General features: G+C 37.5%; 1 long non-coding RNA gene across 1 annotated transcript; it reads left to right on the top strand.

Annotated features, from left to right (window-relative positions):
• Positions 1-31,542: 31,542 nt before the first annotated feature.
• Positions 31,543-70,154, top strand: LOC149799717 (uncharacterized). The gene is made up of 3 exons (XR_016421207.1): positions 31,543-31,620; positions 32,631-32,682; positions 69,936-70,154. It is a non-coding gene; the product is annotated as an uncharacterized LOC149799717 (long non-coding RNA).
• Positions 70,155-72,089: the final 1,935 nt, after the last annotated feature.

Here is a 72,089-nt window from a genome sequence, read left to right as displayed (position 1 = left end):
CACCCCCATTAACTAATAATGTTAAAACGCTAGAATAGTGTGGCACGCACTGCATTCTTTACATTATATGACTACATACGCGATTCTCGAAATGTTTTAAATATGGACTCCCATTTCAATCACTCAGGTGTGCTAATGGCCCATAAATGACTGCTTCTGTTAAATCTTTCATGTAAAGATCAACATGTACCAAAGCACATGGAAAACAAATGCAAGTCAATACCTTTTCCGAATTAAACACTGGCGTAATGCTAGAAAAAAGGAAACTCATTGCTTGAATTGCGAATTTCACTGCAGTGAACAAAATGAGCCTCTGACTCATTAACCATTGATCATGTTACATGAATTCAGTTCTCACACATGCATGAACGAGATCAGCTAAGATGCAAAGTTGAAAAGTACATGTAATACAATTATAAAATGGCACTGAGGGATGGGTGGTGTACTCTCATGTTTGGTGCTCATAGGCTTGAAAAGGGACAGGATATCACTATCACCCAGTAAAATCCCCGAAGACTCTCTCTCTCTCTCTCTGTGAAAGACATTTCATTATAAAAAATTGAGTACTCTAATGTAGTGAGAGTTGTTCCTTCTCTCTCTCTCTCTCTCTCTCTCTCTCTATATATATATATATATATATATATATATATATATATAGTGTCATTTTGTAGTAATGTCTAGCAGTGGTGCATTCCGCCGCAGATATGTGGCATCACATCCCACCCAGAAACGTTATTCTGACACCAGGCCGACCAGTTGTAAAACTAATCTCTTAATGTTGAGCGTCAACAAGGCAAAACTAATGGTACTATTTTTGCAAGTCTTTGCTAGTACTATTTTTATAAATTTTTGATATGACTCTACCGGAGTCCTTACCCACGACCTACAGCATCCGAGGCGGATGTTCTAACATTTAGGGATAGGATAACACGATCACCCATTAACACTAACTCTTAGGCCACCGGATCAGTTAATCTTTGGCGCTACGTGGGGCTGCATATAAGAGAAGGCTTAAAACTAGGAATGAGCAAGCCATTCGAGTATTGTATGAGCTATCAAAGTTTTTTTTTTTGTGCCAACCCCATATTGCCGACCGGTTCTAACACAAACCTCTTAATGCTGAGCACCAAGAAAGGCAGCTATTAGAATCGTTTTATTTTAATAAGTCTTTGGTATCACTCGACCGGGGGTTCGAACCCTCTGTCTCCGGCATCCGAAACGTACGCTCTGACCACTTTGGCCACTTGAGCGATACAATACATGCTTAAATAAGCTGGGTTGTCCTGATCAGTATTTTCGCCCGACAGTTAACGTTCAAGTAGTTGGATATTCATTCATATAGGCTACGTCCTAGCTTAGCCCGTTTTTTAGAGATTGTGAAATTTAAGCGCGCGCGCGCACGCGTACACACACACACACACACACACACACACACACACACATATATATATTTTGCACAATCTATGCACCCTTAGCAGACATTTCCTGATATGCAAGTTAGGGAATATTTTTCCCTCATGTGACACTAGTACAAACAATCCCTGTTTAGTCATAGTACACTGTGTGCTACTTCCGCTGGTATTTGTAATTGTTCATTCACTGCCCGTTGGAAAAATATAAAAGATAAAAATCAGTCTATTTTTCCCTTATTCTCATTTACATTGATTGAGGAATACACCGAGGACTAATTGTTTTAACTATTGTAGCTGATCAATGGTTTCAGCTCTTCGGCTGGAAAATTAACAAATCACCACCTTTCACTCCTGTCAGTGTCTCGGTTTCAGGTGATTAGCTACATTTACACAGCCAGAACGATAAAGTACAAATGTTGAAAGTATAACTAATACACAGTGATTAATTATACTTTAAGCAATTGTCCTTACAAGGTGCTACTAATAAAAGGGGATGATTTACGAACACTTGATCATACATAATTACTGGTACAGTTCAAAGGTCGGATATATATATATATATATATATATATATATATATATATATATATATATATATATATATATATATATATATATATATATATATATAGAGAGAGAGAGAGAGAGAGAGAGAGAGAGAGAGAGAGAGAGAGAGAGAGAGAGAGGGTTAGAGTAATACATATTATAATTTTCCTGCTCATACTTGTACTGCATTGGGCATGATCATCGCAGTGATATTTTTGAAGACATTTATTATTTTGTGCCACCAACTGAAATATTTCTATATTAGAATATTTATTGATCATTCTCTGAATATATAATTATAAAAACTTGCTATGAGTAAAATAAAACATATCACATGATCCTGCTTAATTTTGTTAATAAACCCAAAGAGTACATTTTTAGAAATGGAATGTATTATGAAATATAGCGATACTATATCCTTGTCCTTCTCAGTCAAACTAATATGGTTTATTTAATAGTATAACCTAAGCCAGAATATTTTGCTTTTAAAGTTAAAATATTTAAAACTTTTACAAAAAAATTCAGAGTCTTCCAGAGGAATGAAATATAATGTGCGTATTATAAGGTTATATCTTGTTTCCTCGATTTTGATGTATTTAGATTAGGCTGCCATTGTATACATAATACGCACCGAGATCTTATCAACATGAATATATAACGAGACAAAGGAACACCCTGCTTACAGCCACGGCAGATGGAAAACAAAATTGAGGGATATCCATTGACAATAACATAAAACTTGACAGTATTGTAAAAGGTGAAGATCCTTTTTACAGACAGAATTAGGAAAATGAAAAAAAGCAAAACATTTTATAAAAGAATACCAAGCAAAAGAATCAAAGTCAGTTAAGAACGATTGATCAGAGATGCTACATTACTGAGTCACTTTACACAAGATCGTAAAATTCTCGAATATTTACTTTATCTACGTGATAAAAGTCCTTTCTGATATTTGAGTTATTACAATTGTTCATAATTCATAATTAATTTAAACCATGGTTATTTAACAATGCGTATATGAAGAGTTTGATTTTATTTGATTTTGTTTAATAAAAGGGTTTTAAGAAAAATGATCATGTTCCATCCTGAAATGGTAACGCCTATGGATTCTACACACAAATGCTTACTTCTTATTTGTTTATCAAAGAGAAAGTTTGAAAACAATCAAGGCAGAACAATCAGTTAAAAGCGATAAGTATAGCCTTTATTTATTATACTCTGATATAGCGGTTCTCAAACTTTTTCTCTGTGTTGACCACTTGAACATTGCTAAGGGTCTCGGTGGACCACTAGATGCTCTTTCCTAATGTTGATTTTACCCTTAACTAACTACTGCAACCTTTCTGCGGACCTTCTGCATGGAACTCGCGGACTACCATTTGTCCATGTGGCACAGTTTGTAAAACCTCTGTTCTAACATATTTACGTTTCTTGGTGTATACTATGCTACAACTTGATTTATAAACATAATGAAATCAGAACATTACGTAAGCTCAAACGATCGCATAAATGCAATTCAGATGAATAAAGAAACTTAAAAATCCTTTATCTCCGAAACAGACGAAGTGAATAGGTAATTTAATATAAAATTATGAACGTGTATATACACAAGCAGATGGATAAATATTCATAAAACCTACACCCTAAAACAGATAAGACAAATATTAAGCAACTAACTACGCACAAAGGCGGTCAACACGGAATTCACCGTCGGAACTCAGTAGTCATTATATATTTCAAAAGCATAATTAATGATGTGGGTGGGTGATTTGGATTTTTAGCGTAGCTTTAACAATTTTTCAGCCCTATCGCTAAGATGTCTACGGTGTGGCAATTTGTAGTGATGTCTAGCGCCGGGGTATGATGCCGCAGAAATGTAGCATCATGTCCCACACATTATTCTGACACCAGGTCGACCAGTCCTAATACCGCTCTGGTAGCCTAGTGGTTAGAGCGTCCGCCTCGGATGCGGGAGGTCGCGGGTTCGAACCCCGGCCAAGTCATACCAAAGACTTATAAAAATGGTACCAACAGCTGCCTTGCTAGGTGCTCAGCATTAAGAGGTTAGTGTTAGGACTGGTCAGCCTGGTACCAGAATAATTAACTCCAATGTGAGTCCTTTACTATCGGATAAAATGCTGTATGCCTATCTAGTGTTTTCGTCACTTGTTACCGTTGACTTTATCCGCCAACAATATTTGCTTGTATTCAGCATTGCCTGTAATGACGTTTGTGTGCCTTTAACACGCCAGCAAAACCCCGATGTTCCTGTTTTTGGTTTTTCAGTTACACTTTCAATCAAGTATTTATTATTTTGCATTATTGTATCTCCAGTCATGATTTGGTGGAATGTTAAAGTTATTGCCGATTATGTTAAAAGAAATTATGTTCATGCCATTGTTTGTTGTATTCAAAACTTGTTCATCAAATAAAGATATTGTATATTCAGATAACAGTTTTCTCATTTAAAGTAAATATGAGACTTGTATTCGGAATTTACTTTATCTTCCTCTGATATTCATTGATCCTTTACATTCCAGTAAGAGAAACAATATCTGGTTTCTGTCACATGATGCCGAAATAGGTTGGTGCTGCCAAATTTTGTATGGCATTGTGTGTTGTATCGATTAACAGAGATGCCACTGTATAATTCTAAAATGTCTTTGCGACAAAGTGTTTGGACGTTTCTATGTCAAAACTTGCTTTCTACGTATCTCTATTATTAGTGTGCGTTTTCTCGGCGAATTGAAGTGTCCAGTGGAACTGCAGGACAAGAATAAGACACAATGCCTGTTAAAGCAGGGACACATTATTTAACTTTCACAGATTTTCATATCGTATAGCACACTTACTGGTTTGGTTTCTCCCTCTTGCTGTTTGCTTCATTATTTTCCTCTTCCTGTCGTTTTCAAAATTCCTCTGTAGCTTCCTTATCTCGTTGTTGCAAACAGGAATTCTTATGATTCTCAATTTCCTTCTCCATTTCTTTCCAGTTCTCTTCCTCGTGACTTTGGTGTATTTTTGTTTTGCAAAATCTGCAAAAAGATACACTTTATCGTCGAGCCACACGTACAATTGAATCTTTTCATCTTCAGCGATTTCCAATATGTAATGCTAAGTACTTTTTGTCACTTCAATGTATTATATCAGACTTCTATTAGGTCTGAAAAGATAAGACTACCTGACAGCAAACATCTCCCAACACGCAAAAAGACCACTCGTTTAATCATGTTTAGCATTTAGAACAATACTCATCATGTCCAAATGAACAATCGCACGGTGAAACCAGTAGAGATTTGGATGATTTTAACTTTTCAACTTTTCAACTGAAATAAAACTGAAAATGTATAGCATGAATTAGAAATACATCATAACGAACGTTTCAAATAATATCGACATGTCTTCCAGTATCACTCGAATGGAGCATTTTGGTTCTGAAACTAAATGTGAAACCCTCTGTGGAATTATGATCGTTGAATTCTAAGAATTGACCTTCCATTTTTACAACATTAATTATAAATTCCTGTATTTGTAGGTTAAAATGTAAAACGTTGTTCACGAAAATTCAGACAGTACCTGAAACTACTCAGTTTTGATGGCCTGCTGCATTTTGATAACAAGTAAATTTATACAGATTTATATTCCGTCACTTTTAGTTTTCATGTGAAATTATAATTTTAGTAAATCTAGTTGACAGACAGACAGAGAGAGAGACACACAGATCGATCGATCGATTGACATATAGACACACAGAAAGACAGACAGATGGATAGATAGATAGACAAATAGACAGACAGATAGATAAATATATAGATAGATCGATAGACAGACAGACAGAAGGACAGACAGACAGTTAGATAAATAGATACATTGATAGATAAATAGGTAGTTAGATAAGTAGGTAGGTTGATAGCTAGCTAGCTAGATTGATATATATATATATATATATATATATATATATATATATATATATATATATATATATATATATATATATATATATATATATATATTTAGATTTATGGATGGATGGGTGCGTGCGTGCGTGTGTGGGTGAGTGGATGGATGGATGGATGGACGGACGGGCCGGCGGGCGGGCGGATAGACATGCAGGCAGGCAGACAGACAGACACAGAAAGACAGAGACAGACAGCCAGATAGATAGATAGATAGATAGATAGATAGACAGATAATGCTCTTTAAAATAAAACCAAAATGGTTGGAATTATTGTGTAGGAAATATTGGGCTAAAAAACCTAATTGTTGACCCTACTTTGACCGATTACAAAATGTAGACGTGTGCACCCAGCCAATAAACGAGTCTAGAATAGGTGAAGAATGATCAGGCAATTGATCTAAATATAATGTCACTAAACGGAGGTGAAAAGGATAATGGTGAATACTTTCCCAAATGAAAGTCAACCGATTCTATCTTCATGAATAAGCAAATAAATATCCTTTTTTAAATTATATACATTCATTTGGCGACGATGTTGTCCTTTTCATTGGTGATTAACTTGAGGAAGCGTTTTAATTGATACAAGCTCCATGTTGATGCGGCAATTTGTTCAGAAGGAGGAAGAATAAGAAGAGTGTTCAAAGTAGCTGCTATGGCAACAATATTGTATATCATATTGGAACCGTTTTCATCAAGGAAACATGTGAAAATCCCCAATGCCTGTTAAGTTTCCAGTCTGTGGTCAGAAAAGTAATGTCTGAACCTCTACTATGTGAAGAACCAAACTATGTACCCACGTAACGGCCTCTGATCAATGAATCGATTTGGCTGGAGAAAATGTATTGCAAGTAAGAACCAAGCATCACTAATAGACATGCCATTCGTTTTCATTGAATTATATCTTGATTTGGAAAATTGGTATTTGGTATCAAACGCTTGTTTAGATTTTAAAGATGGCGTCGAGTTTTTACTAACCTCATAACTAAGGATATTTGAAGCATTGATGTTGCCATGCGTATCATATCGTAACAGGTGAATGCTTTTCGTGCAAAGCTTCAAGAATATTTTATTTTTTAAAATATAGTTTGCTGACCAAAAATAACAACTAAATCACTTGCATATGATATATGATATACAGAAGCATACTCATTAAACGTTGTTTGTATCGATGTGTTTTTTCCCTGATACATTGATGTTGTTTTTTTTTTTTTGTTTTTTTTTTTTGGGGGGGGGGAGTCTTCGTTTTTGTCCCCTTGTTTTAGAAGCAACGGTCATAGATGGCATCATTTGTATACATTTACAAGGTCTTTATGCCAGAATGATCTGTGTTAAGTGTGGCTGAAATTGGTCCGTCGGTTTTTGAGAAGATTAGTTTTGGGTTTATTGGGGTTTGACGCCACTTTCGAGCACCTTGCAGGTTATATATATAACGGACAGTATATTTGGTGGAGGAAGACTGCGGGAAGACCTTCTGAAGATTTACCGACCCACCAGAACTTCTGGCAATATTGTCACACATATAGGTTGGTAGGTCCGAGACTTTAACTCACTCGGTGTGTGTGTGTGTGTGTGTGTGTGTGTGTGTGTGTTTGAGAGAGAGAGAGAGAGAGAGATGGATTTTTAACGTGGCTTTAAAAAATTTCCAGTCATATCGCTACGATGTCTGCATTGTGGCAGTTTATAGTGATGTCTAGCTCTAGGGGATCGTGCCGCAGACATGTAGTATGATGTCCCACCCAGTCATATTATTCTGATACCAAGCCGACCAGTCCTAACACTAACCCCTTAATGATGGGTGTCAAGCGAGGCAGCTGCTAGTACCATTTTGTTTAAAAAAATCTTTGGTATGATTCGGCCGGTGTTCGAACCCGCGACCTCCCGCATCTGAGCCGGACGTTTTAACTACTTAGGCCACCGTATCGGTAGAACTCACTCGTACAGAGGAGAGATGTGTGAGTGATCTGTAAAGGTGAACGCCTTAGGCCACTTGGCCACACGGGGCCACTTTGATGAGAAGTTAAAAATAATAATTATTGACGGTCCAAACGTGTTTCCCCATCCTCTACCTCACCTACAGCTATCTCCGCCTCCAATAAATCCAACAAAATTCTAAAACATTTGTGCGCATAAACATAATCAGTACCTGGTTTGGTTTGGTTGGCGAGAGCCCGTTGTAAGTGCAGGAAATTGTATCTGTAATGTACGTAAGCACAGATTGCAGCATTGAGTTTTCATACAAAAGTACGCACAATCCAACTTTCAATGTAAGCAACACGTATACACTTGTCTATACGTGAAGCGTGCTGCTGTGTCTAGTCCGACGAAATCACTGGTGTCAAATACAGTCATTAAGATAATGGGTTTTCCCCATCATCTCTGCTAAGAGGCACGTAAACAACATTACCTGCTTGTAAATTTTGTCTCGACCGAAATACATATTCGTTTATTGTATAAACTGATTATTAAGGTATGTGCTTCGTGCAGAGTAACACGTGTTATTACTATCAACTGAACCGATGATTGATTACAAATATTCAAATATTCTGAATGCACATGTATACATAATTACCTATGTCTATCGTTAGTTAAACTTTTATATATATATATATAAAGATATATATATATATATATATATATATATATATATATATATATATATATATATATATATATATATATATATATATATATATACACACAGGACGGAAAGTGCTATCCCTGGATTCTATCGAGGAATGCTTGATAACAGTAGGCATAATTAATATCTAATACAAATAATACTATCATGCAGGTTGGAGAATTTCTAATTCGTACTCTACAGAGATTCGAACCCAGGTCCGCGGTTAAACTGAACCCATCGCCTTGCCTGCACACACGAGCCCATATTCCAAAAACGACCAAGCACACATCACCAAAAAATGATGCTACTTAATCGGTGTTATATGCACTCGTGTATAGCAGACACACTCGCATGACGATCTAGTAATTAATTTTCATCTATCTACACAGTCATTCTAGATTCTTATGAAATAAATCAAGGTATATAGAATTAATTATTGAGAATTATAAATATACACCAGACAGAACGGAAAGTGCTATCCCTGGATTCTATAGAAGAATACTTGATAATAGTAGACATAATTAATATTTAATACAAATAATACTATCATACAGGTTAGAGAATTTTTAATTCCTACTCTACGGAGATTCGAATCCAGGTCCGCTGGTGAACGGCACCCAACGCCTCGCCTGCACACACGACTCCATATTCCCTCACGACCAAGTAATAAAATCTTGAACTGCTTGTAACACTTTTCAGTTAGGTCGTGAAATAATAGAGATGATCAATGAAATAGCAAGTTAGTCGTTGAAGGCAAAGGTAGGTGATTAAGATTTTGGAATAGGATCATGCCTATCTGATTAATATCAGATCTTCACTATCCTACATGAAGATATGACAGCGACCGCTTAGGGATCATGTTTTGGTAACCTATGTTATTACAATAATCGATAATTTTACCAACCAATCAGATGAAGTCTTATATCTTCTCGTTTGGAGACTGAGCAGTGTGGATGATGAGTACGAATGTATACCGAACGATTTGATTCACTTTCGGATTTTTAAAAGCTGCATTTACATTGGCTTAATTAAACGGTCACCAGAACATGACCCTTTAGCGGTCGTCGTCAGACCTTCACGTAGTACAACGGAGATCTGATTTTAATCAGATTGAAGATCCTGCTGATTTTTCATTATGGCTCCACTCAGGAATATAAAGAAACACTCCCCGCGATTGCGTAATGACGGATGAATTACATAGTTGTTAAAAATAGGTCCTTATCTAAAGAACTAGAATTATTTGAAATTCTTGCCTAGCCCGTATAATATTTCCTTTTAGCATTGTTTTTGTGTGTCTTGCCTAGGTTTAATAAGTACTCCTTCCAGTAGCATTATTTACAATTCTTGCATAGGCCATATAATATTTCCTTTCAGTATTTGTGGAGAACCCCTGGGGCTCAGTTGGTAGAGTGTCGGACTCGTGTTCAAAGAGTTGTAGGTTCTATACCCGTCCTGACCAACCCGGGTCGGCTTCATGAGAGTATCCTTTGAAAAGGCAATTTGTTCCCATTTTATATGCGTGATGTAGCTAATAATGTGCCAGAAGTGCTATTGAAGACAACAACTTCACCATGTGTATAGTACTGAGGCGGTTTACAAATTTCATAAGTTATAATTCATCTGAATTCACAAACTGATGGAGCAAGTCTAACGTTTTCAGGAAGGTTGTTCCACATATTTAGGGGTCCAATTTATGGGCGATAGGGGCAGGAGGTAGCGAGAATCGGAGGGTGGGGGAATAAAGCCAAAATTAAAGGGATATATGCGTTACATATATTTAAATTATATTGTTTGCTTGACCGTTGTCAGTGACTTTTTTTAAAGAGCTTTTGCCTACCTGACTAATATCATGTTTTTAAGACGTTTTCGAGTTAGAATGTTCTGGAAGTTGCCAATTTGTTTAAATTTTCCATTAGTTTTTTTTAAATATATGTATAAAGGATTTGGTGAAAATTATTCATTCCTGTTTAATATCAGTCTTTGGGAATTCTATGATGAGAGTTAATAGTTATGTTCATATATAATTTGATAGGAATTATTTATTTAAAATATTCATTGGAATAACAAAATGTTCGCTGTTTTTTGGGACAAATTCACTACTTTGGGATTATTGAGAACTCATTCAAAGACCATCAGGATCATATCATTGTGATACCTCTGAATATTCTAAACTGGAAATCAATCTGAACATTCTATACTTATGGATTTATGATAAAACACTTATAATTATTTGGGATTTAATTCACAATGAGTGTATTTTATATGTTCATTTTTACATTCTAACAAAATTATTTACTGATTGATTCCATATGACTAGACTTGTTGATTTTCCCTCTTTGTGTTGCACAGTTTAAGACTATCTGTCTGTCTGTCTGTCTGTCTGTCTGTCTGTCTCTCTCTCTCTCTCTCTCTCTCTCTCTCTCTCTATATATATATATATATATATATATATATATATATATATATATATATATATATATATATATATATATTAATGTAACAGTAGATCAGAAAAATATATTGTACAGTAATAATGTCTTCACCCGAAGAGCATCCATAAAGATGATGCGAGGCGCTCGAAGGAATAAATTTCTGATTCTCTGTTACATTATTTAATTTTTATATGCATTATCCGGACAGATTCATTTTTACAGATTCATTTTCTTTCACACATACACACACACACTCACACACACACACTACTTGCCAGACAAATGTGAGAAACTCAAATTCGGCTCGGGCAAGTAAGCTCAATCTCAGGTAAGTCCAAAATATTGAAAGTCGAATACAATATACGAGGATTTTCTTTTTGAAAATCAGTGGTTTGGGTAAAATAAATAAAACACTAGCTCTGTGCGTTTTTCAAGTAGTTTCTTTCATCTAATGTACGTGTAATTTCCATTTTGTAGTCAGGTACCGTCTCGTATCTTCTAACGCAAACGTGATAGTGTGAATATTTATTATTTGAAGCAATGTTTGACAAATAAGGAATACATATTTATATTTTAACTTATCAATTATACTTAATCGTAATATTTGTTCGTATCCGGTTCACCGACTTTTAGGTCCTACTTTAGCCTCGGGTAATGTGTCAGGTTGCCGACTTTAAATGATAGCTTTTCAAAACTTGTTTTGAAGCACGCCACCTATTTTAGCGAGTAGATTTCAGCGTTAATAATACAACTTGCGAGATTACTTTGACAGGTGTGCTTGGAAATAAAAAGCATTCATCCCTTGGAGGGTGTTGCTGATGTTACGAAAATGTAGCACCCACCAGCGGTTTTTATTATCTTTTGTTTACATGATAATTACATATGATCCAATAATTTTCGAATATACGGGTCTTCTTGAAAATAATCGTCAATCCCCATCCCCAAACTCCACACCTGCATTCTAAATGTGGTCGTTTATATTACATACCTTTGTCTAAATACTTCCTCTTTTGCTTGCCATAATGCCCTAAGTAATCTTATTAGATTATATATGCGATGTCCATTTTTCACTACTACTGAAACTTATACCTTAATGTTCACGGCGCCGTGTAAAGTTATTTATCATATATTTCATAGTTACAGAAATAAATCAGTGAGAGTAAAATGATATCGCCACAGTGGCGATGTCACTTTAGGAACTATTTTCTATTCCCAGGTTATGAAATATATCTTCTCCTAATGTATGTTATTTAAATCCATATTTCCATGGTAAGGAACATTTCATTATTATTCTTTTTAGCTCCATCGCTTTCTCACTTCATCTCTTGTCATATACACCAGACAACAGGGTGAACATCACTTAAAATGTGTCAACTGTATACCCTCTAGGCCCTTGTATATATCTATGCGTGAAAACGTACATCAAACAGTAAAATGTTGACTTCAGGTGTTAACTTTTGTATAATTAACATTCTGCATGAATCGTGGAAACTGTCAGTGTCTGAACTAACAAGTACATAACCTGTGAAGATGCATTACCTTTTGGTGTGTCACCTATACGGTATTATATTTACTAGTGATAATCAACGTCAAAAGATACAAATTGTTTAAAAATGAACCAAAACAAAACAATTAAAAAAAACCCCAAATTCATGATTAAATATAGTAATATAATTGTTAAATATCAATTTTTAATTCGTATCAGAATCGTGTTTGAAAACTATGGATACATCGGGCGTTGATTAGTATTGATTTCAAACCGAAATTAAGTAACAATCGAAACACTGATACAGCATCTGCTACCGATCTAGACATCAAACATTCCAAGGACGCAAAAAAATTAGCGTATAATGTAGAAGTAAACCCAATGAAGAAGTAAACAATCATTTTAAGTAAGCTCACAGCATTAAAATATGTGGTTTAAGGAAGGTACACTCTAAAATCTGTTAGACACAACTGCCTGCTGTGACACTGAACCCCAAAAGTATCAATTCGTGCATAAAATATGTTAACAAAATTTTGAAACATGTCTTCCTTTTAGTACGATTACAGTCATTCATTTCACAAAATACACAATTTAAATGCATGATATGTGCAAGATAAATTTGTTAAACGTCCCAGTCCCAGAATTATTGTAAACCACTGAATGAAGTAAAGCCGATGTTTCGTGGACTGCCACATACCATCTGCTTTGGCACATTTCGCGTAAACTTTTTTGATACAATGTTTCGGATTTAGGCTAGCCGTACAGTAGACACAAAAAGACGCTATGGAATTTAATGCTTATTTCATTTTGAGTGCAGTAAGGAGCATGTACTTATATTCGAAATTACAGTACAATTTCGAAATGTGTAATCAATATTTAAACCTATAACATGGCTCATGTAATTCGGATTTGCAGAACTAAGAAAGTAAATTTTGAGGAAATTCAGGATGTAAAACTGTAAGCATATATTTTTGACATTCTTATCACCGGCTAAAGAAGACAGTATATTCCTTGTCACTTGTATGTTATTTGTAAGGACCTTTTCTTGCGTCTGTTTTATAGCTAGCTTAAATCCAAAACATTGTATCAAAAAAGTTAACGCGGAATGTGCCAAAGCAGCTGGTATGTGGCAGTCCACGAAACATCTGCTTTACTTCATTCAGAAACAAATTTAAACAACCACAACGTAAAGCGCCTACTACGCGAGTGTACATGATTTGTTTACATATCAAAAGTGCTGGCGTCTGCGTCCATTGTTTGTTTGCAATAGAAAGTAGTTCCTTTATGCACGTGAATGCAATATTTGCACGCGAGTTCAGTATCTGGTAATATTGAACGATTCTGACAATGTAAAGTTAACGGAGAAAAATATGAGCGTATAATAATAATGTTGTTGTTGTGTAATGATGAATCTGCGCTTGTGTATTTAGTTTGGAATACGGCATACATTCAGTTACTTTGTTTCTTGTACTGTATTTTGTTAATATAATTAAGCATTAGGTAGAATAAGAAAATGAGCATATAATAAAAAGGTTACTGCATTTGTATGGGAAATTATGAACACGTTTTATCGGATGGATATACTGCATTCCCAAGGTCGTGCAGTATTTACATCCGAAAAACTCGCCCATATTTTCCCATACAAATGCAGTAACCTATACATACATACATACATACATACATACATACATACATACATATAATTTGTATAAGACATCCCAAGGCTAACCCGCTCAAGTGCATTGTAATACATGATAGAAGACCGTGCAAATATTATCATTATTATTTAGAGTTGTGTCCATTCGATGATGATTATCTATGGGCTTGTGAGTGGCTGAATTGACCAGTTAGAATGACCAGTTCGGAATGGTTCTTATCAAACAGATCGTTTTTTTAAAAGATAAATATATTGTAATGAATCCTTTCCAAAAATATCCCTCCACAACTCAAAATAGATATTGGTCTATAACTAGCAGAATTACTCCCTTTTTAAAAACAGGAATAACGACAGCAATTTCCCAAATTTTAAGAAAATAGCAAGCATAATGTCTTACTAATCGCGGAATGTCTATAGGTATTTGATGACTAATTCCAAATTGCTTTGGAAGATCTTTTGGGATTACTGTCAAGATGTATTTGTCCTGGGATAGGAATAAACTGAATAATTCGGTTCGTTCTGCTTTGGAATGTTGGCATTTGAGCTCTATAGTCATTTGCAGTTGACACCGATGCAGTTAAGTCATGAAGACAACTATGGTTTTGCCCCCCGCCCCCGGCTGGCGCCTTGTACATCACTGTCGATTTTGAAAACGGAAAGCTTTTCGCACGGGTTAGGGTTGGGGAGAGGGAGGCAATTGTAGCCTTTTCATAATCAGAATAGTTGTTTGTTTTACTACCGTAAGAGAGAGAGAGAGAGAGAGAGAGAGAGAGAGAGAGAGAGAATCAATTAAGAAGAAGTTGTTTAATATATAATTGTTTTCGTTTCCAGTCAGTGTGTCAGCATTCGTACGAGGGAATTTTAGTTTCAAGATCAACGATCATGAGTAACACTTAATTACCACAAGGACAAAGAACAATAAAGTGTCTCATAGTGGATTAGATACACAATACACGTATAACATGAACTCAAATGTTTTTGATTCCCCGTTACAAATCCGATCAAGAACAATGGCGATTCTACAAAATATGTTGTTGTTTTTTATAGTAAGTACAAGGCGTTATTGGATAATGAGAAACATTTAATATTAGATCCACCTTTCATTTTCAGAAAAGTAGTTGCATCTTTTCGATGTTCTAAACATGATTTAACGACTGAACGAGGAAGACACAATCAAACTGAAGAGATTAAAGAGTTTGCAAATAATGTCTTAAAGGAAATATCACGTGTGTAGAAGACGAGCATCATTTTGTACAGATATGTACTTCTTATACCAATTTAAGACGGACATATCTCGACGAGATGTAATACATCAACCCTTCAGTAGATCGATCTACAAACTTAATGTCCAGTCAGAAAATAAACCTTATTACCAACGTTTCGAAATGTTTGTATTTTGATTTTACATAAGAGATGAACTGTTATAAAGGTATCAATATCAACACCTCAACCAAAGTATTTTGCTATAGTGTTTATGTCCCATGGTGTGTCATACTCTCTTTATTATGTCATCTATTATGGGCCGGAGACATTAGTACTGAGTAAACTTTCTGGGTTTTTTTAAATTATATTTTTTATATGAAGATATTAGACCAATTCCAAAGAGGATAAATTGTTTTCCGCATTTGCAGATATGATATAATAGTCCAGTGACATAATCCGATAAATGGCTTTTAATAGAAACGGGATACGGAAAGTTTGCAGAAAACAATTGCTCCCATTGGGTAATGTCCATTAGTCATTGGATAGTATATCATTCAATTGTCAGTTTATCTGCCTCTATTGTACCGTATTTATCAGAATAAGAGACTGAAAAGCTAACATGTAACACTACCTCCTCCCTTTGTATGTGCATATTTCTACACAATTTGTATCTAAGACTTTAACAAGATGGTGCAGCATGTAATACGTGCACGAGTTGTTGTGATGTTTTTTTTCTAGTCTGCTGTGGCAAATACGAAACGTAGATGCCTCCCAGTTCAACAATGGCGGATACGGTTTAAGCCAATGATTAGAGCTTTACTGTGTGATTATACAAATTTTAAATATCGGAACCGTAGAATCAGTAAAAAAAATGCTGTTTAATCTCCCAGGGGCCCAACCGTCTGTCCCCGAGGCAAGACCCATGCCATTTGAAAGTTTTTCGTAAGGTTCCATTAACGTTGTTTTGGATGTCACATCTGATATTGAAAATCAAAAGACGTGAATAGATTTATACTCGAGATTTATACTCGACTCAGTCTGTAGAATCTGCCAGTATTATCCAGCCATCTTCATACACCCACATCCTACCCCTGTCCATTCAATAGGGTCAAAGTTACTTAAAAGTCTGTCTGCGTGGGTTCGAGTCTCGGATTCAGCCAATGTGGGTATGTGAGAAAGCTTGCCAGTAGCTTCTCGTGGGTCGGTGGTTCTTTCCGGGGTTTTCCCGGGTTCTTCCTCCACCATTAATACTGGCCGCCATCTATAGCCTATCGTGTGCTGAAAAATGGCGTCAAACCCTACAACAACAACAACAACAACTTAAAAGTCTTGTTACGGTCTTGGTAATAGTCTTTCTTTAGGGTCACAAGCCCCACTCTCCACTCAGAGTTCCATGCTTTTCATGGCAAAACGTGTGAAACAAATCATGCCTGTCTTTTATAATTCGTTTCTTTGAAACTTGGCACATCACCCATATACATCTATGTTTTGTCTAGCAAGCACATCAAGTTGCGAATGTTTCCGTTTATCAAGTGGGTTTTTTCTGGAGCATTTTTAACACAATCCATTGTTTCAACTTACATGTAGTTTTGCTTCATTTTAAACAATGTCCATTCCATTTCTAAGTAGAAGTGCTCCAAGTACAGTCTAATGTTTACACTAAATAGTAATGCTCACGTATGTATGTATGTATGTATGTATGTATGTGTGTGTCGGTCAATCTCTCTACATAATACATTTAAAGCGCTAATTTGCTTTCGATTGACATTCGAAGGAAATCCGCCACGAAGCCACCCACCCTCCAATCATTGATTAAGATCTCCTATTCTTTTTCATGTACACAAATTAGTCTTGCCTGAAGATGGCGATGGTCGAATTAGCTTTGCTAGCAGTTGTTTTCTATTATTAATTTTGCCAGATTAATTTTACCTTGTTTATTTTCCTCAATTATTTCCATTTTTAAAAAAAATAAAAATGATAATCATCGATTACGAAATGTGTGTTCTGTTTTCTGATGAGCTATCTATTCTAATTATTTACATTTCACTGGTTTATATGCTAGCTGAAGTGGCACAGATGTTCAATAATATTCCTTAACAAACATTAACGACTAACAACTATTCCGCATTTAATGAAGTTTCACTCGCCCCGTTTTCACAACAAATGAAAGAAGAAACAGTAATCTAGTTTTCACGCATAGGCTTTATTCATATCGGCAGAACGTACAGCACATTGAGTCATTTTCTCATAGCTTCCAAAGTCATTTACATACAAAAGAATTAAAACAGAATTTAACAAAGAAAAGAAAGGAAAGCTTGGTGTGTGACGTAAATTACCTTCAATCACCTCAGTAGGTAGATTTATTGCCAACCTTCAATCACATTTATGCATATTGCCTACCTTCAGTCACCTTTATACAGGTCGTCTTACTTTCAGTCACCTTTAATCATATTTTGTACCTTTTATCGCTTCAATGCCGGTTGCCTTAGGTTCAGTTACCACAGCCAGCATAACTGGTGCATTACCTTCAGTCGCCGCAATACATGTTGACTTACCTTCAATAACCACAAGACATGTTGCCTTACCATAATCACCACTTTACAGATTACATTGGGACCCCGAGTGGCCGAGTGGTCTAAAGCGCTCTCCGTTACGGATCACTGCCATCTCACCTCTGTCTGCGTGGGTTCGAGTCTAGGATTCAGCCAATGTGGGTATGTGAGAAAGCTTGCCAGTAGCTTCTCGTGGGTCGGTGGTTCTTCCCCGGGTTTTCCTGGATTCTTCCTCCACCATTAATACTGGCCGCCATGCATAACCTATCGTGTGCTGAAATATGGCGTTAAACCCCACATTACATTACCTTCAATCGCTACAATAACCATAAATAGTGTCTTACCTTCAATCACCATATTTGGCATAAATGTTGCCCTACCTTCAATCACCACATTTGGCATAAATATTGCCTTACCTTCAATCACCACATTTGGCATAAATATTGCCTTACCTTCAGTCACTACATTTGGTATAAATGTTGCCTTACCTTCAGTCACCACATTTGGCATAAATATTGCCTTACCTTCAATCACCATTTTTGGCATAAATGTTGTCCTACCTTCAATCACTACATTTGGCATAAATGTTGCCTTACCTTCAATCACCACATTTGGCATAAATATTGCCTTACCTTCAATCACCACTTTTAGCAGAAATGTTGCCCTACCTTCAATCACTACATTTGGTATAAATGTTGCCTTACCTTCAATCACCACATTTGGCATAAATATTGCCTTATCTTCAATCACCACTTTTGGTATAAATATTGCCTTACCTTCAATCACCACTTTTGGCATAAATATTGCCTTACCTTCAGTCACCACATTTGGCATAAATATTGCCTTACCTTCAATCACCACATCTGGCATAAATGTTGCCCTACCCTCAGACACCCATATTGGCATTAACATTGCCTTACTTCAATCACCACAATAAGCTTACGTGCTACCTTGACACGCATGTTGCTTTATTTTCTTGTTACATTCTCTTTATGTTTCAGATCGTTGTTATATTTGTATCGTATCTATTATCTGACATAATTCTTTATTTTGTTTGTTTGGTTTTGTAGGTTTTTTTTTCTTCAGGAAAGTCGCCACAATTTTTCGAAACGAGTAAGAAAAAAATGTGTAAGGTTACCTTCGTTTCGTTGAACTAGATTAGACTCACTGTTGGGAAAAGTGCTGCACGTGCACAGCCAGCAGAGGCGAGACTAACAAAAACAAATAATCAAATTTATAGGCAATCAAGCATATATTAAGAGAATTCTGAATTTTCTAGAGATCTAAACATATTTTAAAGTTGTAGACTGCTAGCATATTAAAGCTTGACCTTCAGCGTTAGTCTCGTATTCCGATATTATAATATAATCACTGAGAAGGATTTGTTTAAATGGCCTCCTGCGGGCTTAAAAATGTAGAATAGGCTCGACATGTCTTCTTTTTAACAGTCGGGTAATTTAGGCAGACTTACCCATGTGTAAATTCCGGGATGATGTTACTGTTGAGGTCTTGCTATTTTTAAAATAATGCTCTTTTAATTTAAAAAAATAAATAAATATGGGCATTGTATCCTACGTATTTTATCCCATTCAGCGTTGTTTTGTGTGACTTCCTTGGAATACATAAACTTGGCACTGTATATATAGAATTGTGCTGATTTGCCGTTAAATCATACATACATACATACTTATATACATACATGCATTGAATTTTTTTAAAAACTGTACTCATTGAATATGTTAAGATAAGAAAATGCTTTCCCAATAAATTTAGTAAATAAATACAGAAAACGAACCACGGCACGTGATTTTGTTGTTGTTTTTTGTTCCTACAGTTTCTTAAGTAATGAAATGCAGAAAATGTTTGCAAATCAAAATTTACACTAATATGAAACGATGACAACCGATTAATAAAATCTTGGCTTGATTAGACAATGTTTCCGAGAAGTATATTTAGAAAAGATTCTTTCGGTTTAAACAGAGGCGATGAATTTGATATTTATGAAAGAAAATTTAATTCTAGATATGACATGTAACTTTGCACATAATTTCTAAATTATGCATTTACAACTGGAGTCTTACTGAACCAGGGCTCACAAAGAGATACTAAAAAATATCCTACTTTATTCTTTTCAAGTATTTCTTTGTAACAGTTAACTCAGTAGATACAAGCATTTTACTGGTCCAGGGTTTTATGTGCAGCAAGATGCATTTGAAAATTTTAACACTATTTAAGCAATAGTTTTCATTGTGCATTTTACAAGAAAAAAGTGTTCAAATGGCTTATTGTCATTTTCCGCTTATATAGATCCACCGGAATGACCTCTCCGTTTGACATTTCACTGCAATCTTCAGAAGGGTCTAATCGCAAATAAGCATCGTGTACATGCATCTCGATTTTTTCATGGTCTGACTGCAGTCATACAATGTTACACAAATAGGTATTGCATCGTGATTGCATGGTCTGACTCTGCTTTAGAACTACTTTATCAAAATAAGCATTATGTGCGTGTATTTCGATTGCATGGTGTGACTCTGCAGTCGTACTATGTTACCAAAATAGGTATTATGTGCGTGCATCTCGATTGCATGTTGTGACTCTACAGTCGTACTATGTTACCAAAATAGGTATTATGTGCGTGCATCTCGATTGCATGGCATACTATTTTACAGATTACCTTGTTCGAGCTTTACAAAGCCTGGTACAATCTGACTTCAAAGTATCCCTCCTAAAACTTTGTATGTACTGGACGTTTACCAGATTTTTCCTTTACATGGACTCTTTGAGAATTTTGGACATTTGATATTTAAATACATGGAACATATAGAGAATTCAAAGATAGGAATATTCTTTCAAACAGTGCCTTTATTTTCTATCCACTGAACATTCGTCAGAAACTTTATTGTCCGTCCCAGACACCAATCTTTCATGTAGTTTTTTATGGCACAGCCTGCACAAGGTGTCAGAACTATAAGATTCAAATATTCCCCGGAAATGTCCCTTCTCCATTCCCTTACATCGACCAGAATGTTGCCCAGGGCAGGCCAGCCCGGGTCTGCTGCTGCAGTGAGTCCTTGGGAAAGGCGTTTAGCTTCCATTTCCTTGGCATGGAATAGCCATTAATGTGAGAAAAGTTGCCGTGAACCAACATAAAAGAACCCAAACTAAACAAAAGACCCCCCACCCCCACCCCCCAACAAACAGACAAAACAACAATACCGCAATATTTTAATCTTCTATAGAATATTCTGCTCTTTACTTGTTGTTTAAGCACATGCAAAAGAGTCTGAGGTATTATAAATAGGAGTTCTCTTTGTAAACACAACACGTTTTACATTGAACGATGCATAGTTTTTCTCCGTCCCAGAGTTCAATCTATTATGTAGTTTATGTTTCAGCATACCGGAAGTCTTAAATATTCTTAGATCGGATTCATTCCTTATGCATTTACTTTTGTAAGAATAGGTTCAGTCCCAAAGTGCTATTTTATATAATTTGGTTTAGCAAGTACAAAGCCTGGAAGACTCTACCATTTATTTTCTTGACACACTTCATTCTCCGTCTATTAATCCTTTCTTGAGTGAATACTCCTAATTCCACACGTGATGCTTTTGCTTCATGGCAACGGTAATTTTACAATGCCCATCACATTATCTAGGGTGATACTGTCCTAGAACGGTGCAGACATGATGCAAATAAAATACTACCACGGTGTTCCGGGATGAGTGGACTTCTCGTAGGAGTCAGCAGTAGTTTACAATTTTCTTTAAATTGCATGCAGTTTCTAGCACCATTTCCACTAATTACCAATTTCAAGTGGTTTTTTTTTTTTTAAAAAAGGCGCCAATATTAAATTCCAATACTGAATCGTATTTTATTGTATTTCCGTTTATTGTGTAATCAACTATGAACTATGAACGTTCATTTCTGAGTTGCGCTGAATAAAAAAATTTCACGAACTATTTTGCATACCTTGTAGTTAACAAAGCTTCCGATAGGGAAATTTTCAACCACGTGATTAGTTCATCTCCCTCGCGAAAGATGATTTCCTACTTTTTCATCTGTTAACGTCACCGTTTTATCGACGTCTGGGAAAATCCAGACTCTGAAATGCACACAAATGCATAAAAATTTAATTTCTTTGTAGACATATATCGATATACGGTATTTCTCAGTTGCAATCATGTCTGAAGCGCGAGTACACGCCATCTGTTTGATACCTCGTCAGAATAATTGCCCGAAGATGGTGATATGTTTTGAACTTTGTAGCTAGACTTAAACTCAAATAGGCAGGCACTATTTTGAGTCCTTCATTTATTCCAGTTGCTTCTTGAACATGTGGAGATCCATCCTAGACACTGCTTTCAGATCTGCAATTGCTCCCAAAAAGGAGCCTTGACCGCTATCCTATGGGTGTATACTTTGTGCAAACAAAGAATCGTCAACATTATAATCAAGTGAGTCGCCTTCGTGAATTTTCTCCTGCCACTGACTGAATATAAGTCCTTTGTAGTGAGCCCTGCATTTGGAAATTTCGGGTTGCAATTTGGGTCACTTCATCAGTGCTCCGGTGGTACATGCATGTGCTATTTCTCAAAGTAAACTTATTATATCGTATAACTTCAAATTCACCTTGTGTTCAGTCAAGTAGTCGCATAAGACTTTTCTCTCATCTCGGACACGCTTGGTGAGATCCTCTGTTATGCGATATCTACTATTCTATCGTAGCTTTTTCAAGGGCTGTAGCAAGTATATGTTCTTTGCCTTCGTACCGGCTGGACTTAACAATAACACGGCATTCACAAAAATTACGCTCACCGTGACCGTTGTCAGAACTCGCGAGTCGATGTGCTCTCTCAATCGGTATCTCATCTGCATTTTGGATATTAGGAGTGTCCTGAAGGAAAACTCTCACCTTATTATTTGAGATTCCCTGGTCTCTCTGTTACTGCCCTCAACTCCATGAATTAGCAAATCTTCACGTCTTCTTTGAGCTTCAATCTTTTCAAACTTGCTCGAAAAATTTATTACACTTTTTCACCAGCTTTTCATTTTTATCTCGCAATTTCGCGTTTTCTTCCGTTAATTCGCTATTCAATTTGTATACTTGGCAGCTAAGTAGTTTTTGTTTAAGGCACTTAGCTCATGATGAATAGTCTGTTCCCATTTTCCATTCCAGGCACATTCTTAGATTGAGAAGCGGATCTTGTAAGATGGACATCCACTGAATTATTAATTGATAATCTGGCTTGCTTTTCTTTACCCTGTACGTTGCCCATCTCCGGTCCGGGGTTTAATTCGATTGATCCACTAATGACCAGTAACACACTTAGCACCAGTAAAAGTTTCAAAGTCCCAATTATTGCTCCTCTCTTCAGCTGCAAAACTCTAATCATCGATTATTCCTCGATGGTTGAGTAAAGTGTCCTATTCGTGAGCTCCATACTTCAACGTTAACTTTCATGTTATGAATACAGTTCTTCATAACTAAATAACCACTGCTTAGCTTTCAATCGCTAGGTGGTGCTTCTCTTAAACTCGATTGTAATTTCCAAGAGTCTACAACGAAAGGTCATCAAATTCGCACACAGTCTTGGACCATTAGGAAAGAAAGCAACCAATCAGTTGTTGAGAGAAAAGTATTGATCCCCGTCCGTGAACAGTACGACGGAAGAGATCATAAACCAGTGTTTTGAATGTCAAGTGACACGGAAAGAGCATCAAAAGGAACCAACAAAACCAAATAAAATATCAAACATGACATGCAACATTGCAGTAGCAGCTTAGAAGGACTGTACCCGGATGGGTACTACAGTTGTAATTGAGAAAAAGCAAGGTACATGGAAGTTAAATTATGATCAGCGGTTTTGCAAGTGTCACGTAAAGGTTTTGTTTTTACATAAACCACTGCTGCCATGTTTAATGGCGGATCGGCACCATTTGTACAAATTTAAAAGCCCTTGTGGCTGGGTGCTTTCTGTTATATTTGGATAATGTCTGTTTAGCAGATTTTAGAAATTATTTCAAGGTTTCTGTTTTTAATAACAGCTGCCATAGTTGATGGAGGATCGGACTTGCTTGTGTCAAACTGAAGGCCCTTCATGTTAGGATGCTGACTGTCATATTTGATGGAGGATCGGCCTTGCTTGTGTCAAACTGAAGGCCCTTCATGTTAGGATGCTGACTGTCATAGTTGATGGAGGATCGGCCTTGCTTGTGTTAAACTCAAGGCCCTTCATGTTAGGATGCTGACTGTCATAGTTGATGGAGGATCGGCTTTGCTTGTGTCCAACTGAAGGACCTTCATTTTAGGATGCTGACTGTCAAATTAGATCAAAGGTGGTCAAATTCTTGTCAGCGTTTTGGAGAAAATGTCCTTAAATGTTCTCTATTTGTAGCATAACGGTATCATTGCTACAGATTTAGAACCCTTCGTGCCAGAATGCGTTCTGCTAAGTCTGGTTTAAAGTGGTCCAGTGCCTTTTGAAAAGTTAATAGCAAGTGTTGACTGTTTAACTTTTTGTCTTAAGTCATATTAAAAAATGGAGCCAAAGTGGCTTCCAATATATTGACGGATGCACAACACACGCTGGATGACGCAACACAGATGCATGGAAATGAATATCAGATCACTTGACATTATGGGTAGGTGAGTTACAAATGCAGAGGTAGACAAAAACTAAGATAAAACTCTTTCAACATCTAGTCAGAAGATTGATCATGACTGTATCGAACCGGATAAAAAGCAGACAAATCCAGAAGACACCTTTGATATTTATTTAAAAACAAACAGAAAAAAGAACAAAATTAAAAACAAAAACAAAAAACACTTGCTGCAGATAACACCAGAACTACCGAAAGACCTCAGATATAGCAACAGTACCTGAGAGATTGAAAGATGTAAACATTAAAATTCATTCTATCAGAGACAGAAAACGAAATAGCAGGATTAAATTATGAACCATATCACCCGTGTACTTAGTGAAACAATTTCTTATTAAATTCAATTATTTTGACCAATATTGGTACTAGATATGGATTATGCAGCGAAGACCATCTTAAAGTGATATTATTACAGCGGTACTACTTTGAAAGCTCTTGATTTGTTTGATACAGTCCATACTCTCATACGTATCTAGGTGTGCATGGTCCTTGAACTTTTCTTGGGCATGAAAGGACAAGTGCACATACCCAAATAGCATTTGTCTCTGGGGCCATTCTTACCCAGAGGGGCCCACCCATGAGGCTCAGACTTCAGGTTTAAGATCAGAAAAAAGAATCGTGGGAAACGTGTTTTACAAAAACAGGATTCTAGTTTCATTGAATGTGTTACGTGGTCATTTATTCATATCACGAAGCCTTGGAAATTACAAAATTTCTAAAACGTTTAAACTTCAAGCTAAGAAATAACATGCAGTTCATAGCTTATCAGTGGCTACTTATTTAAGTAGTTTTAAAATTCAGTATATTTTTCATCAAATTCCATTCAAATCGTTCTGTTAATAAAGATAATATCTTGTTAAAAAAGGGAGGAATGTAGGTTTTAGACCAGTCTATCAAGGAAGCCCCACTGTCTCTAGGGGATTCACACTGGATAGGAGTATTTTTTTTTTAAAGCAAATCCTAAGCAACAGTTCTTCAAAATTAGCTCAGGTGTATGTTCTGTGGTAGATATTGAATATAGGTTTTTCATACGGATGCACTGGAAGCCACGCACTTGATATGTGAGGCATCTCTGTCAAAATGTATATAGAGCATGTGGCAATAAACATTCCTGTCAAGTCTGATCAAACAATTAGTTCAGCCGTTCGAGAGATGTCGAAAGGAAAGTTTTGATACGATTACTAAGGAAGCCAAGCCGTTGCTAGGGGAGCCGTCTCAGACATGATTTTAATGAAGCATATCATAAGAGGCATTCCTACCAAGTTTCATCAAAACTGGCTGAGCCTTGCTGGACAAGAGGTAAAAAAAATAATTATTTTTCATCCCTACACGTTGGTTGCTAGGGAAGCTGTTTATATTGCATACTCCAATAGCTTTAAAGGAACGATACAAATCATTTTAAGGAAATATTTCTGGCTTTCGAGCTGAAGATGGACGAGCGCTGCTGGAAATGTCAAACTACTCAATTCTAAACAAATTACGTCAACAAATATCCACATATTATTCTATATCTTGTTCCTGACTTCGTCAGGGAACGGAAAACATTTGAATACCAATCCATCAACCGAAAAACTGAATATATACCGTATAACGAGTTTAAAGCTCGTCATACTGGTATTGTTTAACATCTTTTGCATAGTCTGATCCAGAAATATCGTGCGCGCGTGAGCGCGTGTGTGTTTGTGAGCGTGGCCTTAAACAATGTGGCGAGGGGTCTGTTGGACGGAAGTTCCTGTGTGTGAAGTTCCCGGAATGCTCCTGAATTTGAACCGTTTCATAGGCATACTATTAAGCATCTTAATGTAAAGAAAACGTGATGCAGGAAACGTTCCGGTTGTTTCATGCTCTTTTTTTCAAAACTTTTAGTTGTGTGTCTGTAGGGGAGGCGGGGGGGGGGGGGGGGGGGGCTTGCTTCTTTCTCTCCATGAAACCGCCCCTTTGTAATAATTTCTTAGAACCAGTGTAAAATAATAGAATGTCTCTTATCCTTCCCATTCTGTAACATTTATATTATTATATCCATGGAGTTTTATTTGAACATTATTGTATCCATGTAGTTCTATATACATAGTAATGCATCCATGTAGTTTTATCTGAACATTAATGTATCCATGTAGTTCTATATAAATATTAATGTATCCATGTAGTTCTATATAAATATTAGTGTATCCATGTAGTTCTGTATAAATATTAGTGTATCCATGTAGTTCTGTATAAATATTAGTGTATCCGTGTAGTTCTATATAAATATTAATGTATCCATGTAGTTCTATATAAATATTAATGTATCCATGTAGTTCTATATAATATTAATGTATCCATGTAGTTCTATATAAATATTAATGTATCCATGTAGTTCTATATAAATATTAGTGTATCCATGCAGTTCTATATAAATATTAATGTACCCATGTAGTTCTATATAAATATTAATGTATCCATGTAGTTCTATATGAATATTAATGTATCCATGTAGTTCTATATAAATATTAATGCATCCATGTAGTTCTATATAAATATTAGTGTATCCATGTAGTTCTATATAAATATTAGTGTATACATGCATTTCTATATAAATATTAATGTATCCATGTAGTTTTATATGACTGCTATTATAACCATGCGGTTCTATACGAATATTATTGTGTTAATGTGGGTATCTGAATATTTTGTATCCATCTTGTTCTATCTGATTATTATTGTATCCAAGTAGTTCTATCTGAATAGTATTGTATCCATGTAGTTTTATCTGAATAGTATTGTATCCATGTAGTTTTATCTGAATAGTATTGTATCCATGTAGTTTTATCTGAATAGTATTGTATCCATGTAGTTCTATCTGAATAGTATTGTATCCATGTAGTTCAATCTGAATAGTATTGTATCCATGTAGTTCTTTATAAATATTAATGTATCCACGTAGTTCTATATAAATATTAATGTATCCATGTAGTTCTATATAAATATTAATGTATCCGTGTAGTTCTATATAAATATTAATGTATCCATGCAGTTCTATCTGAATAGTATTGTATCCATGTGGTTCTATATGAATATTAATGTATCCACGTAGTTCTATATAAATATTAATGTATCCATGTAGTTCTATATAAATATTAATGTATCCATGTAGTTCTATATAAATATTAATGCATCCATGTAGTTCTATATAAATATTAGTGTATCCATGTAGTTCTATATAAATATTAATGCATCCATGTAGTTATATATGAATATTAGTGTATCCATGTAGTTCTATATAAATATTAGTGTATCCATGTAGTTCTATATAAATATTAATGTATCCATGTAGTTCTATATAAATATTAATGTATCCATGTAGTTCTATGTAGTTCTATATAAATATTAATGTATCCATGTAGTTCTATATAAATATTAATGTATCCATGTAGTTCTATATAAATATTAATGTATCCATGTAGTTTTATCTGACTGTTATTATAACCATGTGGTTCTATATGAATATTATTGTATCCATGTAGTTCTATCTGATTATTATTGTATCCATTTAGTTCTATCTGAATATTATTGTATCCATGTAGTTCAATCTGAATATTATTTTATCCATGAGGTCTCTATCTGAATATTATTGTTTCCAAATGGTTCTCTCTGAAAATTATTGTATCCATGTGGTTCTATCAGAACCTTTTTGTATAATTTTTCTACAATGTTCTATCCATGTAGTTCTATCAGAAAGATTTTGTATCCATGTAGTTTTCTCTAATATTATTGTATCCATATGGTTCTATGTGAATATTAATGTATCCATGTGGTTCTATATGAATATTAATGTATCCATGTAGTTCTATCTGAATACTATTGTATATTTGTGGCTGTATCTGAACACACACACACACACACACACACATATATATATATATATATATATATATATATATATATATATATATATATATATATATATATATATATATATATATATATATATATATATATATGCGGAGGAGAGGTAATTGCCGTTCCCCCTAACACACTGTGAGGTGGATGTTCCGGGTTAGTCTTGGCTGGTAGCGGAAATGTGACCCTGGGATTCCAAGATTATGCGAACTAAGCTATTGCTCCTCTTGATAGATGGAAGGATGGGTAAATAGACAGAAACGTAGACAAACAAACATGCTGGTCGATATATAGATGATGCTACTTATACACGCAGTGTGTGTGTGTGTGTGTGTGTGTGTGTGTGTGTGTGTGTGAGAGAGAGAGAGAGAGAGAGAGAGGTGAATATATAGACTACAAAACAATGTTTAAAAAGATCATAATTGTCGTCATATTCACAGAAAAGTAGATAATTAGAGTGAAAGAGAGATATGGTGGATGTTGTTTGTAAATAGATAAACACGTAGATAGATAATTACAATCACCTAAGACAGTGCAGAAAGGGATAAAGTTCTTAAAGTACGACGAGGAGAGTTCCGAACAAAGCCGCACATGCGCAGACAATTTTGTGGTATTATAGTCAAAGAAAGAAAAGCAAGTATAGAACACGTTGTGGTTAATTAGACAATTAAACGCAAATTAAAGGTGTGAAAATATTGCAATAAGATAGGAACTATGTGGAATTTAAGTTCCGTTTGAGCAAGAAGTCACCATTATATAAGTTGTACAGGTCATGCAGGCGTTCAGTAATGACTATTTCAATAATGAGTGTATCTGTTTAAACATCGATCAAACATAACCTTTAAATGGCTATTATTCACTTTATTCAAATTCTCATGTGTCGATTCTTCTTTGGAAGGTCACTATTTACACGTCCCGAGAAATACGTGAGCAGAAATCAATGTTAAAGTACGTAGTCATTTTCGGACAAGTCAGCCTAAAGATGAACAAACTATACTGAATGTTACACACTTTGATATAGCAATGAAAATTGCGCGTTGAAATTAGTACTACCGTGTTATTTGTTATGATAGACGCGACGTTTTCTTTGTTTAACCCAGTTTGGTACCTTGCCACCATTGTGAAAATCCATAGCGATCAATCACTCTCGTCTGCAAGTATTTTGATGGCATTTGAAGTACAGAGCATTCAACAGTCAGGATTGAATAGACTTAGGTTAAAATAGATTAGCATTAAATTTGAGAAGAACAATGAATAATTAATTAAATTTGAAGAAATGTGCACATTAGAGTACCATATATACTCAGTCTGAATATTATAATCAGATTATTACCTATTCATGTACCATGAGTTACAGATTTCTGCAAATATTCCATCTCTCTCTCTCTCTCTCTCTCTCTCTGATACCATCCTGACTAGGATCCCTTCTTTCATAGATCTGCAGAAGTATCATATCACAAAGCTTACGTACTATTTTGAAAGATATTGGAGTAGTTGCTACACATTCCGTTCACACGGAAGGAAGGCTAGGTGGGCAGGTTGCATCACACACTCTTCACCCTTTCACCGTAAAGTGCAGGGAAAATAAACTCAAGTACATCAACATTAGACGTAAACATGATAATTATCACATCGGTCGTTCACCTTTCATATAGTACTACGCACCAACCCAATATTTCGATGTCAGTAAGCAGACGTAAATGTACACTTGTGATAAGGTCGTGGTTTTTCGAATATTGAAGGAAATAACCACTCACTTTCGGCTGTTACGATTATGGGTTTTTCCCTGCGACATGTTTATTAATGTGTTGTTTTGTTTATGAGCTAAGCCGAATAAATCTCTAATAAATATCTGAAGAAATTGTCAGGTCTCCTAACACTTGTTTATCGAACAAACTGATTTCTGTAGCTTAATGTGCATGCAGAATAGCTGGCGTTATTATACAGTATTGACCGATTTCTTTTCTCAGAAATGTGATGTGATGTGATGTGATTTTGATTTTTAACGTAGCTTTAACAATTTTTCAGTCATATCGCTACGATGTCTGCAATGTGCCAGTTTATAGTGATGTCTAGCACTGGGGCATCATGCCGCAGACATGTTGCATGATGTCCCACCCAGTCACATTATCCTGACACCAGGCCGACCAGTCCTAACACTAACCTCTTAATGCTGAACGCCAAGCGAGGCAGCTGTTAGTACCATTCTTGTAAGTCTCTGGTATGACTCGGTCGGGGATCGAACCTACGACCTCCCGCATCCGAGGCGGACGCTCTAACCACTAGGCCACCGGAGCGGTTTTCTCAGAAATAATATCAGTGCACTACTACATATATTTAGCTACTCAAAGAAGTGGATTTCACTTACAATAACAGAAACAACATGACAACGACAACAGCAAGATACATAACAAAATCATTCCGGATCATAACCGTGAATTATAACCTTGAAACACACACACACACACACACACACACACACACACACACACACACACACTTCTCTGTTGTACCACACATACTGAGATCAGAATGGTGTGTGCGCCAAAGCATTTGTGTATGTAACTATGAAAATAAAGGAAATTTTGTACCATTTGACTGTCTTTATGGCTATACATTTCAATACAACGTGTGTTCAATAATTTAAAAAGATAGCGCAGAATATAGTTGGCGCACGAGTCTCTGCGGTATATATATATATATATATATATATATATATATATATATATATATATATATATATATATATATATATATATAGATATACATATATATATATATATATATATATATATATATATATATATATATATATATATATATATATATATATATATATATATATATATATATATATATATATATATATATATAATGCGAGCGAAAGAAGTCAAGAACAAAGGGTATATAATGCATTTATGTGAAAAAATATTATCTTTCGTCTTATTCGCCTCGTCTCTACGATTTTAATAAACATGACACGTCAAATGTACGCATAAACGAATGCTCTTTATACTGACAGGAGGTTTTTTTCTCTTCGTGTATACAAGTAATTTTCAACTTGTTAAGATATTTAAGGAGTGTATTAACGGCAGAATTTAAAAAAAAAAACAACGAAGGTGGGGGGGGAGAGACTTAGGTAATATTTTCATTTCTACTTTTATTTTCGGATATGTGACCACGCTGGTATCAGTTCCATTTTCTGAAGGAAGGTTTGCAATTTTCAATATCATTTTTATTATTAATTCTTTTTTCTAGTAAGAAAAAGTACATACATAATCAGATTCATGTATGTTCAGTTTAAATGTAAATTGGATTAAATATGGATACTACTTAAGTTGTATTGTGTATATATATATATATATATATATATATATATATATATATATATATAGAGAGAGAGAGAGAGAGAGAGAGAGAGAGAGAGAGAGAGAGAGAGAGAGAGAGTGCGTGTGTGTGTGATTTAGAGTTTCAGCATAGCTTTTAAAAAAAACCTCAATCATATCGCTACGATGTCTGTGCGTGTGTGTGTGATTTAGAGTTTCAGCATAGCTTTTAAAAAAAAACCTCAATCATATCGCTACGATGTCTGCAGTGTGGCAGTTTATAGTGATGACTAGCACTGGGACATCATGCGGCAGACATTTAGCATCATGTCCCACCCAGTCACATTATACTGACGCCAGGCCTACCAGTCCTAGCACTAACCTCTTAATGCTCAGCGCCAAGCGAGACAGATGCTAGTACCATTTGTTATATAGTCTTTGGTATGACTCGGCCGGGGTTCGAACCCGCGACCTCCCACATCCGAAGCGGATGTTCCAACGACTTGTGCTACCGGAGCGGGCAGAGAGAGAGAGAGAGAGAGAGAGAGAGAGAGGTGCAATGTAACTGTACTATGAAGTTGGGGAAAATAAATAATTTTGCTTGAACGATCATTGTTTCTATGTACTGGAAGTAAGTTTGAGAGGCTTCAATTTTTATCTGCATTATTTAATTTATATTGATGAAAACCATAGCTTTTTCCATATGTCGTATCGGTCATATAAAATCGAGCGAAACACTTCAGTGGATAGCAGTTCTTAGCAGATCTGCACGCATAACAAGCTTTGCTAAATCTATCATGAAATTAACAGTCCCCTGTCATTCCTTTGTACACCAAAGAAAAACTTTAAATAATTGACATTTTAATCAATATTATTTTCTTTTTCTTTCACAAAAGGTCATGGAACGTTTCCAGAAACGCCTTCTACATACATACATTCCCATAATAGGTGAAGCAAAGTCTTCGTTCATACCACAGAAATCGCACAACAATGTGCAGATGGTTTGCGTATATATATATATATATATATATATATATATATATATATATATATATATATATATATATATATATATATATATATATATTAGCTGAAACATGCATTGAAACGTACCCATGTTTGTATTCAGGATACATTTAAGAGGCATCTTAGTAGTAAAAGGGGTGAGATTAGCGACAATGGGAATTAGCATTAAAAACACCCCCTGGGTAAGATTAGCGACAATGGAAATTTAACATTAACCACCCTGGGTAAGATTAGCGACAATGGAAATTTAACATGGGCAAAAAACCCTGGGTAAGATTAGCGACAATGGAATTTAACATTGGAGAAAGGAAAAAAAGGAAATATTGATTTTAGCGACAAAGGCATTCGAACAATGGAAAAAAAATATCGATTCTAGGGACAAAGGCAATTGAACATGGGGAATAGAGTTTGGGTCTGTCTAGGGACAAGGGGAATTGAACATGGGAATAGAGTTTGGGTTTGTCTAGGGACAAAGGGGAATTGAACATGTTAGAAAAAAAAAACTACTTTAGGGACAAGGGGAATTGAACATGGGATTTTTAAAAAAAAAAAAATTAAAAAAGGGGTAGGCAATCGAAAGGCTATCTCTTTTCGAGAAATGTGGGTGGCCCTGAAAAGGGCCTTTGGGTTTCTTCTTCTTCTAATTTCTTCTATTTCTCCACCAACTTCTTATTTTCTCTCCTACACTCTTTCTCTTCTTTTCTTTCTTTTCTTCCTTCTTTTTCTCTTCTTTCTGCTTCTCCTCCTCTTCTTTCTTCCTCTTCTCATTTTCTTCTTCCTTTTCAATTTTCTCGTTCCATACTCTCATCCTTATCCTTTCCTCTTCATCCTCTTTCTCCTCCTTTATTTCTTTCATCACAGCACTTATCGTTTCCTTTACTTTTCTTAAGTTGTTAATCTCCATCTTCACTCTATGTGGGCTATAAGAATAGTGATCCTCGTTTAACCTCACTAACATTTGCTCCATCATACCTAAATTGTCCAGGACGTCTTGCAATGTTTTCATTTTATCGAGCTGGTTCGAAGCCATCTTCTTTTTTTATTCTTTGTAGAATGGTTTGAACCACGAATATTGTGGATTCTTATAGTGAAAGCGCGGACGTGAAGGAAAACATCCCCTACTTTCTCATTTCATATAATATACTATTCACATAAGTGAATCAGCAATACACTAACCCCAAATTTACTATCCACACAATCGTACGTGATCGGTTACAAAACCCTAACTATACTCTCCACATACGCTAAGAAACAATAAACAAACCCCAAATCTACTATTTACACACGCAAATCATTAAAACAAAATCCATAATCTACTATCCACACAATCGTACGTGAGCGGTTACAAAACCCAAACTATACTCTCCACATACGCTAAGAAACAATAAACAAACCCAAATCTACTATCCACACAAACATACGTGAGTGCTTACAAACAAACAAACACACACACACACACACAAGAAAAAAAGAGTCAGTGTTTATATTCACACTACTCTACCTACACACATTGGCAAATCGATTGTTATATCTTTTCTAGAGATTGGGGTAGCCCTGAAAAGGGCTGTTTTGTAACTCCAGATGCACCTATCTAATGCTGGCACCTTCCTGGTCTGGCACCGCACACACATCTTCGACTCCAGTCTCCTTGCCAATTCACCCTTCTTGCTGTAAGCGCAGAGGCGGGTTGAGTGGCTTCACTATTCCAATCTTCTGTCTCTGGAATAGTGAATACTTCCCTTTCTCTTCTTCTATTTCTTATTCGAGGATGAATTGGCATCCTTACCTCCTGTTGTAAATGTGGTGTAGCTACAGGTTGGGGAGATGTTCTTGCCTTAGGTGTCACCTTGCACACAGGGTTCATCATAGGGTGACACCTGATCTCTCTCTTTCCTTCCTCCTCTTCTTTCATTTTTCTCTCTTCCTCCTCCTGTTCTATCCTGGCTTCTTCCACAAGGGCCTCCGCAGCCAGCTCGTTCAGGAGGCATCTGGCATATTCCAGGTGCATCTGGAGTTCAAAAAGTTTTTCAAGTCTGCTACTCATTTTTATTGTTAGACTGTCCAGCGAGTTTCAATTTATAGTGAACGCGTGGACGTGAAGGAAAATATCCCCCTAAAAACATAAAATTGATCTTACCTAGATCATGACCAAACAACGCGCGGACCTAAAAGAAACACTCACTCACTTTTTTATACTACACATTCCTATTCTAAAATTTTTTTTCATTAATCACTTCAATATACTATTCACATACGCAAAGCAATCCAATCAAACCCCCCAAATCTACTCTCCCCACACCTCAAACAGCCAAAAAAAATGATCTTAATCTACTATCCACACCAACGTACGTGAGATGTTACAAACACAAACACATTCACTCGCACTATTAAAAAAAGAGTTAGTGTTTATATTCACACTACTCTACTACACACATTGGCAAATTGATGGTTATTTCTTTTCTAGAGTATTGGGTAGCCCTGAAAAGGGCTGTTTTTTTTTGTCTTTTTTTGTTTGCTATGGCAATCTTTTAGTTTCTAAGAATGCGATGTCCTCTGAGGATAGACTTTCTGGCAATAGGTCTGCTTCTTCGGAAAGAGAAGAAGAACTCTTTGGTGTCGATACGACAATCGACAAAGCTTCTGTCAAGTTCAGGTTGCTGCTGCTGCTGCTGTTGCTGTTGCTGCTGCTGTCTCTGAAGTCTGTACTTCTCTGTCCATTCTTCTTTCTCCCTGTTCACTTCTTCTCTGAAGAGCTCTTCTATCAGGTCTTCAGTAACTTTTAACATTCTCACATTCTCTATCTCTTCTGGCTTCGGTATCAGACCGTGTCTGACCCTATGCAAATTCACGTAGGCTTCGTTTAGCTTAGCTAGTTTGGAGCACATCTTCGTAGGAGGATGAGTCGACAATGGATGGTTAGACTGAATGAATGAATATAAATTATAGACGCTTACGCAAACTAGTGCTTTTGCGTCTTGTTAATGCCTAATGACTAGGCTACTTAATTGGTCAGTTGTAGGTATTAGTGCCACTACAATCCCGTGTTTACTGTGCGATGACCGCTCTTTTTAATTAGTCTGGAGTTGGTAAAGTGAAAAAATTGTCCAAGCAAGGTTAAAGAAACCAAATTTGATTAAGACCGCTATTAGTTAAGTGTATAAATTATAATTAATCAAGTTGTTAAATTTTACAATATACAGGAATAGTCTATTGAGTTATATGCTAATCAAAGCCGCTAAATGCAGTTTGTTTTCCCAATTTCAATTCAATTGTTCTCCTGTTAGTTTAATATCCAGCATAGTTAACTACCAATCAGAACCATGTTTACATTCCTGGTTATCCCGCGCAAAGTTGCTAGACCAGTTTTTCAGTTTTCAATCCGTTTTGTTTCAATCCGTTTATCAAGCTTCAATGTATGAGTTTGTCCTAGGATTGAAATCCAACCGCCAATCAGAATCGAGTTAACAAACATAGCTGTCCCGCGTAAAGTTGCGGGTCCAGTTTTACCAGTTTCAATCCGTTTTCCAATCTGAGTTATATGAATTACCTTAGGATTGAAATTGTATTTGCTGATACCCAATCAGATCCATGTTGTTAATCCGTCGTCCTTCCCACGTCTTGCCATTGCTGTTGTTTACGCTCCAAAACGCCAGGTCGCATTTATTTATTTATCAAATCAAGTCCAGTTGTGCTAATGGATAAAAATAATTTCCCAATAATGTGTTAGCCACCTCTGTAATTGTGTCGAATTGTTCAAGTTTCAAAATTTTCCTATTTTCTATTTCTTTGGTTTTGCCAATGTTCTAGTACAAAGTGCACGTTACTTTTTTCCCTAGAAATTTAGCGTTCTGTCTTAGCGACTTTCAAAGTAAAAATAAGTTAATGAATTTTTGTAGTCATTGTTAGGTAAATTTTGGTTGTATTTAGTAGCGGTGGTAAAGGATCAAATTAGTTCAGCTAGTTATGTCGAAACGGGGTTCCAAGCCAAAATGAAACCCCTTGGTACTAGGCATTCTTTAAGCCCTTAAAAGGGCTATTTTATTCAGGTCGGCAGCCTGAATGTGTTGCGGTCTTTTTCATAGTACCAGGTTTCTTCCGCTGTGTGAGTCTCTTCATACTCTTCGGTAGGGAATGCCTCGTATTCATAGTATTTTGCTAGGGCCGTAGCGTGGTCCACTAGGCTGGTAAGTTGTGTTTCTACGTAGGCTTTGTTGTAGTGATGAGTCAGGATGCGTTGAGCGAAGAGCCATTGTTGTGTGTTTGGTTTTTTCCTTGGTTTAAGCGACCTCCATGCCATATATTTTATCGTGCTGATAAAATTCTTGGCCTTTTTTGGGTCACCTAAAGGTTCTTCTAGTCCCCAGAGTTCGGCGAATTGCTCAATCGTCATTCCTTGTTCTTTTTCCTCATCTGTAGTTTCTTCTTCCGATGTTGTCGTGGTAGTGGTAGTAGCTGTTTCATCCAGTGTTTGTTCTTGGATTTTCGTTTCAGTATTAGTTAGGGTGGTGGCATCACTTGCGGGTATCTCCGTTTGTGTTTCCACGTCACTCTGTTGCCGATCGATGGTCCTGGTTGATGTTGTAGCTGTTGTTACTGCTGTTTCAATTCTCACGTAAGCCTTTGTCGAGTGTTGCTGCTTTTGTATATTGCCTTGGTTAGTAGCAGGTGTATCACAGCGGTTATCTGTTACCTTTTGGTCAGTTTTCCCTCTCTGTTTGTACTTTCTGCTATTTTTCCTTTTGGTCATACAGTAGCTTTGCTCATTTTCGACACATAGGTCCTCACCCTCGTCATTGGTAGTCCAGACCAGTAATAGGGTTGTCCTGGTTTTCCCTGCCCGTATGCTCCAGTTAGTTGCTTGTTTCTTACCAAGTGCTCTTATGGCCCTCAGTGCTGGAGTTGGGATAACTGCATGGGCTGGTAAAATTCTCGATTCTACGCCTATTGATGCTGCAGTGTGTTCCATCGTTGTTGTGCTGCTGCTTGTTCAACGCGAATGATGGTTAGACTGGAAACAACCCGGTTCTTAAAGTCAAAGCGCGGACGTGAAGGAAAACATCCCTCTACGGTTTTCGAGCCGCAACGTTCAATGAGTGTCATGAGAGACACATTTTTTTTTTATTCAAAATCACTTAACATGAACCAACAACTCTAACATTTTTTAACAATAATCCAACAATATAACATCAAACATTTTTTCAAATGACAAACATTTTTTTCAATTTACACTCTACTTTAAACAGGGTTGGCAAAGTTGTGAATGAAATTGTGATCTCCACTGTTGCAAGTCATTGAGTCATGGATGGACACTACGTTTCCTAGCTGAAGACAACAAAATAAGCATACTAGTCACAAAATCAACGATTTACTTTCTCATCGTTTCTAGAAAAATCACGATCAAAATAAGTCACCAAATGTTCTTTTGCTGATAATAAGTGATCAATTTCGATCTCGACTTTCTCTTTGAATTTGTCAAAGAGGGCTTTGCTGTAATGGATGTCTCCAGTCGTTAATGGTGGACAGAAATGTTCACGCAAGTCTTCATACCACCAACGTAACACGTCTTTTTTAAACAGACTCCAAGCTTCGTCCAGATATTCGTTGAATTTTTCTTCTTGACTGATGTTTTGACATTCATAGTAATCATGCTTCATCCATATCGTAATTGTGTCTGCCAGGTATGTAGCACAGTAGGAGACCAATTGCTGTTCTTGTTCTGGACATCTCGACTTGATCACGATGTCCTTTTCGTCTTTGTGTTGGGATTCTCCTTCCACGGTCTCCTCACATTCCATCTTCAAAGCTTCTCCACTAGGTAAAGAGGGAGAACAGTCTTCCATGGCTTCTAATAATCTAGAATGACTTCTCTCAAACTGTTGATTTCTATCGTATTATCGAATTCTGCATACAGGATGACGTTCACTGTCTTGTCCAGTGGTTCTGCAAACTGAAGTTCCACACGAATCTGGCCGGATTTTATAGGGTGGAAATGTCCCTCGTCGCTGCCCTGGTCTGGAGTGAAATCGAAAGCCCACAAAGCATAGCCTCCTGCGTAATCTTCGTACGTAATGCCGTGACTGGTGTTGGTTCCTAACTGTCCGGTGGCTTCGTACAAGGACAAGTACGATCTCAAGTAATTCATTTTATTGGGAGAAAAGTTAGGTTCGAAAGGTCGGGTACACAAGGTCTTGCCATCGCGACTGACTTCGATTTTCTTCACGTTGAAGTGTTGAAAGTTGAAAGGATTTTGATGGAAGGCTCCGTTGAAGGCTGAATTCAGGACCATACCAAGGATTAAACGCTTGGGTAACTGTCCTTGAAACAGATGATCTTCGATCATGGAATGATGGCTAGCGGGAATGGTGAACGTTTTCACTTCCACGCGTCGTATGGGATACTTGGCGGTCGTTCTGCTCAACGTTTGACTGATGTCATTTCCCACTTTGGGTAACACTTCCACGCGTCGTACGTAGAGTTTTACGTCCTCGATTTGGCTTTTAGGATTGTCAGCAGCAGTATCAGCCAACAAATGGAAAGCGGTACTGCTGCGATTCAGTCTCAAGCGAACATTTACCCCGTTCAGCAAATATTTCTCTTGCAACCACATGTCCAAATGCAAACGATCCATCAGTTCTAAACTCTTCTTATTTAAGATTTTGCTTCGTCTTTCCTCAAAGCCGTCATTGTCTTTATCTATTTCGTCAAACTTGCCCGCTTCGTCAGGTTCCCATAGCACACAAGCATTGAGATGAGTATTCTTGGCATCTATTCCGTACGTCAAGAGATTTTCCAGGTAGGCACGGTAAGGGTAAGTATCCATGCTGCTGCTGACCAGTTTGTTATTCAAGCACAAGTCCACTGAGCTGAACAAGGAATGCATGAAATTGTTGACGGGAGCTATATTCTCAGTGTCTTCTACTGCACCATTATCCTTATCTAGAACTTTGATTTTCAAGTACAAGTAACTGCTATTCAGATCGATGTAATCTTCGGGTTGTCCCTTGATTTCAAACTCGATGGGCGCGGAATCGGTCAGTGAGGAGACGGGATGAAATTCCACCCATTGGGATTCTTGCATGGTCATCATGGTGGGCGGCATGGCAAACAGATCCAGTTCCGACTTGGAACAGGCGCATGACTCTCGGTGCATCATTTTTTTGTTGCTGTGTCTCAATAATCGAAAACGTCTAAGTCTCGAACGGTTCTTCTTTTCTTGGCCTTTCTAGTATTAGAAGTGTGAAGTCTGGTGAAAGGGTGTTTTCTTCGTCGTCTCTTTCTACCTTGTCCTTGCTGAATGCCTGACTCGGTAGCGTGCAGGGCATTTAAAGGTGTGTCTCGTTGGCCCAAAAGGTCTTTACCCGTTTGCAGCAAGACATTTTTGCCTGCCCTCATGAAAGCTTCTTTAGGGTTTTGTTTGTCGATGATGACATTTTGGAGAAATTCTTTGCCTTGCGTTAGTGCCGCATCTTTCAAGGCGTGCAATCCGCGTGTCACCATCGGTTTCAACACCGGAGCCACCGAACGAAAGGCCGATTTTAACATATCTCCTAAACCGTGTCCTCGCTGTCGAGCAACTCCTCGGTACACTGGATACATGACTTACGAGTCGTGAGAGAACCGTTTTCGAAAATGGAGTTTCACCGTGACTTTTCCTTTGGTGAATGGAATATTTTGTCCCAAATCTCCTTTTATAGCAATGTTGACCGTGTCCAAATACGACTTGCTGACAGGCAAATAGTGAGGATATACAAATTCGCGGTGGACGTGATAAGTGTTTCCACCTTCCTCGTCAGTGGCCGTGGCAGAATTTACTTCGAAAGGAATGACACGCAGTAACGGCACGGAGGTGTGTCCCACCACGTTGTACTCCACCACATCGGAGTACACGAAGATCAAATTCAGTCCCTGGTTCAGTTCTACCGGGAAACGAAAATACCTCGCAAAATGCCCGTTGTTGTCAATGTCTGCTATGTGAATCTTTTTGGTCTGCTTATCCGTGACCATATTGAGGTCTCCACCCAAAATGTCATACAATTCAGGGCAAAATTTAATACGTATACTTTTTTCCTCACTTTCAAATCTGATGAGTAGACGGTGAGACAGTTTGTGGTACTCCATGGTGACACGTTTATTTAGTTTGGTCAGAACTTTGTCAAATGCTGCATAGAATTTGTCAGCGATGGCCTCCACCAGATGTTGACCACTAAAATAATGGCCTGAGTTAATTTTAAAGTGATAAACGTAAAAAGGAGGAGAAGTGTCACTGTTGAGTATTGGGGTCTTGGGAAGTGATTTATGTTGAGAAGTGGTCGTCATGGTTTGCTGCACTGTTGGGTCCAGAATTTCGACGTCAAAAGTGTTTTGAGTTTCAGTGATCTTTTTGATTTGTGTTGGGTGAATCATTTCTACCAAAGCCACTTCCCAATGGGCTTCGTGATCTAAGGGGATGGCCTGAGGTAATTTGGCCGTGTAACAGCACAACGTGTTGTGGGGAAACACCTCCATGGAACTGTCACTGGGTAAGGTTAAAAGTAAAATTGGTTTTGGTGACTCATAATTCCAGAGTTCTGTGGCTGTCCAAGGGGTTACTGGACGTCGTTAATGGAGGACAGAAATGTTCACGCAAGTCTTCATACCACCAACGTAACACGTCTTTTTTAAACAGACTCCAAGCTTCGTCCAGATATTCGTTGAATTTTTCTTCTTGACTGATGTTTTGACATTCATAGTAATCATGCTTCATCCATATCGTAATTGTGTCTGCCAGGTATGTAGCACAGTAGGAGACCAATTGCTGTTCTTGTTCTGGACATCTCGACTTGATCACGATGTCCTTTTCGTCTTTGTGTTGGGATTCTCCTTCCACGGTCTCCGCTCAAAATGGGGTTCTGGTTGTGGTTGGAGTGGTGACTGGCACTGGTACTGGACACAAGGTTCCCGTGGTTCCCGTTGGAAGAGAATTTCAGGGAGGGATTGGGAAGCAGGTAACCGATGCAACTGCTCAATAAATTGATCCACAATTGTTTGTCTCCTTGTTGCAAACTCAAATTGGCAATGGCTGCCCCGATGACAGAATACACCACGAAGATTTGGCAGAAAAAGACGATTTGCGTTTTAGGCAAACGTTCTCCGCACCACACCCACAAGGGTTGTTTTTGTAAATCTTGCAGAGAAGAACTAGGTGAAGGAGTGGTCGACGTAGCTGCGTCTCTGTGAAAGGGCATGATGGTCACTTCTTTTTATAGTCGATGACTTGCGAAGCGTCGATCCAAGAATCAAAACTGGGTGGATATCCTTTCCAACGTACTTTGACTTCTTTGAAACGTCGTTTGCCCACTTTACGGGTTCTGCGTTCGAGAATGCTTTCGATGTCGTACACGTCGTCTTCTTTTTGGTGACACGTTGTAACTCGGGAAAATAAAACGTTCCTTTGAGCACTTCTTCGTTCATGTCTTCCAATTTATAGACGGCAGGATGACGGCCATGCACTCGTCCAGTGACACGAAACAATTCAGTCGTCCAGTTAGGTAAGTAACCTTTGTCGAAAGTGCGTTTGGTTTTGCCAATGCGCACCCAATCTCCTACGGCCAACTCTCCACTTTTCTTGGGGACAGCCCTCGTCAGGGACGTACCAAACAGGCGCTCAACCACCAACACTTCGTTGTCGGGAGTCATTTCTTGCGGGGCACGTTCGATGCTTCGATGGTAAGATTGGTTGTACGCTTGCACCAGGTGCGGTAAGATGTCGATGTACTTCAGAGTGTGGTGATGCGTAAAATATTTTCACATGCGTTCTTTCAAAGTGCGTTGAAAACGTTCCACGATGCTGGCTTTGGTTTCGGGATTCTCGGTGGTAAAAAAATGAATGTCACGTTTCTTTAATTCCTTTTGGAAAGCTTGGTTCAGAAATTCGGTGCCTTTGTCCGTTTGCCATCGAAGAGGGTGACGGCCACTTTGTTTCAACACTCGTTGCAGGGCTCGCACTAACTCGCTGCTCGATTTGGAAGTCAAGGGCACGACCCAGGCAAATTTGGAAAAGACGTCGATGACACAAAACAAATATTTGTAGCCACGATTGTAGCTGGCCAAATGAGAGACATCGGCTAAATCGGCTTGCCATTGATGATCGATGCCTTTCACTCGGGTGCGACTTCTGGCAAACTTGCGTCGAATGGGTTTGTGTAAAGTGTAGGTAGCTTGTTCTTGTAAGCATCGTTGCACTTGAGGTAAACGGAGACTTTTCACTCGCGTTTTGGCAGCACGATACAATTTTTGAACTCCTGCGTAACCTGCAGGATGCGAGGAATCGTAGTAAATGCTGGCTAAGACTTTTTCCATTTTTTGTGTTGGTTGGTGTGTTAATAAGACACCCACTCTTGGAGGATGCTACTCTTTTTCTCTTGGGGTATTTTCTTGGATTGCAATGCTTTGCGTGTGCGACCGGCAATAGGTGTTGGAGAGGAGGATGTCTGAGCGGGGGATATCGGTTCTTGTTTCACTTCTGTCTTCACTTCTGTCTTCACTTTCTTTTTCTCTTGTGATGAAGAAGGGGTGGCCATCATCTTTTTAATCCATCCAATTCTGGAGGTAGGTGGTGTTGTTAACTTGCGTACTTTTTCTGGTGGAGTTTGAAACCCTTCTTCTTCTTCTTCTCTTTTTTCTTTCTTGGTCACTGGTAGTGGTGGTACTGATACTGGTACTGGTACTGGTGATGGTGCTGGACTTTTCATCAAGGTCTTAAAATCTTTCAGAGTGGGTAGAGCTGTTTCGTCTAAAGCTTTCTGGTGAAAGAGTTGCAGTCGTTGCAAGAGTTGACCGTACTTTTGCGATTTTTCTGTTTCGGACAAATCTTGGCGATCCATCAAGGACTGCAATTTGTGTTGTAACTGGGACATCTCGCTCAAATGGGGATTGGGAGGTAAATGCGGGGTGCGTTGTTCTTGCCGCCGATGGTATTCCATCCATCGTTTGTAAGGCACTAAAGCTAGTTTTCGTCCTTCCATGGGGTTGTCAGGGGTCGATTCTGAAATCTTGGGACTTCCGAGGGCCTTTTTATCTTGCTCCCACCAGTCCTCCCAACATGGTTCCCAAGACTCCTTTCAGTAAGGGGCCTAACAAGAGAGGTAAAATGCCTCCACGTTGGACCAACATCTTCTTTTTTTGACGAATCGGAATTTTCTTTTGAACCATTTGGCGAAGAACGTGACGATGTTTGCTTAAGCATTGTTTCTGGTGTTTGGACAAAGGGATTGTGCCTTTCAAGACGTTCAAGCAACATTCGCACACGGTATCGATGACCTTTTTGGAGGCCGATTGAATGAGTTTTTTTCGTAGAGGTGGAGAAGCTTTGGACAGGACAGATAACATGTCCCCATGTTTGACTAAACGTGGTGGTAGTCCTTTCCTTTTCTTTCCTTGGGGTTTTCTGGAGGGTGACATCTTTGAGTCTTCAGGAGCACCAAAAAAACACTGATACCCTACTTGGTCACACACCTTTTTTATACTGGAACGCGTCGCCACTGATTGTCTTTACGTCGTATCAATTTGAGGACAGGCATGACACGTCGTGCAGGGGTACGTAACGGACTAAATAGAGCCAGTTCTTGCTTGGACAAATCCAGTAAACTTTGTAACATGCCCGATCTTTCTTGAACTTTGATTTTGGGAGAAGGTACTTTGTGAGCAGCAGCCACTGCCACTAAATTGGAGGGTCCTGCCACTGGGGAAGTAATTTTTGGGGTCATCAACGGAGAAGTTCTTGGTGTGATCAACGTCTCCAAGTTCTCTTCAGTTCTTGGTGTCATCAACGGAGAAGTGGATGAACGTGAGGATGCCGGAGACGCAGTCACTGCCGTGGCAGGTCGTGGTTTGCGAGTGTAAAGTTGCGTCCTGGCCGAAGTGCCTGTCTTGCGACTAGTTTTCTTCTGTGGATTTTTCTTTTTCTGGGGACTTTTTCTCTGTTTATTTTTCTGGGGGCTTCTTTTCTTTTTCTGGGGTCTGGTAAGAGGAGGGTCCCGCCACTGGAGAAGTTCTTCTTGGGGACCTGGTCTTTTTCTTCTTGGGGCTTCGTTGGACTTTTTTCTTGGGGAGAAGTTTGGGGGCATTAGGATCCCATCTTAAGAGAGAGCGAATGATGACCCCTCCTAGAGTACCGCTCCCTCCAGGTTTCAAAATGATTTGTTTTTTGGTTTGATTGTCGATGCGGGGATCGGCCATTTGGACCAAAGCGACTTTGTTTCGATCGAAAAAGCATTTGGTTTGATGAGGAATCTGAATGATTCCTTGGAGTAATTGACGTGCCGTCACCGTGAACCATCGTAAGACTTCTTTGAGACTAGCTTCTAAGACACGAGCTCGTATTTATGGATTTTTTTCTCGACTGATGCCATACAAGGCACGAATCAATTTGACGGGAAGATGCGACTGAAGGGACGTCATGTTGACGTTGTGCGAGACAGACGAAAAAGGGTCTGAGGTTTTTATAGATTTTATTATGTGGAGTGAAATTAAGTCGTGGACGGAGACGTGTACAGGACAGGCCCTCCGTCTTGGCACCAGTGGTGAAACAAGTGGGTACGAAATCGCAAATCCTCGGGGGTCGTAGGTTTCAAATCGACGAGTAAATAGGCGTGTGGCGTTTGAGTGGCATCGTCGTACGCCTGAGTCAGCCAAGGTGTTCCTAACTGTTTGGCTAAGACTTGCACTTGCGATTTATCTCGAGGGCTTTTAAACAAGACCACGTAATGCGCATTGAGACTGATGGTGCGATGGGCTTTACTTTGTTGAAACAAATTTTGGGTGATGTAAACGACACTGGCATCACGGTGATGCCCTTTGCGCGTGAACCACAGTTTAATTTCTTCTTCGTCTTCTCCTAACATGTCGTCAAAAATGACCAAATGGGTTTGACGGGAGTCAGAGACGATGCCGTCGTCTTCTTTAGGAATGCCTTCCACAAACACGATGGAATCGCCTTGACTTTCTCGCAAGAGGCTGTACGCCGATTTCCACTCTTTGTAACACCACACGATCCGTTGAGGTGGCCGATCGATCAAATGATGTTTATGTTCGATCAAACGTTTGACGAATTCGGTTTTGCCTGAACCGCTAGGTCCAGCAATGAGCATGTTAAAGGGATGGCGAAGATACAAAGCCTCCCAACTGGCACGATCTAAGTGTTCGTCGATGACTTTGACACTAGAGGAAGAGGGAGCAGAGACAGCAGAGGTAGCCATAGTGTGAGAAATGTCACTTGTGACACGAAAACAAACAAGACAAGAGTTTATATACTTTTTTTCAGAACACGTTTATTGAATGTTTCAAACATGAATACGAAAGACAAAAATACATAAAAGCCAAAGGCTTAAGTATAAGGATAAAAGGCACGTGATAACCATTAACGTGGAATAAACACAAGTGTCTGTACAACATGTTTTGGGCAATGTTCTAACCAGTTCTATAGTAGGGGGTAAGGTCACACAAGTGTCCTCCCGAAAGGGTCTTTCAGGCCTGTCCACGACAGTCCCGTCCTGGGTGACGGGTTCTTCTGGCACCGTCACTAACACAGGTTGAAAAGTCGCAAGGCTCACAATCGCATTCCACTTCAGAAGCCCCACACTTGAATTGTGCCTGTCTAAACTTGTTTTGTGTTTCTCTGAAAGTATTCATTTTGTTCGCTCGGTCTTGGTAGTCACAATGAACTATCGATCTTGCCTAGGGTTCCTTTTTATATACAGACCAATAACGACGTGTCCATACGGTAAAGTGAAATGATTGGGAGGTCGCACTCGCTTCTGGTACACGATTTGATAGACTTTTTCCAAGGGTCGACTGACGATGTGGTGAGTGGGTAAACGTACAATTTTGTTCGGTTGATAGGTGGTCACTTTAAAGTTTGCATCCTCTCCCGATTGCAAGGCTTCTTTCAATACCCCAAAGTTCACCACACGACTGGTACGATAATTCAGAGTCAATCCTTTCACTTTACACGTCGTGTGCAATTCTCCTTGTGGGTCCCGGTATTCGTAGCCGTAACTTTTGGGACCACCACTGACGAAACTTAGAATCTTGTCGTCGGGATGTTCGTCTGTCCAGGCTCCTAAACTGTCTCGTTCGATGTCAGGGTGCTGTTGACTCGGGTGATGGATGTAAATGCAACTGTCCGTGTCAAAGTACAGGACACGTTCCCCTAACAGTTCTAAAGCTTCGTACAATTTTAAGCGAGCATGAGCTGTCACGTAAGCCGCAATGATGACATTTCCAAAGGGGTAGTCTTGTACAAAGTCCAGATCTTCTTCGTAATTGACCAAGATCAAATCCTCGCGAACGACGTCCACGTGTTTCATGTATATGGTTTTGTCGTGAATCATCTGAAAGTAGCGGGAAGGTTCTGTCAAATATTCCGTTTTGGGTAAACACGGTCGTTGTACCATTTTACCCCACAAGCAATTTAACATCACTTTGGCAAACGATCGCCTGCCTTCGTTTTTCTCGATGTGGTCTAAAGAGATACCTTCTTGTTCATAGTATTTCTCTTTGAATGTCTTTTCGTCTTCGGAAGTGTGACACCAGGAAGGATATCCGCTGGCTTCTTGCTTCAGTTTCAAAAAGGCATCCACGTAGTCGGCGAAAATGCCTTTCTGACTGGGGTCACCCTTGTGGTATTGTTGTGTCTTGGGAAAGTGGCAAATTTCGTACACTTCTAACAGTTGGTATCCCATGTCAAGAGCTTTGAACAATTCTACGCTGACCCAGGTTCCCGTCAAGGCCCGTTCTTCCTGGGTGTGCTGACAAGGTTGGTCTTGGTTGCACGTTTCGGCACAAGTACGGTACAAAGGAAACATCAGTTTGCCTTGACAATGGTGAGGTAAGACGGGATGGTATAGGTTTGTGGGAGGCAAAACTTTACACTTGATCAAGCCTTCGTATTGTCGAATGTTTTCCAGGTCGATGTGTTCCGTGAACAATTGTGGGTACCCTGCAGGAAAGGGACAATATTTGCACACGTAAGGATACAGCGAACACACGTCCAAGTATTTGATTTCTTCTCCTTTCTCTTCGTCGGCTTGGTACAGCAAACAGGTGGCATTGGTCCTTCCTCCGTACAAACTATCCCTCGGGTTCAGGGTTCAGCTTGTAACTTTCCACGGCACGTTTAAACTCGGGATCGGTTTTCATACGGTGATCGTACTCGTGTTCCCACATTTCCATCACTTGGTATCCTTGCTGTTCTAACTTTAGGCGTCGCTGACAAGTGTCCTGGTACAAGTCTTCCATGGTTCGTTGTAAAAACTGATTTTTAGTGCTACGATCAGGGTAACAGACGGGACATCCGTGAAATAAGCAACCGTTAAACTCGTACACGATCTTGGGGTTTTCTAAGTCCCAGCCATCGACCGAATACGTTCCGATGGTCTTTTCACCTCCTCCGGTGCGGGCATGCTGAATCCATTTGTCTTCCTTGTCGCACAAGTAATGTAACCAACGTAGGGCTTTGACCGAGTATTGACGTTTGACATAGTGGGTCGTTTGAGGACTGATGACAGCCACTGTGTTTTCAGGCATGAATCGTTGTCGATACACTAAGGAACACGCTTTGGCAATGGTGCAAGCTTCTTTCAAAGGATCGACCCCTCCGTGTTCCATGAACAGTTCTCGAAATTTTCCACAGCAACGCCGTAAAATGTCCACGTCAGAACGACAATACTTTAGCATTTCTTCCTGAAAGTCGAAAGGGTCGGAGGCGTGAGTCTGGTACCAAGCGTAGAAAGCTTCTCGTTGTTCGGTACGCATGTTGTCGGGGTCGTAATAGTGAGCCTCAGGCAAATGGGGTAGAACGGCGTGTTGATTGGCTTCCGTATTGAAAAAGTGTGGAAAGTACCCTTTAGCCATTTCTGTCATTCCAAACGTTTTAGGCATTCGACTCAAAGGCATGGCCAAATAGCTCATCGAATCTTTAAACTGTACTTGTCCCACTTGCATGAAAATGATTTTGGCTCCGTTCAAAGTCACTTTAGGACGTTCGGTGCCTTGTTCCGTATAGTATCTGAGAAGAAACTATCCATCGTATCCGGAGAAATTGTGATCCATCACTGTGGCATGACGATGACAATCTCCGTAACGTTCGATGTTCTCTTGTCTCCACTTCTTGTCGATGGGATCTAAGACCCATTGGGCAAAATCGGCTAACGTGTTCGGTCCTCGAAAGATTTTTTCACGCCCTCCGGGAATCTTGCTGCAGTGAGGGCAATGACTGAAGATAGGTTCTTGAATGCACTTCTCGCACGCTCGATGAGTCACGCAGAAATTAGGAATGTGAATGCCAGTCTCTTGCTTGCTTTCGAAATCGAAAAAGATGAAATTGCCTTTCTTCTTGTGACCGTCCTCTTTCTCTGGTAGGGGTTGGTATTTTTGCACGTAGCATTCGTGTTCCAAGTCCACGATGTGGTGACAAATGTGACATTTTTTCTTTCCTGAACATACGTGTGCCTTGGCATTATTGGTACGTAGGCCTTGTCGACACGTAGGGCACAATCGCAGCAGTTGACAAGCACATTTCTGCTGTGAACCTTGCGTCATCAGATGTTGTTGGTAACAGGCAGGGCTGTCAAACGTGCGCAGACAAGCAGGACATTGTACTCTTTCTCGTCCTTCGCTCAGACAGGGTGGAGAGTCCAAACATCCTGGGCATTTCCATCCGCAATGTTAGTGCTGCTCTCGATCGTTATAACCATAGTCACATTTCTCACAGTAATAACTGTATCCCAGGAATCCAGTGATAGTGGTAATGGTATCGAAATGGTCATCGTGATAATAGACATGAATGTATTTTCCGTCCTTAAAGTCTTTCCCTCGAAACAACAGAGGTCCGCGCATTTCTTGAGGGTGCACTTTCAAGGTGTAGAGTGGAGCTAGGACATCTTGGAATTTCTGCATCTCAGGAATGCCACAGGGTGTGTCTTTGGACAGTCCGGCTTGTTGCAACAGGAGTTCTGCTTCGTTTCGTTGTTTGGCTCGGTCGGATCGTTGAATAATTTTCCAGGCTCTTTTCCATTCTACCGTGTCGTTCTTGTTGGCATAGGTTCGTCCCACAACGATGGCTCGGGCTAAACACATCTGGTCTTGAGAATTGTGAATTTGGACGAGACTCTTTTTGGTGTTGCGAAGGTCGTTCACCAATAACACCTTATTGCGTTGTCCGGTCCCTTGAGGAGGAGAGACGTGGGCCATTTTCAGTGTGGCTTTACCATCGGTGATGTCAAACTGGTCATTAGATTGTTGTACGTGTTGAATCTTGTCCATGACTTTGGAAGGGGTTAGTTCTGCGGGTCTGCTAAACTCGATCCAAACAGGGGATTTCAAGCTGTCGTGATCTATGGATAGTGTCAAGCGATCGTCTTCTTTGGCTTGACATTGTCGCTTGAGTGCGGTGAGCAAAGAATCCCACATCTCGGTGATAAACCCTTCTGCTTTCTCCAATCGTACGTCGGACTTGAAATCTTTAAACTTCACTGTGTAGGTGTAAGCCGTGGTTCTAAATTTTCTAGAGGAGCGCTTTTCCGTCTCTCGAATGGAATAGTACTTTTCAGGGTTAACTAAGGGTGGTGAACTTTGTTTAGACGGTTCGGATTCTGGTTCACTCATGTCCTCTTCAAAATCACTGGCATGAATTTGTGCCAAGACTTCAGCTCTGGTACGAGGCGATAGATCACGTTTCTGCCTCTTACTTTCTTCTTCTTCTTTTTTCTCGAATGAATAGGATCGTTCCATCTTGAGTGCAAAACGTCAAATGACTCAAGTTTAAACACCATAGACTAATTTATAGTCATGGCAAACCAGCGTATATAAAAAGGGTGTGTGTCTTGTCCTTTCACTATTCATTTCACTCTCAAACCGAGCACAACGATGGAAGAGACTACCCAGATGGAACGTTTCATCAGAGCTTTGCGAGAGGTCATTAGAAAATTCTCTTCAGACCAGCCGACGGACTACTCTCCTTCCTTTCGAGATAAAAGTCAAGATACTTGCTATATCTGTCAGAAGAAAGGGCATTGGTCTTCAGAGTGTCCAGACCGTCAAAAAAGAACAAAAACAGGGGCTAGAAAAGACAAAAGTCAAGATACCTGTTATTATTGTCAAGAAAAAGGACATTGGTCTCCAGACTGCCCAAAAAAGAAACAAGAGGAGTCGGAAGAAAAGAGGGATTCTTCAGAAGAAGAGAGAGATTCTTCAGAGGAAGAAAGCAGCCAGGTGAAGAAAAAGAAACAGGAGAAGAAAAGAAGAAGGGAAGAAAGTGAGGAGGAAAAGACTGTGACGGTGAAGAAATTGAAAAAAAAAGAGAGTAAAAAAAAAGAAACAGAAGAAGTGAATGTAATTTATAAAGTGTTCTGTTGTGAATTGTGAATTGTAACTATGGAGAAAAGAATACATTAATTATATAAGGTAAGTGTCTTTGAGTTTTGATTTTAAATAAGAAGCTACACCCACGCACTCATACACAGACATGTATTATAAGGGTAAAATGGTTTTTTTTTTGTTGATTTTTGAGTTATTGGCAAATTGAAAAGCTATCTGTTTTCGAGAGAAGTGGGTGGCCCTGAAAAGGGCCTTTTTTGGTGTAGGGGTGAGTTTAAACAATCAACTTTAACTGCCTTAAGCCTTTGCCACGGCCGAGGCCTACTTCTGATGATGATGATTGGGTTGAAATCACTAAGGGTGGTACGATAGGCTTAGTCACAGGGTTGGCGTGTTTAGCTCGGGAAGGTCGTATTCTCTTCGGTCGTGATAAAGAAGTCTGATACATTTGTTTCAGACTTCTTAACTCCGCTAAAATGTCCAACAGTACCGTGGCCGTTTGATTTTCACCCTCTTGTTTCTTTGCTGCTACTTCTTCTTCTTCTTGTCTTTTTCTTACCTCTTCTTGTTGCTGTTGCTGTTGCTGTAGGAGAAAAGCTTGTTCCGCTTCCTTTTGTCGTTGCATAAATTTCTCCAATTCTTCTTTCTGTCTCTGTCTAAAATTCTCCACTTGCGGTAATGAAGAATGAGACGAAGGTTCCGGAACAAATTCTTGTGAGGTAAGAAAATCCACAAAATCCCAATGTACCTCTTCTGAAAGTAAGTCCGGGTTCCCTTGGGCGGTCTCCACTGCTGGTGCACCCCAGTGAATCGTTTTCTGAGTTTCCGTCATTTTGAATCACTGTCGCATAGATTGACAGCACACAGGCGCTAGCGAATCTATATAGACCACATGACGTCACAGACTGCTCTCTTCGGATTGGATGCAGACTGACTGAATTTTGTAACGCGTGTTCGGATTGGTGAATGAACTCAATCCGTTTCAATCCTTCCTCTACCTATAAATAAGCGCAGTTCACTGCATTGATTCACCTGTTCTCGTCGCCTCACGATGTGGACCACAGTTGAATCATCCACCCTTGTGTCTTCAATGATGTTTAGGACGGACATGCTCATGTATGTCCGGTCCAAGTGGACTGTTGTTGATAGGACAGATACTAGTCTATGGATGAGAAGAGTTTACATAGAAAGACAAGGATGCCTCAAGAGGGTACTTGTGTATGGACCTGCAGTTAGAAGGAGTTTAAGAAGAAGAAGATGTGACAGATGCCGTCTATGTTAATATTAATATTAACATAAACCCAAAGGCCCTTTTCAGGGCCACCCACATTTCTCGAAAAGAGATAGCCTTTCGATTGCCTACCCCTTTTTTTAATTTTTTTTTTTTTTAAATCTCATGTTCAATTCCCCTTGTCCCTAAAGTAGTTTTTTTTTTCTAACATGTTCAATTCCCCTTTGTCCCTAGACAAACCCAAACTCTATTCCCATGTTCAATTCCCCTTGTCCCTAGACAGACCCAAACTCTATTCCCCATGTTCAATTGCCTTTGTCCCTAGAATCGATATTTTTTTTTCCATTGTTCGAATGCCTTTGTCGCTAAAATCAATATTTCCTTTTTTTTCCTTTCTCCAATGTTAAATTCCATTGTCGCTAATCTTACCCAGGGTTTTTTGCCCATGTTAAATTTCCATTGTCGCTAATCTTACCCAGGGTGGTTAATGTTAAATTTCCATTGTCGCTAATCTTACCCAGGGGGTGTTTTTAATGCTAATTCCCATTGTCGCTAATCTCACCCCTTTCACTACTCATCTTGTGTATAAACTTCCAGTTTAATTGATGGGCTTTTTGAATATGTATTTTCGTACTTCATGTGATAATATTGCCAGTTCATTTTGGTCTGTCTTATATTTATAGAGAAGATTACATGCTTTGTTACCGTTCATGAACATGTCCATTAAATGTTCCTGTTCATTTGCGTTAAGTTTCGGCTTGGTCTAGGAGAAGTTAACCAGTCCTTTGGAATAGAAGAAACACTAGTACGTGATATTTTTCAATATTTGATGTATTTTATTAAGTAATGGCTACACATGCCATGGAGATTTAGCTATATGTTCCGAGAAGGAATATATGTATCCTCTTTGTATTTAATTCCTTTCGCGGTATACTAACATTAGTCTTCTGTCTATAATTGTTTTGTTTTTTTCCAGAGTCGTTGCTTCTGAGTCATTGGTATATTTTCTTTGTAACTTAAAAGTACCATGCTTTCAGTATATACTTGTAAAAACTATTTATATTCAAGTTATGAGTTCTATGTGGTGGGTTATTTCCCTTAAATAAACATTTGCTGCATGTCTTTTTAATTAATTATATTGCAGATATTTTCTAAATCACTTTTCTCTTTATTGAAAATTATATATACCCAACTCACTTTCAATGCGTAAGTTCAATGTAGATATGGCAATTAGTTTTACTACTGTTATTCAACCAATCCGTGATAAATTTCATTATTTTTCTTTATCAATGCATTAATAGAATTATCTAAGCTGTATATATAAATTCGATCCATGTTATAAATTTATGCTCGTGTGGAAAGTTATCCCTAACGGCTTGCTAGAATTAGAGCTAAACTATGTATTCCTTTTAATGAGCCTATTCTTAATATCACTGACTTTTGGCAATTTAAATATTTCTGAACTCATCAAAGATATTAACATCTGTATTAAAACATAATTCTAAACCATCTAGTATTATTGTAGCATCGTTCGTAAACAACATTTGTTTAACCTCTCTTTCATGAAGATTATATAGCCCTTAATGCCTGCCTGCGGTCTGATCGCATTACACAGACGTTCGATTGATAATATAAATAAACAAAGGGAAAGTGGTTAACCTTGTCTTACCATACTTTCCAAAGGAAACAGTTTCGATACAAAATCATTATTTGATACACAGCTTTACCATTACATGAAAAAATTATCTAGATTGAGAAATTCAAGGGTTATGTACAAGAAAGAATGATTGAAGCTGCCCAAGACTTTTTAAAAATCAGAACACGAGAGGAGAGCTGGATAATATGTCGTTACTCACTGTTCGCTAACTTTCAAAAGCACCAATATATTTTGACCTATGTACCCAGTTTTAATAAAACCTGTCTTTATTCTGCTTTCTATGACTTTAATTGCAGTTTTATGGTCAATATTCACTAAACTGATTGGTCTTTAAATGAATTATTTAGTCTCCCCGTTAGTCAAATGCTTTTCCAGTTTGGGGATTGATTGAAGATAGTACACCAAGACTCTATACACTCTGCAGTCTCTCATTTTTGAAACAGAAGTTAAAGGCATCTATAAAATAATTATTCAAGTTGTGTCAAATTATGTTATTTACTTCGCATGAAATGCTATCTGCGCCTGGTCATTTTTATGTATGCATACCGTTTAACATTCTAATACATTCTTCGACTGATAAGTGTCCTTCGCACGATATATTTTCATCGTCAGTGAGTAAATTTTGTACGTTTATGGAAACAAATTATGTTTTATTGGATATATTAATATACTGTGGTATAGATTTTCGTAGAACTCCTTTTGTCCAAACAGACTCTTTCTTTTTAATCATATATTTCTTTTCGTTCAATTTTCAGTTTTCTTATGGCATTACTTTCAAAATTCCGTTTCTCTATGCTAGCGAAATATTTACGGCCTTTCTCTCTCTCTCCCCCTTCTATCCATCTTGCTTTCAATCTAAAAATAAACCTTGTAATTTGATAGTCGTATATTTATTCTAGTTCCTCACTTATCTTATCTAGCTTTAATTTAATTTAATTTCTGTTTTACTTGAGTCACTGTCATAATCTAACTTTAATAATTCTCTTTATCTCTCCTTTTCCTTTTTGTTTCAACTCCATTTATTCCGTTTTTTAAACGCAAATTTAAAAATTTCGTTCCTAAAAATACCTTTAATCAATTTCCACCTTAATCAGGACCAGCTGTCATATGTATCTGCATAACTGCCTTCATGTTACCTTGTAGTGTGTGTTTGTATCCTTCATCAAATATAATACTATTATTGAACGTAAAGTATCATGTATTGAGTTTTTTAATAGAATACTATTGATGAATGTAATGTATCCTGGACTGAGTTTATCACATATACGACTATTATTGACTGTAGATTTTCCTGGACTAAATGTATCGAATAGAATACTGTTATTGAATGTAAAGTATCATGGACTGAGTTTATCAAATAGAATAATATTACTGAATGTAAAGTATCCTGGACTGAGTTTATCAAACAGAATACTGTTATTGAATGTAAAGTATCCTGGACTGAGTTTATCAAATAGAATAATATTACTGAATGTAAAGTATCCTGGACTGAGTTTATCAAATAGAATACTATTATTGAATGTAAAGTATCCTGGACTGAATTTATCGAACAAATACTATTACTGAATGTAAAGTATCCTGGACTGGGTTTATCAATTAGAATACTATTATTGAATGTAAAGTGTCCCGGACTGAGTTCATAAAATAGAATACTATTACTGAATGTAAAGTATCCTGGATGGATTTATCAATTAAAATACTATTATTGAATGTAAAATGTCCCGGACTGAGTTCATCAGACAGAATACTTTTATTGAATGTGATGTATCATGGACTGAGTTTATCAAATAGAATACTATTATTGAATGTAAATTATCTCAGACTGAGTTCATCAAATAGAATATTATTACTGAATGTAAAGTATCCTGGACTGAATTTATCGAACAGAATACTACACCATTTCCAACTACCTTCTCTCCAGTCGACCTTCCGGACATGTTTGACAAATTTCTTCCTTGACACAGTACAAGCCATTAGTGATAAGCTTGACACCACGATTGACTCGTCGTCACCATACAGTTGGGATACAGAATTTGAGCGGCAACCATTAGCAGCATTTGAACCTGTCTTTATGGATTTCGTACGTACAGTCCTGATGAAGAGTGCACCAAAAGTCATGTGAACATGATCCAATTCCAACATCACTGCTGCTTGAGTGCTTAGATCCAGTACTGCTTTCACTAACTGATGTTATTAATACCTCTCTCTCTCATCCGGGGAATTCCCATCATTTTTCAAAACTGCCATTGTAAAGCCTTTGCTGAAGAAACCAACACTAGACCATAACGATTTAAAGAACTACCGCCCAGTTTCTAATCTCCCATTCATATAAAAAATCTTAGAAAAGGTTGTTCTGTCCCAGTTTGTATCTCATTTAAATTCAAACAGTCTTTTTAGCAATGTACAATCTGCATATCGCCCTTGCCACAGTACTGAAACTACTCTTCTAAAAGTAGTTAATTACATTATCTCTGCGTTGGATAGCGGAAAGATTACAGTCCTCACCCTCCTTGATTTGTCTGCAGCATTTGACACAATAGACCATGATATATTACTTAACCGTCTCCAGCATGTATGTGGCATTCATGATACAGCCTTACTGTGGTTCAAGTCCTACTTGGTCAACAGGACATACATTGTATCTGCAAATGGAATACACTCCAGCCCAGTTGATCTATGTTGTGGTGTTCCACAAGGGGTCTGTTCTTGGACCTGTTCTCTTCATTCTGTACACTCAGTCGCTCTCAAGTGTCATAGATCATCATCCAGTGTCTCACCAATTATACGCTGATGACACCCAACTATACAAATCTAGCCACCCAACTGAAGTTGATGCTACCATCCAAGGTGTAGAGAGGTGCATTTCTGATGTGAAATCGTTGGATGACATCTAACAAGCTGCAGATGAATGATGATAAAACTGAGGCCATTCTGATCACAACACAAAGACTTTTACATCAAACAATAAATATCAGCAACGCCAACATTAAATTCACACAATCTTTACGAAACCTATGTGTTACTCTTGACAGTACTCTCACATTGCACCAACATGTCATGAACATATGCAAGGCTGCATATCTTGAGCTGAGATGCATCAGCTCAGTTCGCAAATATCTTTCCGTTGATGCCACTAAAACACTTGTGTGTTCATTAGTACTTTCCAGACTGGACTATTGTAACTCAATTCTGTCTGGTTCATCTCAATATCTGCTCCAGAAACTTCAAAACGTTCAAAACACAGCTGCTCGGATCATACTTAGAGTACCAAGATCAGAGCACACTTCCCCGCTACTCTGTACCCAACAGTGGCTATCCATTCGATCCAGAATCAAACACACAATTTGTTCTCTGTGCTACGTTTCATTGTCGGACTCTAGTCCAACATACCTATCCGACCTCACCCATGTGTACACACCAGCAAGATACTTACGCTCCTCTTCTGACAATCGTATACTCATTATTCCCACTATGAGAACAAAGTCATATGGACGGCGTTCTTTTGCATACCAGGGCCCAGCAATGTGGAATGACTTGCCCACTGAACTTAGACACAAAGACATAGTGATCCCATTCAAGAGTGCTCTTAAAACTCACTTGTTTCGACTGCAAGAACAAACTTAAAGACCTAATAATATTTCCTAGCTTAAATATTCTCAGCATGTTTTTTAAAAACATTTTCTAGTTTCATGGTGTTTGTTTTTGTAATCATATCATTATATGTTTTGTATCTTATAGGTGTTGTCTAATGTTGTAAAGCGCTTAGAGCTTCTAAAGATTAGGTGTTATACAAAGTCCTCATTATTATTATTATTATTATTATTATTAGTAGTAGTAGTAGTAGTAGTACTGAATGTAAGGTATCCTGGACTGAGTTTATCAAATATATGACTAATATCTATTGTAGAATATCCTAGACTGAATTTATCGAACAAAATACTCTTACTAAATGTAAATTATCTCAGACTGAGTTCATCAAATAGAATACTATTACTGAATGTAATGTATCCTGGACTGAGTTTATCAAACATTCGCATATTAATGAATGTAAAGTATCACGGACTGAGCTTGGAATACTGTTACTGAATGAAAAGTATCCTGGGCTGAGTTCATCAAATAGAATACTATTATTGAATGTAAAGTATCCTGGACTGGGTTTATCAAATAGAATACTATTATTGAATGTAAAGTATCCTGGACTGAATTTATCGAGCAGAATACTATTACGGAATGCAAAGTACCCTGGACTGGGTTTATCAATTAGAATACTATTATTGAATGTAAAGTATCATGGACTGAGTTCATCAAATAGAATACTATTATTGAATGTAAAGTATCCTGGACTGAATTTATCGAGCAGAATACTATTACTGAATGTAAAGTACCCTGGACTGGGTTTATCAATTAGAATACTATTATTGAATATAAAGTATCATGGACCGAGTTCATCAAATATAATACCATTATTGAATGTAACGTATCCTGCACTGAATTTATCGAACAGAATACTATTGCTGAATGTAAAGTATCCTGGACTGGGTTTATTAATTAGAATACTATTATTGAATGTAAAGTGTCCCGGACTGAGTTCATCAAATAGAATATTATTATTGAATGTAAAGTATCTTGGACTGGATTTATCAACTAAAATACTATTATTGAATGTAAAGTGTTCCGGACTGAGTTCATCAAATAGAATACAATTACTGAATGTAAAGTATCCTGGACTGGGTTTAACAATTAGAATCTATTACTGAATGTAAAGTGTCCCGGACTGAGTTCATAAAACAGAATACTATTACTGAATGTAAAGTATCCTGGACTGAGTACATTAAATAGAATACTATTACTCAATGTAAAGTATCCTGGAATGGGTTTATCAATTAGAATCTATTACTGAATGTAAAGTGTCCAGGACTGAGTTCATAAAACAGAATACTATTACTAAATGTAAAGTATCCTGGACTGAGTTCATAAAACAGAATACTATTACTGAATGTAATGTATCCTGGACTGAGTACATTAAATAGAATACTATTACACAGTGTAAAGCATCCTGGAATGGGTTTATCAATTAGAATCTATTATTGAATGTAAAGTGTCCAGGACTGAGTTCATAAAACAGAATACTATTACTGAATGTAAAGTATCCTGGACTGAGTACATTAAATAGAATACTATTACTCAGTGTAAAGTATCCTGGACTGAGTACATTAAATAGAATACTATTACTCAATGTAAAGTATCCTGGAATGGGTTTATCAATTAGAATCTGTTACTGAATGTAAAGTGTCCCGGACTGAGTTCATAAAACAGAATACTATTACTGAATGTAAAGTATCTTGGACTGAGATCATTAAATAGAATAATATTACTGAATAGAAAGTATCCTGGAATGAGTTTATGAAATAGAATACTATTACTGAATGTAAAGTATCCTGGACTGAGTTTATCGAACAGAATACTAATTTTGAATGTAACGTATCCTGGACTGAGTATATCTTTAAAAAGTTGAAAGTCAAATGTAACTACTGAGGGATTGGAACAGATAAATGGTATAATTTTGCTTCGAAGAAATGCTCATTGGCCTGTTGGTGAGTAAATAATAATCTAGTCCACAGAATATAGGAGAAGCATTATTAAAGATTAAAGTGCCATGTAAATTTATTTTCTCAGTATGTAACGTACGTCATATGTCGATAAACTATTTTTTTCTTTTGTAAATGTACTTCACATATCTCTGGTCTTTTGGTTTTGGATTTACACCTCAACTCAACCCAGTAATCCACAGCAGGATGTCTGTGTTCCAGTCCACACAAACAATATGTATTTCGGCATTACCTATTGCTATATATTCTTCTAACTTATGTATAATACCAGGGTCATCAGTACGTGACCCATAAACGATTGAATTTTTTAAATTTAAATCTTGAATATTTTCGTGTAATTTTGAGATGGGTCTCTCAAAAATCTCATGCATCTCATCCTAGACGTCAGACAACACCCCGTCCTTTCACACACATATATTATCTCATGCATCTCATCCTAGACGTCAGACAACACCCCGTCCTTTCACACACAGATTTTATCTCATGCATCTCATCCTAGACGTCAGATAACACCCCGTCCTTTCACACACAGATTTTATCTCATGCATCTCATCCTAGACGTCAGACAACACTCTGTCCTTTCACACACAGATTTTATCTCATGCATCTCATCCTAGACGTCAGACAACACCCCGTCCTTTCACATACAGATTTTAGTTCTTCGTAAATTCTACCATTAAATGACCAGACCACCTCAGTGTTGTTGGGCTAACTCAAGTTATCCAGCACTTGACTGTTCCCGTCAAACAGATCGTTGGTTACCCTCGTCTTCAGGTTCCAGTTCTTCAATATCTTTTTCGTCTTTATTATGACGTCCTTCATAAATGATTGATTTCACAGTGATGACATATATATATATATATATATATATATATATATATATATATATATATATATATATCATCACCAACATAAATGTTTTAATGCCTCAACGATACATCTGTAACCACCCAGCTCAGTCTAGACCACAATTTCATTGCCTTTTTTAACTCTTGCACCACTTTAGAAAGCCATGACCAGAATCTACTCTGTTCAATTCCTAGTTAGAAGAAGGTCGACACAATTTTCGCAAAAATTAAAATGGTATAGAAAAAGGGGCAATACTAAAATTAAGCATTCATCACCTTCGGTTATTGAACCCTTGCCGAGTCATACCAAACACTTATAAAAATGATACCAGAAGCTGCCTTGCTTGGCGCTCATCATTAAGAGGTTAGTGTTAGGACTGGTCGGCCTGGTGTCAGGATAATATGACTGGGTGAGGAATGATGCTCCAGTATTAGACATCACTATAAACTGCCACACTGCAGAAATCGTAGCGATATGACTAAAATTATTAAAGCTACGTTAAGATTGGTAAATATGGGCCGTTGAGCAATCCAGTCGTTGTTAGACTGATTACTGAAACCACGAACATGACTCTTTCTTTTGTTCTCTCAATAAATACAATATTCCATTAGCATATACCAGGTTTTTAAAACTGGTGGAAGTGTGTGTTTGATTTGGATTTTTAACGTAGCTTTAACAATTTTTCAGTCAGACTGCTACGATGTCTGCAGTGTGGCAGTTTATAGTGATGTCTAGCACTGGGGCATCATACCGCAGACACGTTGCATGATGTCCCACCGAGTCATATTATCCTGACACAAGGCCGACCATTCATAATACTATTGTTGACACTCCTTAGCCCCATCCCAGCACATAGAGCTTTGTTAGGACTTAGAAGTGACACCCTGTTTATATCTAAAAATGTATTTGGTGTGGCTTGACCCTGTCCACCCATAAGTAATGTCTGTATATGTTCATGTTTGAAAAACAATAGTGTTAGGTATAAATTTTGCAGGGTTTATTTCTTTTTTTATCCATCATATTTGTAAGTTTTTTATCCCATGAAGACAAAGCTTGTGTACTTTCCGGCCTCCAGTTGGGGAGACTAGAGGTCTGAGTTCCAAAAGTTTGGTCTTCTGATTTAGGGTCGTACTATTGCCCCAGTGACATATTAATGTCATGGGCCAAGTTCCTTCCCCCTTTTCTTTCAGTGTATTTAGATATATAGTTGACTTTGCCAGAGTCCTTTAATTCCTTTTTCCTTTTGTGTGTGTGTGTGTGTGTGTGTGTGTGTGTGTTTGTATTGGCAATATCTAGATCAAGTAGTTCCAGTCTTCTCTTAGATAAGTATACCCAAAAATAATAAATGTGTTTATTTTGTTTGTATGTATGCAAGTGGTGTAGCGGGCTTTTATGCTGGTCGCATTGGAGGAGGAGGATCGCAATGATCAAATAAGAGGCACATGTTATCACGTACAATTTTACATCATGCCACCGTTTTATTTCGATATTAAAAATGAAAAATGGTCAGAAAGTGCGCGCGCGGGAGTTAGAGCATGTCTGAATGCGGAAGGGAAAGAGACGCTTCAAAATTTGTTAACGTTTACACTTTATATAAAAATTTATCGTCGTACACTAATAAAATATTCCTTCCCAGTTTGTCTGAAACACAATCACTTCGGAGTAAAATTCAGTCAACCAATCGGTATGAAACAGGTGAGGAATACAAAAATCCCAGGCACAATCTGATACAATAAATTCCATAGCCCTATCCCTGTCCTTGAGGCGTCTGGGCAAGTCTACACAATGAGTGGGGTTTCTGGTTCATCTCTTTTCAAGATCCCCATAATAATAAAACCTGTCTTGAAAGACCACTGCTATGTGATCCCACCTGCCATGAGAGACCACATTTTCAACAGTGCCGGATTAAGCTAGTGCGAGGCCTGTAGCATGTTATAAAAAGGCCCTAAACTATTAAAACACATAAACTGTTAACTTGCATAGTAAAGCAATTGTATTTTTCAATTGCTATACAACAAATAATACGACAAAGATGTCCGACATTTCAGTAATATTATTATTTACATGTAGGTAATTTATAGCTTGAAAGCATTTAGCGAAGGGTCCTTAAAAATAAGGGGCCCGTAGCATATGCTATTTTTGCTACTAGGATAATCCGGCATTGATTCTCAATGCACACATTTATTGATTATGTAGAGAGACCCCCTGTTATAAGAGACCACCTGTCTTGAAAGATCATAACTTTTGTCGAAAGAGGCGGTCTTTCAAGACAGGTTCTACAGTACGTGTATTAGACTTTTCTTTTCAAAACCACTATTTGTAGTACGTAATGTCATTATAGATTTTGAACGACTGACTTGAACGATACCCAAGTTATAGTAAGATCGGTCGTGAGTATATTTAAATTCTTATAGGTATTTAACATCGAGCCCTCCAGTGAATACATGGAGGAAAATATACTGATTACGTGATTATTCGTACGTTTTGCAGTCTTAATAGCGTGGCAATAGTAGAAGACCTTGAAAAGACGTAAACAATAAACTAATAGTTCCAAGTCTTGAATAACACCAATCTCTCTCTCTCACGGGTGTACAATTCCTTCACCGTGCTCTTCCAAAATACATCATATAGCTACTATATAGTACAGATGTAACAGAAATAAAATAGCAACGCTGATAAACCTGACGCCAACCTGCAATTTGGAAGCTGAGATTAATAAACTATTCGTTCTGTTGGATGGAAATAATATGCTATAATATAATCGGAAACGAACAGATATTTAAAACCATACATCGGGTGTCTGTATCACCTTTTGGAATCTTATCAACACCCATTACATCTGAAAGCGGTTTCTTTAGAAAACACGCTCGTCTATTCAGGGGATACTTTTAGACCAATACATACCATTTCTTTATAAGAAAAAAGTTTCAGGATGTTACCAAGATAGATTTGATCTTTCATTCGTTTAAAATCTGTATCTTGTAAATACACATCGTGATGAAACTTCACTTACGAAATAGTCAAATTTCAATGGATTGCCCCATAAATTCAGTAGTTGATTCCAAAAAGTACGTGCCAAATTGCACGTAATCTGTGAAGGTCTAATTAGTTAAACTACCTTTTTAAAAGCCTGAACCAATACAGGAAGCGATACTATTAAACTTCGATGACAAGCCACATGTTGCCGATCAGGAAGTTTAGAATATCCAATTAACTTATATTTAACAGAGATGAGATTTGTCAAACGCAAACATACAAAACAGAGACAAACAATGAATGGAAAACAAAAGGATAAACATTTTACATGATTATGGATCTATCAGAAGCATTATTTCGAAATTGTAGGTGTCACGCTTTATTGTTTTGAATTCCAATGATAAAACGGAAACCTACAAAATGGGGTCTTGACTTACAAAATGAGGAATAAGGGCGCCATCTATTTCTTGGAACTACATATACTTTCTTTATCCATTTAAGACGTATATCTACCCTTATGAAGGTTCGGCAGATTTAGCCCTATTTTAGATATTCGTATTCTCTCTCTCTTTCTCTGAAAAGATCTTAAAATGAGTCAAGACTGTTGATCCTCTAGTATACATTTATGTAATCAATTAAAAGGCGCCACCATCAATAATGCACAAAAATGGACTCGAAACAACAAAATGTATACTTCAAGCATTAGTTTCAGTTTGTTTAGACATAATTAAGTGACAATTAAAACATTGGTGCAGCGTCTGCTACCACAACAAACTGCCAACACAAAAAATTCACGTCTGAATGCAGAAATACATGTAAACATATATATCAGCCAAAATCCCTTAGACTTGAATGTTGATTGCCATTGTATGCAAGCAACTATCCTTCTTCACTGGTACAAAATATCCAGGAACAAATCAGAGATGGGATATAAATGACTTTCTCAGAGACTATAATTGAAGGCAATTGTCTCTATTAGTGGAGTGTAACTAATAAACGGATGTTTACTATTACATTTTCAACTAATGAACGGATGTTTACGAATACGTTTTCAAGTGACTTAATAAACCAACTCCATCTATCTGTATGTGAAGTAAATTTGTGCTCCCAGTATTTCGGCGAGCACATATATTCGAATATTTTGAAGAGATTAACTGAAAAAAAATCAATTGAGCTCATTGCTATATATATATTTCTCAAGAACGCTCAAACGCAGGGGCAGGGCGATGTAATATATGGGATTGTCTCTGGGGTTTTTTCCCCGCGCCTGTTTCGTAACGATTAGTTGACCGCATTTCGCCCCGAGTCGATTTGTCTACATTGTTTCAGACTAACTGGGAAGGTCAGACGATATCAGTGATTTATCAGTGCACAAGAATGCAAAAGTTGCAATGAATTTTGAACATATCTTTCCCTCAACACTCCCCTATCCCCTCTCTCTCTCCTTCTAAATTTGGGGGACAAACTACATTTTAGAAGGACAAAATAAAATAACAGTATATAATGTACTAAAATATCCTATAAAAATGAGATGATCTTATTTGCTTAAATAGTTTTTAATAAAGAATTTGTTAAAAGTTTTCCTTGTTAATTTCTCGGCCCTGATGGAAAGAGTTGGACCATGTACATACAAGGGAAGTAAGTCATACGCGCTTCGGCCTGGTAGTGCTGGAGTTGGGTCCCATAAACAATGCGAAATTACTGGCCATGCACATGATGGTGTTTAGTCCTTTTCTAACATTTATTTATTCAAGGAACATTTTTTTTTGGTATAAATTGTTTTCTTTTAATGTTTCCCATTCTTTTTGCAACTAAAGACCATATTTGTTGACAAGCGCAACAATTCCTTGTTTCATTTACACGATTTCCCCCCTTCCTGTTCTTTTCATTTCAACTCCCTGTATTTACCAGTCACTTAAAACTTGTGTGAGGTCATTCATATTTAACACGAGACATACACTAGCCACATAGGCAGAATCTGCAAATTTACATGTATTGAATGGCTAATAAGATTACCAATTATAACTGTGTGAGTACATATTTCTAATTTATTGAGAAAAGGTATGAAACATGGAATACATCACTTCATCGCTCACGTTCAAGGGTAACATAGAGGCATGAAACAAAAAGGTACTGATGCTATCCATGCAGTTATTCCAGGCTACACCTTCCTTAGTTTTTCCTAATTCTTTCACTTTTTCAACTTTTTGTCAGACACCCACTTTGCCCATCTTTTCCAAAATGACCATACTATCCATTTTTTAAAATTCTTTCTTCAATATATGTTGAGTCTATATAATTTTTAACTTGTTTGTCGCCAGGGGGTCCATAACACTGTCAATATTTTGGTGTTTCAAGCCAAAGCAAAAGCTGTCATTGTACACAAGCAGACTGGCTGCTCACTGTACTTCTATGGTTTTTGGAACAGTCCATTTCAGTAAAAAAAAAATGCTATGTCTAGTTCAAATATTTATAACACAAAATAAACAAATATAAATTAAAAGTTATGTGTTTGAAGAAAAGAAACTACAAAATTTATGGAATTAATGAGATTACCAGAGACTGTGAACTACATAACACATGTTGCTTGAAAACACAGACTTGCCCTGGCAAATATGGTAACTATTACAAAAGAAACTCTAGTTTGATTCAAGTATTCAACAAGTTGGCAGCAGCAATCATTTAGAAATTATAAATAGATAAATGAAATGACCAAGTTTTGTGCATTTATTAATATCATTATTGCTTTATTTCTTAAGATCGGGGGGCAGGGGGAGACAGATAAACGGTGTGTGTGTGGGAATTGTATAGCATGTGAGTAAGAACATGCCTTTCTTCAAGATAACGTAGTATGTCAAATAAAGGTTCATTTTGTTTTCTTACAGTGCTTCTGATGGAAAATAATCTATATTGGGTTTCACAATTTTCAAATTTGATGGAATGAAACATTGTGGCAAAAAGATCCTAATGGATTGTTCAATATCATGTCCCACCTTGAGAAGTTTGTAATGTTCTGATATTTGAGAATTCAGAAATTCAAAATCAGCATTAAATTTACGAATAATGCAGGAGAAGAACCAAACTCATATCACTGTCAAAATATTTTACATACTTTTAATGGGCCATCTACAGTATGGGCTTTTCAATTGGTATCAAAATAGTCTGTGCTGACATAATGGTTAGAACTCCTGAAATACATTTTAATACCCCTGACCACCTTCACTCCCTCCTCACAAAAAATAAAAAAAATCTCACTTGTCATAATTGTTGAATCAAAACACTCCTAGTGGCTAAAAGAACTACATGGCTTACAATATTTGATTGAATCATTACATTTAGCATGAAGATCATGGACTATAACATTTAGCATCTAGGTCATGGACTATTACATTTAGCATGTAGGTCATGGACTATTACATTCAGCATGAAGGTCATGGACTATTACATTTAGCATGAAGGTCATGGACTATTACATTTAGCATGTAGGTCATGGACCATAGTATTAGGATGTAGATCATGGACCATTACATTTAGCATGAAGGTCATGGACTATAACATTTACCATCTAGGTCATGGACTATTACATTTAGCATGTAGGTCATTGACCATAGTATTTAGCATGTAGATCATGGACCAGTACATTTAGCATGTAGGTCAAGGACTATTACATTTCGTACAAGGGTCATGGACTATAACATTTAACATATAGGTCATGGACTATTACATTTAGCATGTAGGTCATTGACTATTACATTTCACATATAGGTCATGGGCCTTAATATTTAGCATGTAGATCATGGACCATTACATTTAGCATGTAGGTCAAGGACTATTACATTTAGTACAAGGGTCATGGACTATAACATTTAACATATAGGTCATTGACTATTACATTTTGCATGTAGATCATGGACCATTACATTTAGCATGTAGTTCATGGGCCATAATATTTAGCATGTAAATCATGGACCATGACATTTATCATGTAGTTCATGGGCCATAATATTTAGCATGTAAATCATGGACCATAATATTTAGCATGTAGTTCATGGGCCATAATATTTAGCATGTAAATCATGGACCATTACATTTAGCATGTAGTTCATGGGCCATAATATTTAGCATGTAGGTCATGGTCCATAATATTTAGCATGTAGATCATGGACCATTACATTTATCATGTAGGTCATGGACCATAGAATCATTCATCATCATCATTGTTTGTGTAAGTGTGTGATTTGGATTTTTAACGTAGCTTTAACAATTTCAGTCATATCACTATTATCTCGCCAATGTGGCAGTTTATAGTGATGTCTAGCACTGGGGCATCATGCTGCAGACATGTAACATTATGTCCTACCTAGGTACATTATCCTGATACTAGGCTGACCAGTCCTAACACTAACCTCTTCATGCTGAGTGCCTAGTGAGGCAGCTGGTAGTACCATTTTTATAAGTCTTTGGCATGACTTAGCCAGGGATAGAAAACATGACCTCCAGCACCCAATCTGGATGCTCTAAACACTTAGGTCACCTAGTGGTGATCAGCATCATTTGTACAAATTCAAGAGACCCTCATGCCAGAATATATTGTTTTCAAATTTGGTTAAATTCTGTGGACCAGATTTGAGGAGAATTTGCATAGATTACAATTTTAGTAAAGGCAGCCAATTGAATTGTTTCTAATTTTGATTTTGGTGATGGCAGCCAAATCTAATCGTTTCTAATTATGTTTTAGTAATAGCAGCCAAATCTAATCGTTTCTAATTATGACTTTAGTAATGTCAGTCAAATCTAATTGTTCCTAATTATGATTTTAGTAATGGCAGCTAAATCTAATTGTTTCTAATTACAATTTTAGTAATGGCAGCCAAATCTAATTGTTCCTAATTATGATTTTAGTAATGGCAGCTAAATCTAATCATTTCTAATTATGATTTTAGTAATGGCAGCTAAATCTAATCGTTTCTAATTATGATTTTAGTAATGGCAGCCAAATCTAATTGTTTCTGTTTCCTCAACATGATATAACAAATAATGTGTTGAAAGTACCATTATAAACCAACCACCAATACAGTAATAAAAGGTGTTTATATTTGTTTCACAATTACATTTAAGTCCTGCTTATGTTGTATAGTGTAACCCATCAGTTGGTTGACTGATGCATGCATTTTGCCATCTACATCTGGATCTGTGTGTGTGATTAGGATTTTTAATTTTGCTTTAACAATTTTTCAGTCACGCCACTATGATGTATGCAGTGTGGCAGTTTATAGTGATGTCTAGCTCTGGGGCATCATGCCGCAGACATGTAGCATGATGTCCCACCTAGTCACATTATTCTGACTCCGGGCTGACCAGTCTTAAACACTAACCTCTTAATGCTGAGCACCAAGCAAGGCAGCTGTTAGTATCAGTTATCTGGATAAATCTTTGGTATGGCTTGGTCTGGGTTCGAACACACAACCTCCTGCTTCCAAGGCAGATGCTCTAACCACTAGGAGCGGTCATCTGAATCTATTCAAGATATTAAAAGTTATCACAGTCATATCCCACCTCCATTAAAAAAAAGGGAAAAACAGTTATTACAGAATTTAATAAAGACAATTGTAGGGGCTGAATGTATTATGTAATGTGTTCACACACTTGGTCAATATTATTGGTGTGATTTGTGAGCAATCAGCATAAATTACATGTCCTTGAATAAACACTGTTCCATAATATATTTTTTATCAATTATTTTTTCTTTTACTGGAGATGGCAAAAATTGTTAAGTTCTTTCCACCACCACCTGGTCTTGAATCTTTTATTGATTGGTCCATAATACCATGTAAGGTGCCAAAAATACTCATTATCTTGTAAGTAGTGAAAGTAATAATCCACCGATAATAACCTTCTAAATGTATAGCTTAGATTTAATAGAACCAATACCAAGTGTCATGTGATTTCCCATCTTAGTAGCAAAATGAAGAGCGGTCATTACTGACGGAGAAATGACTATGGTTGCCCAAATACCGACATCAAGTTGCAATATGGAAATTGCCTATTCTTTTGATTGGCCTTTTAGATGTATTGTAAAGACTTTTATATTAGTAGCCATAAATGATAATGATTTGCCACCATTGGTCCAAATTTAATGGACTTTTATGCCATGATGCTATCTGTCAAACTTGGTCATTTCTGTTTAGCTGCTGAAGAAAAGTTATGTACATTTTTTTTATAATTTTAGTACTGGAGGAATTTCACTTTGGATAGTATCATTTATTTATTGTTTTTTGTAATCATATCATTATATGTTTTATTATGTTTTATGATTGTCTAATGTTGTAAAGCGCTTAGAGCTTCTAAAGATTAGTCGCTATACAAAGTCCTCACTATTATTTATTATACTTATATCGTTTTGTAAAAATGTTACATCCCTTAATACAAGCTGTCAAATTTGGCTAAACTGTATGAAGTTGTTTCTGAGAAGTCACTTAAAGCTTCTGTCTATTTTTAGCACTCAGACAGATCTGATGATGGTGGAGTGGCATCATCTGTACAAAACTTTAAAGAACTTTATTCCAGGATGCCTTCCGTGAAATTCTGCATGGAATTTATGAGAGACGTCATTGAAAAGTTTTGTATTTTCAGCAAAGATGGCCATATTTGGTAATGGAACAGAACCATCTGTACAAACTTGAAAAGTATTCACACCATGATGCTGCCTGCCAGGCCGACATTGGTTTAGTGGGTTCTGAGAGGTTGGAAACAGCAACAGTTGATGGATGTAGGGTGTGCTACTGACGATGGACTCCACAGGCATAATGCAAGCTCAGTCCGTCTTACAGTCAGCTGAGCTAAAAGAAAACTAATAAAAACAGGATGCAATTTTGAAGCAGCAGGGGCAAAGAGCCTGCAACTGCTCCATGAATCGATTTATTAAAAATGTAACTGGTCTTTATACACATAACATAAAATTGTGAGAAATTCAGAGCCTGAACAAGTTTCACAACATTCCTGGTGCAAATAATTTGCTACTTGTGTCACTAACAGTTAATGCGACTCGGGGGAAAAATTATTCCAAAACACGCCCAAGCACAAGAATTTTGTGAAACAAGGTGATTCAACTTTGTCTAATGCTGTGATGTACTCCTTCTATATACAACTTATAAAAACATGAACACAAAAACTTTTACATGGAATTTTCAATTTGTTGCCACTAGTATTAGTCAGAAGAATGATACCCCTATCGTGTCCCACTAATGCAGGTAATATAAAATATGACCTGCTGTCACACAATGACTTTCATATTCTCACTCACATTAAAAATGTTTTCAAAAACTTGTTAACAGTACTGTGTTTTGTCCAAGTGATTAAGGTTCAGCAAGCCTGCTATAGCTTCATGTCAACCCATATGTTGAGGATATAGCTTCCTAACCTTGCCATCAATTCAAAGTATATTCTAAAACTGAACATATAGAGGGGAAATACCACCTTTAGTTTGGAAAAATGGGAGAATTTAGTAAATATAGGGGAGATTTAATGATGTAAGCAAAATATGGCTTCCAAAAGTGATTTTATGACATTTTGATACAATGCTTTTAGAAATTAGCATGAATTCCACTACTGCTTATCTTATCAAATACCCTGCTTTATAATGGACCATGTTACAGCTTTATAATGGGCCATGCTACAGCTTTTAAATGGACCATGCTACAGCTTTTTAATGAACCATGCTACAGCTTTATAAACGGCCATGCTACAGCTTTTAATGGGCCATTTAGCTTTTTTTAACAGGCTATGTTGCAGTATTTCAAATGGCTGAGTAACAGACTTTCAAAACATTTACAACCAATTAGTTCCCCATGATTAGCAAGATTGTTACCTGCATTGCCAAATTATTTCTGTGTACACACTGTGTGCTGATTATGTTAGATATATGTCACAGATAATTAGCAATATTGTTATTTATACTGCCAGTTATTGCTGTGTCCACACTGTGTGCTGATTATGTTAGATATACGTCACAGTTGATTAGCAAGATTGTTATTTACGCTGCCCAGTTATTGCTGTGTACACACTGTGTGCTGATTATGTTAGATATACGTCACAGTTGATTAGCAAGATTGTTATTTACGCTGCCCAGTTATTACTGTGTACACACTGTGTGCTGATTATGTTAGATATACGTCACAGTTGATTAGCAAGATTGTTATTTACGCTGCCCAGTTATTGCTGTGTACACACAGTGTGCTGATTATGTTAGATATACGTCACAGTTGATTAGCAAGATTGTTATTTACGCTGCCCAGTTATTGCTGTGTCAACACTGTGCTGATTATGTCAGATATATGTCACAGCTGATTAGCAAGATTGTTATTTACACTGCCCAGTTACTGCAGTGTCCTCTCTGTGCTGATTATGTCAGATAAACAACACAGTTGATTAGCAAGATCCTTATTTACACTGCCCAGTTACTGCAGTGTCCACACTGCTAATTATGTCAGATATATGTCACAGTTGATCAGCAAGATTGTCATTTACACTGCCCAGTTATTGTTGTGTACATAGTGTTCTGATTATGTCAGTGTTTGGACAGAAATGAACATGATAAGGTCAACTTTAAATGGTATTTCTGGATACACTGAACAAGATTTTGAAGAAGGGTGTT

This window comes from Sinohyriopsis cumingii, chromosome 5, assembly GCF_028554795.1.
Source record: "Sinohyriopsis cumingii isolate HCF-2022 chromosome 5, ASM2855479v2, whole genome shotgun sequence".
Taxonomy (NCBI): domain Eukaryota; kingdom Metazoa; phylum Mollusca; class Bivalvia; order Unionida; family Unionidae; genus Sinohyriopsis; species Sinohyriopsis cumingii.
Note: the sequence above shows the minus strand (reverse complement) of the source record. Positions and strands in the feature narration are given on the sequence as shown.